This window comes from Rattus norvegicus, chromosome 4 (genome assembly GCF_021556685.1).
Source record: "Rattus norvegicus strain SHRSP/BbbUtx chromosome 4, alternate assembly SHRSP_T2T, whole genome shotgun sequence".
In the NCBI taxonomy this organism is placed as follows: domain Eukaryota; kingdom Metazoa; phylum Chordata; class Mammalia; order Rodentia; family Muridae; genus Rattus; species Rattus norvegicus.
In genome coordinates this window covers 153,010,539-153,081,620 of record NC_141537.1, presented here as the reverse complement: position 1 = coordinate 153,081,620, position 71,082 = coordinate 153,010,539, and the positions used below count along the sequence as shown (strand labels likewise).

Sequence of the window (71,082 nt, the reverse complement as noted above, 5' to 3'; positions counted from 1 at the left end):
CAGACTGCAGGCATGAAAACTCACATGTTCATGTTTTTAGAATTCTGAAAGAAAAAAAAAATAGGGAAGAAAGGTACAATAAGGAATAAACTATGACCCATTTAGGAAAAATCAAAGTAGCTCACCGTGAAGGAGCAGGAGCCCAGACCTCAGCCACTCCTCTTACAATGACAGTTGGCCTTGGAGACTGTGGTCCTTGAGTGACATCAAACTTATTCTCCAGACTAGCTGCTGCCCAGAATGTTCTTTCCCACCTCTCACGCCTGGCTCCTTAGCACCAGGCTCCAGCCAAGCTGCCGCCCCCCAGAAGTATCCTTGGCCATCTAATCCAGAGCGCACACTACCATGCTTCTGGTTTTAATTTCTTCATACTCTCTATATGTCCGATCCATCCCCGTTAAAGTTCCCCAGCATAGAGAGGCTGACATCATTCCTCAAGGCCTCAAGCAGGGCCTGGCACACAAAAGGGAACGATTACTCATTTAACTTCATGAGTCTCCTCTCGAGAATTTCTCAAACCACCTGTGGTGAAGAACCGTTACCTTGTCGTTTAACAAACATTTATTCTCAGTCTCTATGGCTTATGCCTTCTCGGATCTTGGGCTGATGCTAGCCAAGAAACCCCACTTTGCCAAGTTAGTGTGATGGAACGTGTTAGGAATGGAAGGACCAAACAGAGCCCAGAGTTCAGTGATACAAGGAAGTGCTCAGTAGCTATCTCTGTCTTATAACCCGGATTAGCTGAGGCAGCTTTCACCCAAGGCAGAGGCAACCGAGGAAACAGGACAGCCTGCAGCATGAGTGGCTAACTTACTGTGGGAGAGTGGCCTCAACATCCTAAGGCCAAGGGCAGCAGAAGGTGAGAATACCAGGAGTCTCCTGTTCCTCCTATTCCTATTGGACAAATACCAAGCTGTTTGGTGCCACAGATAGGGCATCAGATAACCTTCCACCTCCATGTCTGAGTCTCTCCTACTGTACCTAGCAATTTAACTAGGGGTGGGAAACAGTAACGCGGACACCGAGAAGCATGGCATCATACCTGGAGACATGGCATAGTCTACTACAGTGGACTTCCTTTTATGCTTCTGCCTGTTCATTCATTTCTATCCATCCTAGAAATGCCAGCCTCAGAACAGTTCACGAGTCTCTTTCTCAAGCATTACGATGCATCGGGGCATCCCCCCCTTCCCTGCCACACCCTTATTATGACAGGCTGTACAGTGCTCAATGATGGGACATGCTCATCCAAGCTTTAAATGCTTTAGCACCTATCACAGTGGACTTGGAATCTAGGTGACAAAGACCCGCTTTAAACGATGAGATGATATAAGTAACAGAAAACCTAAACATCTCACAGTTAATGTCTCATTTCAGAGATGCGGAAACCAGGGTTCATGACAATGAGGTGCCTTTCCCATGGTCACAGAGGAGGAGGAGGAGGTTGGCCTTTCAGCAGAAATCAAGGACAAACTCTGGTACATAGAAGAGTGCTGGTTAAAGTAATGCCCTTACATCAGAAGAAATTCGAGTGTGTGCACACTGTGTGTGTGTGAGCACATGCTTGCCACGGAATCTGTGTGAAGATCAGAAGAGAACTTGGAGGAGTAGGTCCCAGAGATTGAACTTGGGTCATCAAACTTTGTGGCGAGTGCCTTTCACTGAGCTTCCCTTTTTTTTTTTTTTTTTTTCTTTTTTTCGGAGCTGGGGACCGAACCCAGGGCCTTGCGCTTGCTAGGCAAGCGCTCTACCGCTGAGCTAAATCCCCAACCCCTTCACTGAGCTTTCTTTCATGCCCCAAGAATCTACTGTGCCTGCAACCAATAACTGTGTGAGTGTTGAATAAATAATCATCATGGAACTGACAGATGGGAAGAGAAGGAAATGAGCTGAACCAGGGCCTTACACGTGTTCATCTTTAAGTCCTCGTGACTTTCCAATCTCCTAGTCTGGAATCCTATGTTCTTACCGAAAAATTCTGTTTCCTAGGAGAGTCAAACACAATTCTGTGGAGAATCTTCAAGAGAAAGGCCTTCAAGAGTCCAGTGAGGTGTCTCAGAATCTAAGAGCACCCCTGGTTCTTGTAAGTTCAGTTCCCAGCATAAAAGCTCTAGTTAGGCAACTCATCTTACTTCCCGTTAGAATCACAGCATTACGCATATGTGGAGGTATTTCACAGGAACACTGGGTGCACGGAGATCGGGAGAATGAGAGAGGAGTTCTGTTCTCCTTCCATCAGGGCTAGGAATATAAAGTTTTAAAAGCCAGCATGTGGTTTTGATGCACCTTTTCAGGCATGGCTTTGTGGCCACTCAGCAGCCGTTTAACTATGTTCCTCATGTCCTTCACTTTCACAGCGAACAATGATCACCGGTTACTACACACGACACTTGCTTTCTCGTAGCTATAACCAAGTACCCAAATGAACGACTTAGGGAGAGAGTTATCTCAGTCACGGTTTTAGACCCCCATCATGGTAGGGCATTGTGGGAAGCCTGCTGTTCAGCTTGAGTCAGGCATAAAAGAGGGCAGAAGAGCAGGAAAGAGCCAGGGCGAAATAAGACTCACAAGGATAAGCTTCAACCCAGTGACCTGCCTCCTCCACCCAGGCTCCACCTTCTACAATTCTGCCACCTTCCAAGTCTCAAAGTTTCGATTCACAATGAAACATTCCTGAGGCTACAGCCCTCATGATCTAATACTCTCTGGAAACACCCTTAGAGACTCAGGAAGAAGTGTACTTCACTAATTCCTAGGAATCTCTCAATCCAAGATTAACCATCATACCCATGATGGTTACATAATGTCTGCTCACCAAGAAGATGAGTTCTTTGAAGACGAGATTCAGTTTATGATCGTGCTTTCCCACTTAGCGTTATACTAACTTTGAATGATCTCCGACAGCTACAGTTTCGATCTCAGTTTTCCAAAGGCTTTGTTCCTAACCTCTAACACCTCTGAGGTTAGGAGGAAGTGAAACCCTTAGGAGGTAGGATCTCATAGGAAGAATTTAGGTCACTGGGGATGTGCCCTTAAAGATGATATTGGGATCTAGGTCTTTCCCACAGGAGGTGAACCAAACTCTGTTTCATAGGTCCAACGACTGAACTGTGAACAGACAAAAATCTTTGCTCCTTACAAACTCATTACCTAGGATAGTTTGGTCTCAACAATGAAGAGGTAACATACACAAGTGAAATATCTGACAGGACAAGTCAACTTCCAGACTACAGGGCAAAAATGCTCTATGGAGGTAGAACCTTTCAGAAGAGTTTGGTTGGATGTTTCGAGGAGTACTCCACATGGTGGCAAGGCAGTGTAGAAAGAACTAATGTGGAACTTCCGGGTTAGCAGACCCTATGCCAAACCTGTTGATACCGTTTGCTAATACATAATAATTTAATGTCCCAAATTCTCTCGTTCCCTTGTATAAAATAACAAACTCACAACAAAGCTTGACAACAAAGAGAAAAACCACAGGGTACACGACCTCATTCTAGGCAACTACTCAATGGTGATTTCCTATTTCGTTCTAAGAAAAGCTGTATCTAGCTCAGAGATGAGGCATTTTTGGTGAAAAAAAGACTCCAAGTCACCTGAAGCGTGGTCATATTCTCAGGGAGGGGCAAATTCTTTGAAAGATAGTTCTGGCATACATGCCCATCTCCTCAGACTAACTTATTTCTGTTCTGGAGTAGCTGTTCTTGGGTTCTACACACCTTCTCTTACTGCGTGTATTACGGCTATCCAATATCCCTCGCCAGACCTTATTCTCAGAAATCTGACTGGTTTCTAGGATGCAGAGGGAAGCGCTGTGCAGCGGAAACCTTAGTACCCTTCGAGTCTCTTAGGGGTCTCAGGAGCCTCTCATGGTCTCCTGATGTCCACTAACATCATCATTGGAAAAGGGCCAAGTCACTCGATCGAAGAAGGCTAACCATTCAGTCCTCAGACCCACGCAGGCCAGAGCTTGGCCAAGCAAGAGGAGGATGTCTTCAGAGCTGCGGTTTGCTCTGGACCTCCGTTAGGGTGGCCTTGTTCACGGGTGTGACTGGGGGTACCGCGGCTGCTAACTCGAGGGACCTCAGCCGCAGGGCGCCTTCCCAGCTTCTGAGTCTGGCTCTGAGTAGCGATGTCCCTCTCGTCTGGACCAGGATACCGCTGCCCGCCCCTGGGGCAGCCCAGCCCTGCTCACCTCTTGCGTAGGTAGAACCCACACCTGGTAACGCAGGACTCCGGGACATCATCCAGGACTCGAACTACAAGTCCCAGCAGGCCGCAGGCAGGGAAGCGCTACTTCCACTTCCGGAGACAATGGGCCGCCGCTACTCTTGCGAATCCCCAGTTTGTGGTTGTGGCTGGTCCCATTATTGTTCACTCTTTTCGTTGCAGACACATACAGTTTCATAATACTTCCCAAGGTGTCTTTTGCTTGTTAAGATGATGCTGGAGGATAAATAACCAATATAAAATTATCTTCGACCTTAAAATTATTATGAAGCCGTTACCACTTTAAGTGAACAGTGTAGTGTATGTAACCACAGCATATAATCTCATCATTAGGGAGACTGAGGCAGGAGGTTTGTGGGTTCGAGAAGTCCGTGTCAAAATTTATAAAAGAAAAAGAATCGATCATTTCATAGATATTCTATGTTCTTATCTCTGGAATACAGTTTCCAGATACATATTGTGCTGCTCACTGATGTCTGTAATTCTAACTCCAGTGAACCCAACACCCTCTTCTGGCCTTAGGTTCCTGTATTCAAGTGTACAAAGTTACACACACACACACACACACACACACACACACACACACACAAACTTAAAAAACGGAATATTTTTTTAAAAAAACCAACAATAATGTATTTGGATATAAAGAACTAAAAAAGTGGATCATAAGATTGATTTAATAGACCAGTGGATTCCCAAATCAGAAAATGAATTTTAAACATAAAACAGACACAAAAAATTGATGCCATTAAATCTGAAAGAAAATGTCAACAAACTTCTAAGGACTCGATAGTATATGCAGTTAAGTTTCACTTGCCAAAAGGATTTCAGAGGGCTTTCTGAGTGTATGCAATCCTCTCCCAAAAGGGTCTTTCGGTCAGTCTGTGCCAAGTATATCCAACCTGTAACCAACATGTGCCCCAGGAAATCCGTGAAAGCCCATCACATAACTCGTAAACCTCAAACATGAGACTATTTTCACTACTCAATTATATAGTTATTTTTACCAATATTTTTTGCTATTTGCTTTCCTCTGTGTGTGTGTAGATACCCTTGCCACCCTGTGTGTGGCAGTCCGAGGACAACTTGCAGGAGTCAGCTCCTTCTTTGGGGATTGAGCTCAGTCTGGCAGGTGCCTTAACAAGGACAGCCTGATGGCTCTTCTGCACATGGCCTTTGTAAACGACAGCGGTGTGTCACAGAAGGTTGGACACACTGATAACAGCTGCCAGAGCACTGAATTTTGTTCTGCCCAAGAGGGTCTTAGGTTTTTCATAGCCGAAACTAGTAACAGGATGGCGGCTGGGGAAGGCCTATGGATAGAGCCAATGCTATTTGGAATAATTAAATTAGGTGTTGTGCTTTCAGACAAAAATAGATTATAACATTTAAGCCCAACATTTATGGGATCAACTTCCACTTTAAGGTGCATGCTTTCTTGATAATTTTTATTTCTATGATGTTCAAATCAACCTGAGAGTCCTGTCTTTCCAAAGTCAATACCAGTTTGTAGATATAGAGAACTACGAAAAACAGAAATTTCTCTTAATTTATTTTTAGAATTTATACATAGGTATTGTATTTACATACGTTTTCTTCTTCCCTTCCCTCCTTCCGACAGTGTTTTAGTTTGCTTTCTATCGCTGTGATACACTATTAAGACACAAACAGGGGTTGGGGATTTAGCTCAGTGGTAGAGCGCTTGCTTAGAAAGCGCAAGGCCCTGGGTTCGGTCCCCAGCTCCGGGGAAGGTGGGGGGGGAGGGACGGGACAAGACACAAACAGCCTGGGGAGGGAAGGGTTTATTTGGCTTACACTCCCCTTCCTCATTCCATTCCTTGGCTGAGGGAAGTCAGGGTGGGGACTATAGGCAGGAATGTTTGGGCAGGGACTGAAGCAGAGGCTACAGGCTGTGCTGCTCACTGGCTTCTGTGGGCTGTGCTGCTCACTGGTTTGCCTTCATGGCTCACTCACCTGCTTTCTTATTCTTCTAGGACCGCCTGCCTAGGGATGGCACTGCTCACACTGGGCTGGGCCCTTCCACATCAACCAATAATCAAGAAAATGTCCCACAAACTCGTCTAGATGCCCCACTGATGGAGACATCACTCCATTTTGGTTTCCTCTCCTAGATGACTCTAGCTTGTGGCAAGTTCATAAAAAACTAAACGCATAAACATTCCTCCCTGTCTGCCTCAGCTCAAATTTATGGCCTCATATTCTTTATTATTAGCTCCCTCTCATCTCATTGTGTGTATACAAATGTGTGTTCATATATATATATATATATATATATATATATATATATATATATATATGTATGTGTGTGTGAATATATAACACATATAAATATACTTAGTATTGCTTGTGTGTTTCTAGGGCTGACTGCTTGTATTGGATTACCAATTAGACAGCCCATACCTTGAGGAGACCGAGTCCCCCTTTCTCAGCAGTCATTGCTATAGCTCTTCATGTAAGGATGGGTCCTTTTCAGATTTCCCCTATGTTTCTGTGTTGTTTAGGCTACCATATTGTTGAGATTTTTTTTAAAGATTTTGTTTATTGGGGGTTGGGGATTTAGCTCAGTGGTAGAGCGCTTGCCTAGCAAGCGCAAGGCCCTGGGTTCGGTCCCCAGCTCCGAAAAAAAAAAAAGAAAAGGGAAAGATTTTGTTTATTATATATAAGTGCACTGTTGCTGTCTTCAGACACACTAGAAGAGGGCATCAGATCCCGTTACGGATGGTTGTGAGCCACCATGTGGTTGCTGGGATTTGAACTCAGGACCTGTGGAAGAGCAATCAGTGCTCTTAACCACTGAACCATCTCTCCAGCCCTGTTGTTGAGATTTTATGGGTGCAGTTTCTCTATTATTCCTAGAAGACACAAGCTCACAGAACACTTCCTGGTCCTTTGACTCTTGTAAACTTTTTACTTTTTTCTTTTCTCTTCTTTTCTTTTCTATTCCCTTCCCTTCCCCTTCCTTCTTTCCTTTTTTCCTTCCTTCCTTCCTTCCTTCCTCCCTGTCATTTATTTATTTATTTATTTATTTATTTATTTATTTATTATATACAAGTACACTGTAGCTGTCTTCAGACACACCAGAAGAGGGCATCAGATCTCATTATAGATGACTGTGAGCCACCATGTGGTTGCTGGGATTTGAACTCAGGACCTCTGGAAGAGCAGTCAGTGCTCTTAAGCACTGAGCCATCTCTCCAGCCCATCTGTCTGTCTTTCTTTTTGTGTCATGGTGTGGATGTATCAATTGTCATTTCGCACACTATGGAAAGCAGTTGTCTCCATTTTGGTCAGTTGTAGCTTTCTGTAATTGTCTCTGCTGCAAAAGAAACTCCCAGAGTGAAGGACGAGAGCACATGCATCTATGTGTATAAGGATAAGTATTAAGAGTGCTGTTAGAGGGGGCTGGAGAGATGGCTCAGTGGTTATGGGGACCGACTGCTCTTCCAGAGGTCCTGTGTTCACTTCCCAGCAGCCACATGGTAGCTTACAACCATCTGTAATGAAAAACTTCTGGTGTGTCTGATGACAGCTACAGTGTACTCATATGCATAAAAATTAATAAATAATTCTTTAAAGAAAGAATACTGTTACAAATTATACTGTTTTGGGGACATGCCTATACTAAGTTATCTATGCTCCATGGACTTACAGCCACAGATAGGCTTATAGTACCAGATATGTAGCCCATTCTTTTGTTTGGGTCTTAAGTCCAATCAGATGGCTGTTGGCTACCACTAAGATAAAAGGGCCATTGCTGAACCTTGGGGACATCTATTAAAATGATTTATTATTTATTCTCTTGTTTTATGTACAGCAGTGCTTTGCCTGCATGTGCAAATGTGCACTGTGCGTCCTGCCTGGTCCCACAGAACTCAGAAGTGGGAGTTGTTAGATCCCCGGAACTGGAATTACAGATTATTTGCTTGCTTGGTTTTTCAAGACAAGGTTTCTCTGTGTAGCCCTGGATATCTTGAAATGTACTCTGCAGAACAGGATGGCCTTGGACTCAGATATGGCTGCCTCTGCCTCCAGAGTGCTGGGATTTGTAGAGGGTCCCTGCAAGTTACAGCAGGCAGGGAAACCATCCTTGAAGAGACAAGAATGAAACTCGGTTCAGCCTGGTTTAGGTACCAGTCCTAGGCCAGGACACCAGTTCATTTATTTTAGTCATATTTAAACACAGCACAATTTTGGAAACAAGTTTTCTGGTAACAACTTAGCCCAGTGAGTGGTGAGTACACAAAGCTTAAGACATGCTTCCCTGATGCTCTTTACAAGGTATATATGACTTTCTTCTTACGATGGATTCTTGTTGACTGAGAAACAATGCTCAAGAAAAGGGTCTAGGGAGGATGACTGAGGTAAATATAATGCCTACAGGAGTCAGGATCACCCTGGCCCTATGGTTACACAGAAGTCACAGGCCATTGTAAAGTACAACTTACATCTCTCACAAGAGTAGCTTTTATGACCTAGAAGTGATGTTCGAGGTTTTAGGAGGAAAGGGTCTAGGATAAGTAAAACGAGTTCTGGGAGATGTGGCAGAGCCTAGCTCATCAGATACCAGACGATTGCCAGGTTATAAACTATATCCGTTCCTAGCATTCCAGGAAGAAGAGAGGTTAAACATTCCTCCCTTTGAAGGATGCCTGTGCAAACTTTCCTGGCTTCTCCAGTACCCACTGTGTGCACAAGGGTTCTTTTGTCCTTTATAGGGATTAAAGGTGCACACACCTCGTGGGCTATAGAAAGTTGTTTACTCCATAGGTGTTGGAAACTGAATCCAGGCTCTGTGCAAGAACAACAAATGCTCTTCACCCCTGATCCATCTCCCCAGCTCCATTTTGGGGGGATATTCCTGCTGTGCTGGGCATCGTGGTTTATAGGTATCACAGTAGGACTATCCTTAATGGGCTGACCCTGCAACCATAGTTGTTAAATCAAGAGATGCTCCACAGATTTGCCTGTGGGAGGAATTTTCTCAACTGAAGGCCCTTTCCAGATGGCCAGGGCTTGTGTCAGTTTAACAACCACCACCATCATCATTACCACCACCACCACCACCACCATCACCACCACCACCACCACCACCACCACCACCACCACCACCACCACCACCACCACCACCACCACTACCTACCTAGGTGAGCATGGTGCTGCCCACCTTTAATTCCACAATTCAGAAGGCAGATGCGGGGTGGGGGGGATCTTTGTGAGCTTGAAGTTAGCTTGGTCTACATAGAGTTCCAGGACCACCAGGACTGCATAGAACTTATTTCAAAAATTATATCACGTAGAATATTCTGTGTGTATCTCTTCGTCCATTTGCTATATCATGCCATTTAATGTATGACATTAAATGTTTTTTTTTTTCAGATGACCTTTCTATTGGAGAAAATGGGGTGTTGAAATCATGCACGATTGCTGAATTGGGGTTATTCTGTCTTGAATTCCAGTATTGTGCTTTCTATGAAATTGGGTGTGCTAGGGTTTGGTGTATATATATTTAGGATTGGAATGTCTTCTTGGTTAATTGTTCCCTTAATCAGAGTGAACAGAATGAAATAGCCTTTCTCTCTTTCTTTCTTTCTTTCTTTCCTTCTTTCTTTCTTTCTTTCTTTCTTTCTTTCTTTCTTTCTTTCTTTCTTTCTTTCTTTCAAGATGGGCCTTCTCCAAGAAGTTGTGACTCTCCTGGAACTCATTCTGTAGATCAGGTTGGCTTCGAACTCACAGAGATCACCTGCCTCTGCCTCCTGAGTGCTGGGATCAAAGTACACATCTACTGCCCAGATTGAAGTAACTTTCTTTTATCTCTTCTTTTTTTAATGAATTACTCTTTATTTGCTCTGATTTGATGTCAACTTTATTTTTTTCTTTTATTGGATATTTTCTTTATTTACATTTCCAATGGTATCCCCTTTCCGGGTTTCCCCTCTGGCAACCCCACCCCATCCCCTCACCCCCCTCCTTCTAGGAGAGTGCTCATCTACCTACCCACCCACTCCCTCCCACCTCCCCACCCTGGCATTCCCCTACACTGGGGCATCAAGCCTTCACTGGTCCAAGGTCCTCTTCTCCCCTTGATGCCTTGGTGCCCTGGGGTGTCTGGTTGGTTGATATTGCTGTTCTTCCTATGGGGTTGCAAACCCCCTTTTATCTCTTCTGGTGAATCTTAGTGTGAGGTCTGTTTTGTGAGCTATTAGGATAGTATGATGCTTGTTTCCTAGTCTTGGCTTGGGGTATTTTCCAATTATTTTACTCGAAGGTGGTACCTGTTCTTGGTAGTAAGCTGAGACTCTTGTAGACAACAAAAAGATGGGTTTTCTTTCTTTTTCTTGTGTAGTCCTGACTGTTCTGGAACTCACTCTGTAGACCAGTCCTGCCTTGAACTCCGAGATCTGCCTGCTGAGTTGTGAGATTAAAGGCAGGCACCATCGCTGTCTGATTGGATTTTGTTTCTTAATCATTTCAACCTATTGGTGTTTTTTTTCCTTTCTCACTGGAACTTACTTTGTAGACCAGGCTGGCTTGGAACTCACAGAGATCTGCTTGCCTCTGCCTTTTGAGGGCTAGGATAAAAAAACTTACATAATTCTTAGGTGTAGTTCCTCGGGAGCCGTGTTTTGTTTTGTTTTGTTTTTGTTTTTTCTTTCTTGCTTTCTTTTTCTTTCTTTCTTTTTTTTTTTTAAAGACAGAGTTTATAATTGGCCCGACAGCTCTTCAGTTTGTCTAGGCTGACTGCTTGTCTCTACCTTCCTAGTGCCTTAAAAGTGCACACCCCCGTACCAGCTTTCTTCACCTTGGTTTTGGGGATCTATGTTAAAGCAAGAACTTTACTGACTGACCTATCTTCCTAGCTCTGTGTCTGTTTTTAAAATAACAATATTGGGTCCAGAGGGTAGTGGAGTTGGAATTCGGAGGCCCAAGCCTATATAGGCCCTGAAGAATAAAGATTTAAATACAGAGCCGTGGCTAAACATCTGAAGTTCATAGCCAGGACCGTGCTGGCTCAGGAGGCGAACGTGGAGATGCCTACAGGACCCAGAACAGAATCCTCACCACCGACGGGCTTACTGACGTCATAAAGCCGACGACACCATTGTGAGAAGCCTTGCCACTGCCGCTGCTGCCAGAGCTCCCTCTGTGAAACATGCCGGAGGATCTACAACAGGGAAATGGCTCGAAAGATTAAAAGAACCACGTAGACCCATGGCTGGGCTGCCAAGGCTTGGGGATAGAAGCCCACATTAGTTCTATGTCCAACTCCTTTCTTTTTTCTTTTTTTTTTTTTTCGGAGCTGAGGACCGAACTCAGGGCCTTGCTCTTGGTAGGCAAGCGCTCTACCACTGAGCTAAATCCCCAACCCCGCCAGCTTCTTTCTTTATCCAACCAATTTCTGTTTACAATAAACTCAATCACAGGTGAACAAAAAAAAATAATATTTATTTTATTATATATTGTCAACAATTATTTATTACTTTACCTGTTGTTTTTCTTTTTTTCGAGATAGGGTTTCTCTGTGTAGCCATGTCTGTCCTGGACTTTCTCTAGATCAGGCTGGCCTAGAATTTAGAGATCTGCCTGCTTCTGCCTCTGGAGCTTTGGGATGAAAGGCTTGAGCCGCCATGCCTGACTTAATAATTATTTTATTTGTATCTTTCCTAATATTTCATTTCTCCAGGTTCATGACAGAATATTCTCCACTGATTTCTATAAGGTGTTCTGTTAAATTTATTTATACCATCCTCTTGAATTTTTCTCATGTGTGATATAAGGTAGAGTTAACGTTTACCCACATTACTAATTGCATTGAATATGAATTAAAGAAACCGCAGATAAAACAGCAAAATGCATCAATGCCACATTAAGGAATGAAAAAAAAATTTCCCCTTGGAATAGTTTACTGTCTCCAGCAGGAATGTAGGACCTTGTAGTCGGTATAACAAAATCCTATTTTATTAGGCTGAGTGTCATCACCCAAGGTTCACACTCTTATTAGTCCTAAGCCTATCCCCCCAAAGTGCTCACCTGTGCTTCATATCTTAGCAGAAGGTCAGGTTCACTTTCCCACGGCTTGAGAGTCAGGATCCAGGGGGCGGAGGCTCCACTTGTAGGGCAGATCAAGGTGATGTCTCTCCAGTGTCCCCAGCGGTCCTGAGCATGTGCAGAGCAGAGCATTGCTCTCGGTCTCTGCTTGTGTACTGTGTATCTGGCTGTCTTGAGTGAGTGATGTCCCTGGGTTCTGGATAGCAGGTACAGCCTTGGGTCTGTAGTGGGGGTTCTCGATTAAGCAATTTTTTTTTTTTTATAAAAGATTTATTTATTTATTATATATAAGTACACTGTAGCTGTCTTCAGATACACCAGAAGAGGGCATCAGAACTCTTTACAGATGGTTGTGAGCCACCATGTGGTTGCTGGGAATTGAACTCGTGACCTCTGGAAGAGCAGTCGGGTGCTCTTAACCGCTGAGCCATCTCTCCAGCCCCGATTAAGCAATTTTTACATGTCAGTTTTTATTATGTTTTTTCACATGTACCCTCAGGTATACTGAACTTTGAATTCTCTGTTTCTCTTCATCTGTCTGTAGTTTGGGGTCTGTAGCTTGTCTGTTTTTGTGTATATGATCTGTTGGCTTCTGTTGCTGGATAGTGTTACTTGTCTGTGTGTCTGATCTGTGTCTGTCTCCAACAAAGGATTGTGCTCTGTATTTACTGAGCAGCACAGAAAACATGGTGTGGGAAATGAAGGAGGAATTCTTTTAACAGAGCTTTACAAGGGAAGACGTTACTTTACTAACCTGGACGGAATATCACTCAAATCCATGAATAGTTGCTACATGTTGATCCCAACATTTATGGGACGTTCATTGTTTATGGCTGCTTTCAACCTGTGGGCTGCTTGGAGTGAATGTTCCCAGTACATACATTACTCGGAGGCCGGAAACAGTATCTAACAAGCTACGCATCAGTTTACGTTGTAAGAGATGATTACATGGGTAAGCCAAGGCATAGTAAGGTTACATGATACCTTTTTTTTTCTTCTTTTTTCTGGAGCTGAGGACCGAACCCAGGGCCTTGCGCTTGCTAGGCCAGCGCTCTACCACTGAGCTAAATCCCCAACCCCTACATGATACCTTAAAGGCAGGTTAAACATAAAGTTTGTGGGCTTCTGGGATCTCTTGGATCCAATGTTGCCGCAGGATCCCCTGCTTCCCTCCTTTCTCTGGAGTTGGGAGTGGGGGTGTCTGTGAATAGTTGTATTCATCTGCCAAGGCCTTGGTGAGAACGTGTATGGCTTTTTGGTCATAGAGATACCGGTTGGACTGAAGTGGATATGGGCTTCCACTTTAGTCAGTAAGTCTCTTCCTAGTAAAGGGGTACAGGTATTCGGGGATGACCATAAAAGAGTGAGATGCCCACAGAAGAGTGAGATACCTGCCCCTTTCCCAAATCGACAATCCAATAATATGAGTCCACCTCACTGCCCCCCCCCCCCTTCTTTGAGACAATAGTCCCAGAAGTTGTTTTAGAATGGAGTGTTGTTCCTCTTTGTTCACCAAAAACTCGATGGGCTCCCCCTCCACTTTTAGGGGCGCTGCACCTGTCTCCCCTAATCGCCCATTTCCTTTATCTCCAGCCCCTTAGCCTCCATGAGGGGTTTCCACTCCGGGCGTTCACTTTCCCAATGTCCTACCTTCTTACAACAGACACTTGATCTTTCTGTAATCCTGACTTCACCCTCTTCTCTCTCTCTCTCTCTCTCTCTCTCTCTCTCTCTCTGTATTTCCAAATGCCACCTTTTCTTTAGTTGTTCTCTTTTTTCATTAGGCCCTGCGGATGCTGCCAAGAGGATCTTGGCCAATCACTCTATCTCCGGAGTGTCTCTATTGTTTTACTCCTTCTCTGCCATTGCTACCATCAATCTCTTACCCTGAAACCTTCTAGTCTTTGCAATTTAAGATGAATATCTGGCGCTGCCTGGTTGACAAAGGCCATATTTACCACCCACTGGTTTTCCTTGGCTTCTGGGTTGAAGGGTGTGAACGTTCAGTAAGTTTCTACCAGCTGTTCCAGGAAGACCCCTGGTGATTTCATTCTGTTCCTGCTGTATCTGGCTCACTTTGGACAAATCTGTGGGCCACCCTGAGACATCCTCCCCCATCAGAGTCTGGCACCGTGTTGAAGTCTCAATCAGTCTGGGTGAAGAGGAGCCTCTCGCTGATGTAGTCTGGATTTGTAGTTGGTGTCTTTTTTTTTTTTTTTTTTTTTTTTTTTCTTTTTTTCGGAGCTGGGGACCGAACCCAGGGCCTTGCGCTTGCTAGGCAAGCGCTCTACCGCTGAGCTAAATCCCCAACCCCAGTTGGTGTCCTTTTGACCCAATTTCCTGGCCTAGGTCAGGATCTTCTCTTTTTCCTCAGAGGTTAAGAGGATCTGGAGCAACTGGTAACCACCATCCCCTGTAGGCTGATGTGTGTAAGAACAGTCTAGCAAAGCAATATGTTTTCAGGCTTTTCAGAGAATTTGGGATTTTGTAACTTCCCATTGAGAAAGGTCACCATAGAGAAAGGCCGGTGAGCAAACTTCCCTGTGTGTTGGAGGGGACAAATGTCCTCAAGGGAAGTATGGTGGATTCAGCCTCTGGAGGCTATTCTTCCTGCTGACTACATTCTCCCCATGGCTCCCTCTTACCTTAGCTTCACTTTCCACAGCTCCCATCCCAGCCCCCAACCCTGCCCCCTGCCGGTTCCCCCTCCTGCCACACCCTCCCCAGGATTTCCAGACGGCCTGTAAGGTAGGGGTGGAGAGAGAATTTCCTCTTCAAAATCTTAATCAGGCTGGAGGCTCTTCCGCCAGGGTCTGCCTGATGGTTATATAGTCAACCTGGCTCAGGTGGCTTTCCATAGACCTACAGTCGGTGGTGAGGCCACATATTCCTTCTTCAGGCCGTCCCACATTGAAGATGGATCAGTCATTTCTGCAAAAGACAGACATCTGTTTTCTTTTCCACATGAAGTCCTTGTCTCCAGGTAAGTCCAGGCCTCAGAAGCTGCCCTACCACTGGGCCTGAGGCAAGGACAATGGGTCAGCAGCTGTTTCCAGACTTCCTCAGCTACTTCCTCAGTAAAGTTCCCAGACCAGCCTAGCAGGTTTCCAGCTTCCACACCCCGGTAATGGAATGTCCATAGAGATGGATCCGACAGATTAGCACAGAGGTCACCTACCCAGGAATTCCCTGATGTGCTTGGAATCAGGCCTGCACGCTCACTTGGGTGTCTCTGTCTTAGTAGCGGGAGATCCCAGCATGCTGGACTTCTGCTCCAATTCGTTTTCTTTCCAGCTTTTAATCAGAATTCATTCTCCAGGCTGGAAAGGAGTAGAGGAGTTGGAATAAGAAGGCCTTGTAATCTAAGAGAGAACAAAAGGAAGGTTCCCGAGAACCTGGTATTTGGTTTCCGTGGTGATCAGTGGCTCTTCTCAGGTAAAGCAATGTATATAGCATTTCGTAAGGGGATAGTCCAAGTCCTTCTGAGGGGCTGTGTGGATTCTAAGCAAAGCTACAAGCAAACATGTTGTCCCAGGCAATTTAGTCTCTAGAATTAATTTAGTAATTTGCCATTTAAAGGTCTGATTAATTTTTACCAGAGAAGGGGGGGGTTCCCAAGGAGTATGATCGTCCCAATTAATGTCTAATGCGTCCGTCCATGAGGCCTTTTAGATTACTGGTGATAAGGTGGCATTTATGATCTGAGTCTGTAATTTCTTTTCCTTTTTTGTTTGTTTTCGCAGACAGTGTTTCTCATGTAGCCTTGGCTGTCCTGAAACTTGCTCTGTAGACCAGGATGGCCTCGAACTCATAGAGTCCCGAGATTAAAAGTGTGTGCCGCCACCACCCAGCAGAGAGTCTGTATTTTCTACAAGGGCTAATTGTGTCACAATCCTAACCGTATCAGCCCTGTAGCTAGGAGGAGGAAGGCCTCTACCCACCCGAGGGGTTTCCATAGACATAGTCAATGCTTCAGGTTTTCTACGTAGGTGATTCTGTGCAGTCCTCTTGGTTACTTTGAAAGAGTTTCAGTTCAGGGGGTCTCCCTTCTGGGGTTTGTTTCTCATTCCGCCCTTCGCTGGTTAGAGATGGTGTGGACCCCCATCCCATTGTAACTTTGCATTATAGCACACACACTCTGAGGTTCTCAGGACTCCCTACCCCCCTTTTATGAGATGCAACGCTGCTGGAGGTTTTTGGAGTCTCTCTGATCAGTTAGCTCCTCTCCTCCTCTGGGTCCTGACTGACCTTGAGGCCAAGGGCTAGGAGGCTGTCCTCTGACTTTCTTTCCTCACTGGTGCGGGCATCCAGGCTTTGTTGGACACCCAGAAGGATGGCGTCCCCAGTCTTGTAATTTCAAACTTGGTGTAGCATTTAAATAAGGCTTAGTCAAAACAACCCGATTTTAAAGAACCTTTTGTTTTGTTTTGACTCGGTTTCCCCAGGTGGTTAAAACCCAAGGATGCCAACAAGACCACAGGTAGCGACCTTGATTGTCCTTAACATCCTGTTCTTTTAAACCAGTTCTTGTGTGTTACCGTGGTAACGCACAGTGTGCATGTACTGTGTGTTACAGTTTAACAAGTATAAACCAGTTCTCGTGTCTGTAGAGCACTATAATCTTGGGGATTTTCTGCTGGCTTCTGCCTTGAGCATTGAGATTAAAGGTGTGGCCATCACATCTGTCTAACCGTAGGGATTTTTTCTGCCTCTGGTTTTCCTTGTGTGGCCTTGGCTGCCCTGGAACTCATTCTGTTTACAAGGCTGGCTTCGAATTGAGAGGTCTGCCTGCTTCTGTTCCCCGAGTGCTATGATCCAAGGTGTGTGCTACCACTGACCAGCACCTTAGAGAGTTTTAATAAACTTTAATCTTCTAACATATATCATCCTTAAACCTCATTTTCAGGGCTGGAGAGATGGCTTAGTGGTTAAAAGCACTAATCGCTCTTCCCAGCAACCACATGGTGGCTCGCAACCATCTGTAATGGGATCTGATGCCCCCTTCTGGTGTCTGCAGACAGCGACAACCTCATCTCCATAAGCCTTGTGCAGCTCGCTCAGGTCTTCGATGGGACTTTTACGCCTTTGTCTTCATCTTCTGTTTACAATTCCTAGGATAAAAACCCCATCATTATCTAAAACATTATCCTCTTTTTTTTAAAAAAGATTTTATTACGTTTATGTATATGAGTACACTGTAGCTGTCTTCAGACACACCAGAAGAGGGCATCAGATCCCATTACAGATGGTTGTGAGCCACCATGTGGTTGGTGGGAATTGAACTCAGGACCTCTAGGAAGAGCAGTCAGTGCTCTTAAGCACTGAGCCATCTCTCCAGCCCAAATACACGGTATTAAAAAGGGTTTATTTATACAACTAACAGTTAACTGAATAAAGACGCACCAATGTCGAGGGAGAAAATCTTTGCCAGCTATACATATTACAGAGGACAAAGATGTAGACTATATAAACTAAACAACTTAATACCAAAGAAAGCCAGCAATCCGGTCAAAAATGGACTGTGGCATTCCTGTTGAGATTGAAACCAAAACTGGAAGGACACACTCCAGTCTCCACTCTCTTATTCCACACAGTGCTCGAAGTTTAGATAAAGCAGCAGAGCAGAAGGAAAAAGAAGGTACACGAGAGGAAGAAGTTGAAGTGACTGCTTGGAAGTGACAGGACCCGAAATACCCCTCCAGAAGATTGTTAGTATTGATAAACACTTTCAGCGAGTAAAAGGATACAGAATCAACAGAAAATACCGATAGCTTTCCTACATACCAACAATGTGCTGGGGAACAGATTAGGGAAAAGCCAAATTCCTAACAGCTTCAAAGAATACCCAGGAGAAGGGGTTGGGGATTTAGCTCAGTGGTAGAGCGCTTGCCTAGGAAGCGCAAGGCCCTGGGTTCGGTCCCCAGGAGAAAACCTAGCTGAGGAGAAGAGAGATCTCAACAGTAAGAACTTTAAGATACTGAGGAAAACATGAGGCGATGGAAGGATGTAGCACGCAGCCACACATTGGCAGGATTAATGTTGTAAAAAAAATCAACATTACCAACACACTAGAAATGCAACACAATCACCATGAGAATTCCCAGTGGCACTTTCCATAGTACTAGAAAATATTTGGCTCCCACTGATCCTTTGGCCCTCTGACCATGTCTGGGGAGTCAGAGACCACAAGACAGTAGCTGAGTACCCCAGCCTCATCAGCACCAATTGTCTCCACTTAAACAACAGCACTTAGCCAGGACCAGTGAGCCAAGGGAAGACCAAGCATTGTTTTAAACACTCCTCTAGTGTGAGAGTGCTAGAAATGCAGTTCAAAAGGTAGGAACTCATTTTGACCCACTTATAACTGAACATTAAAATAAAAATAAAACTCCAAATCTTAGCTGGGAGTGGTGGTGCACTCCTTTAATCCCAGCACTTGGGAGACAGAGGCTGGCAAATCTCTGAGTTTGAGGCCAGCCTGATCTACACAGTGAGTTCCAGGACAGCCAGAGCTACACAGAGAAATCCTGTCTCAAAAGCCAATCAACCGACTAACCAAAAACCAAAACCCAAACCAATCAACCAAACAAACATCTGCCCCCCAAACCAAAACAAACCCCACCAAAACCCAAATCTTAAAATATTAGGTCAGAAACCACACGTTTATTACTAATGTCGAACTGTGTGGCATTGCATCTTGAAGACTAAGTCCAATAACCAGGAACCCATCGTGGAAAAAGATGTGCCTTCTCTCGATACCCTGTGTGCTAGGCAGGGAAGTCTAGGCTGCCTGCTGCTTGTTACTCTCTCCCCGAGGGGGTTTATATTTGCATGGAGAGGCCTGTAGGATTGGGAGTCAGATACGCAGCTGGCAAAGCAGACATATTTAAACAGATTGCTTCCCTTCCCTTCCTTCTCCCTGCCCAATTACATTTTTAGTAGGTGTCGGACAGGGGCTGAAGATTTTGATTTCTACCGAGTTTTCTGATGATGCTGATGCTGAACCGTATTTGTAGACCCACTATGTTAGATGCGTATGCTTCTCTCCAAAGGATGTTTCTGACACTATGGTAGACATGCGTCTTAAGTGTAATGGCTTCAGCCTGCTTACTAATAGTCTTTGCTGATGTAATTAGCTAAGATGAGGCTTGACTGTAGTGAGAGAGGTCCTTAATCCAACAGGACTGATGTTATGTAAGGAGAGACAAAGAGACACAGGGATGCCAGGCCATGAGACCATACAGGTAGAAATGAAGTCCTGTGGCTGGTTAAGGAACACCAACGATTACTAGCAACCAAAAGGAGTTGAAGGTTTCTATACTCTGCATGCCTCAGCGGGACTGTCACCCTGAGACACTTTATCTTCAGATTTCTAGCCTCCAGAACCCACAGATGACACACTCTTGTCTCAACTCACTTGGTTTGTAGTACTGTCTCAGCAGATAGAAAGGAATAATTGCTATATGGTGGTGGTGTCTGCCTTTAATCCCAGCACTTGGGAGACAGAGGCTGGCAGATCTCTGAGCTTGACACCAGTCTGGTCTACAGAGTGAGTTCCAGGACAGCCAGGGCTACACAGAGAAACCCTGACTTGAAAAATCAAAAAAGGGGCAACCCCTACCCCCCAAAAACCAACCCCCCAAATCAGAAACTGCATATTCTAATTGCGCATAGCGGCACACACCTTTAATCCCAGTACACAGAGGCAGGTAGGCAGATCTCTGTGAGTTTGAGGCCAGCCAGGCCTACGTAGTGGGTTTTAAGACAGCCAGGGCAGGGTAGTGAGTCTTGAAAGAAAGAAAATGAATATTGAAGGTTGCTGCCAGTGAGTCATACCCCTGCCTTTGAGTGTGGGGAGAGTGTGAAACTTGTTTCCAGCTGATATAATATGGCAAATGTGATGTATTGTCACTGCTATAACTCAGCTGCCTTATCATAGAATATTCATTTAGCAACTGCAAGGATGGCTTCTTTGTTCAAGGGAATGGCTACTTGATGTCAGAAAACTTCTGCTGGCTCCTTAGACTTAATCCAATAGCTGGTAGGAAGCTAGAGCTCTGGGCTCTACAACTCTAGGAAAGTACATTCTGTCATCCCTGAATGTACTCAGGAGGGATCCAGATAAGAACTGGGCTTGGCTGACACTATGGGATCTTTTGCATAACTGTCGGGTGTGAGCCGAGACTGTAGGCACCTAATATTTCCCTAGCTGGACATCAGCGTCCTTACCGTGGCTGGGGGTCTGCTGGGCTTTGACTGTGAAGTATTCACAGGCTCTCCTGCTGGTGGCATGCCTGGGAAGGTTATGAAACCATTGGGAGCTGGAACATTGCTGGAGGACCTATGTCACCCGGGGCAGGCTTTGAGGTTTTACAGCTCAGCCCCATCTTCCCTTCTGGACTGCTGACCCAGTTGGCTTTGTGCTCCTTTGGCCATGCCTTCCTCGGTATGGAACTGTAAACCAAAATATGCTTTCTTCCCCAACCTGCTTTCCTCAGGGCATTTTATCACAGCAAGAGAACAAACTTATGAGGGTTGACACCGGGGTTGGGGATTTAGCTCAGTGGTAGAGCGCTTGCCTAGGAAGCGCAAGGCCCTGGGTTCGGTCCCCAGCTCCGGAAAAAAAAAGAACCAAAAAAAAAAAAAAAAAAAAAAAGAGAGGGTTGACACGGTCTGTTGAGCTGAGCTATCAACTGGAGGATACACGAAGCTTGTATATCACAGTGGCTTCTTTTTGATGTAGTAACTGATTTCCCATAGAGCAAGTATTCCCAAAGGTGCAGGCACACTTTGCAGACCTTGTAAGGGCTTTTCATGCCTATCATTGGAAGTAATGCGATATCATCGTTTCTGTTTTCTATTAACTTAAGCAGTCATCAGCCTGTGTAGATAGACACAGACATTACCTTTTCAAAAATGAATGACAAAGAATTTGTGTGTGATGCTAAAAACTGCCTGACTGCTACTGTGGTGTACTTTACATGTACAGTTTCTTTTTCTAAAAAGATTTATTTACTTTATAAGTACACTGTAGCTGTCTTCAGACACACCAGAAGAAGGTGTCAGATCCCATTACAGATGATTGTGAGCCACCATGTGGTTGCTGGGAATTGAACTCAGGACCTCTGGAAGAGCAGTCAGTGCTCTTAACCACTGAGCCATCTCTCCAGCCCCCACATGTACAGATCTTAATTGTGAATTCAGTAGATGGTAATGATTATATAGACTCATGTAACACCACTTGAGGGTTTAGAACTTTTTCCCCCTTCACTTCATAAAGTTCTCTCCTGATTTTTCAAGCCAATAATCAGTCCTTCCTATTCTATGAAGAAACACAAGGGGAGTCATATATGTTCAGATTCTGTCAATGCAAGATTTATCTGTAATATTGTCCATGTTTTGTTCATTCATATTTTATTGCTGGATTTACTTCCACTGCATAAACGTTCCAGTTTTTTTCTCTACTTTTTTTTATTTTTTAAAGATTTATTTATTTATTTATTTATTTATTTATTTATTTATTTATTTATTTATTATGTAGCCAGCAGTCTGCCTGTCAGAAGAGGGTATCAGATCTCATTACAGATGGTTGTGAGCTACCATGTGGTTGTGGGAATTGAACTCAGGACCTCTGGAAGAGCAAATGGTGTTCTTTTTTTTTTTTTTTACAAAGATTTATTTATTTTATGCATAAGAGTACACTGTAGCTGTCTTCAGACACACCAGAAGAGGGCATCAGATCCCATTACAGATGGTTGGGAGCCACCATGTGGTCGCTGGGAATTGAACTCAGGACCTCTGGAAGAGCAGTCAGTGCTTTTAACCACTGAGCCATCTCTCCAGTCCCCTGGAAGTATTCTTTATCACTTATCAATCAGAGTTTGATTGTCCAAAGACCTTTGACATAATTTACCCCTGCAGATGATAATTTGCTCTCATGAGTCTTTTCAGACTATGAGGCCACCATTTATAAGATCTACAGAGAACAGAATGGTGCCTGTGCTGAATGACTGTATATCCGCTTAATACAAGCTAAAGTCACCTGAGGAGGGAGCCTCAGTGGAGAAAATGCCTCCAGAAGAGTGGGTTGTAGCAAACCTGTAAAGCACTTTAATTAGGAATGGATAGGGCAGGGCCCGGCCCATTGTGCGTGAGGCCGTCCCTGGGCTGGTGGTCCTGGGGTCTATAAGAAAGCGGGATGAGAAAGCCGTGAGGAATAAGCCAGTAAGCAACACCCCTCCATGGCTTCTGCATCAGCTCCTGCCTCCAGGGTCTTGTCCTGCTTGAGTTCTGTCCTGATTTCCTTTGATAACAAACCCTCTCCTCCCCAATTTGCTTTTGGTCATGGTGCTTCACGGTAGCCATAGTAACCCTAATTGAGACAGTGCCTTAATGTGGGAAGTGTTCTACATCCTTTATCAGTTAGTTACAAAAAGCTCAGCAGGGAGAATAAATAGTGGCTTCAGATTAAAAAACAAAAACCTCTCCACAAAACCAACCTCTCCTCTCTTCGTTTTCTCCAAGTCTCAGTGCCCGGAGGTAGAAATAGAATTCAGAGGGAGTTATGTTTCCGGAGTTTCAGTGTGTAGGAGGAGCACAGTACAGCTGGGAGTGGGATTTCATTACTCAGTCGGTAGAGGATCAGTTCCCAGACAACTCTGTCCTTTCTGCCCAGGTTTCCTAATCTCCAGACTGCTGCCGTTTCCAAAGGAGTTACGTTAAGAGTGAAGGCCACTGCGTTCCTCAGGGAGTTTGGACTTCCCCTAAGGGAAACATTCAAGTACACGAGTCTTAGAAAACAGCTAGCTCTAATTAGAAGTGTAGCACTGAAGCAAATCTCCACATGCACTCTGAACCTTTGCAAGCTTGCAAGGGAAACTTGTTTTGTAAGGCTGGGGCTTCCGCCATGGATACTGGTGACTTGTTACATTGCTAGGATGATTTACTAGTTAGGCTCAATAAAGAGATTACTCAATAAACAGATTTACCCCCTGGATTCCACTCAGTGGCCATAAATGCAGATGGAACTGAATATGTATAGAAGGAAAGGACCTTGGGAATGAAGACTTTTTTTTTCATTGTGAGCTTGCTCTTTAGTGACTGAGCCATCTCTTTGGCCCAGGAGATAATTTTTTAAAAAGACTTATGGTATTGACTATAACTCTAAAATCCCTATCTGCTATACTAAGTAAAAGGTTAGTTGTAACAGGAGAGGTTAATGAGTATGCCTCGGGAAATTATATCAAAATGAAGAAATTATGAAAAATACATGATAATGATAAACAGGACATTTATTTTTCATATTCATTTGGGGGAAAGGGAGAAAAGTCAGTCTGCCCTATTAAATGCTGGTCCTTCTGAAAGAACTTCCACTTACCCTACGACACTGGATAAAATTCTTGATTACAGAGGATTCTGTACTCTTAATTTGTAAGAAGAACTGCCTTTGAAGAGAGTGCTTACAGAGTGAGCCGTTGTGAGCAGCTTCGTTGGTGCACAGCCAGGCTCCCTCTCTGAGTGAAACTTTTTCCACATTGGCCACAGAGGTAGGGTGTCTCTCCCGTGTGGATTTTTCCATGCAGAATACAATTCCCCCTGGTGTGGAAGCTCTTCCTGCAGTGGGAACACGCATAGGGCTTCAGACCCGTGTGAACTCTGATGTGAACAATTAAGCTTCCTTTCTGACTGAAAGCTTTTCCACACTGGTCACATCTATAGGGCTTCTCACCACTGTGGACTCTTCGGTGAACAGCAAGGTTACTCTGATTCCTGAAGCTTCTCTGGCAAATGGCACATTCGTAGGGTTTCTGTCCAGTGTGGAGTCTCTCATGGACAGCTAGACTGCCTCGCTGACTAAAGCTTTTCCCACACTCTTTGCACTGATAGGGCTTCTCTCCCGTGTGTATTCGCTGATGTGTGACTAGATTGCCTTTGGCCCTGAAGCTTTTTCCACACTGGGTGCACTCAAAGGGCTTCTGACCAGTGTGGATTCTCTCGTGCAATGTTAGACTACCTTTCTGACGGAAAGACTTCCCACACTCCTGGCAATCATAGACCTTCTGTCTCACTCCAGGTGAGTCTTCCTGGAGTGCCTTAGAATCTGGGGACTTTTGTTCCAGCTTCTCTCTTCTGAAAGAACTCTGGAAATCCCAGCTTGAGGATCCTGTGGCCTCTGAAGAATCATACTTGTGGGCTTCTGTCATCACATCTGGTAAAACGAGAGGGAAGTCATGTAAGATGCACCAATACGCTGAGTGAGAAGAACAGGGAGAGAGAAACACAATCCTTAGCGGGCTTCTGTGCCAGGCGTTAGCCTGCGAACTCTGTATAACTGAGTCTTGACCATCCTGAGATTGCATAGATAAGAAACTAAGAACATGGGGAGATCACCTAACCATTAATCTAGGATTCAAATATTAGCATGCTCCATAGCTAGGCCTTCAAATTTAATGTGGCCTCTCAAATTCTTGGGACGTAGATAGTATTATTACTATTAATTTTTTTGGAGGAGGTGCTTGGGGCTGGGTCTTCTGGAAGAACAGCCAGTGCTACCCGCTAAGTCATCTATCTCTCCAGCCCTCACAAGATCATTTCATAAGCCCCCCAAAAAAAGAGGCTCACAGGCCAGGTGGTGGTGGTTTACATCTTTGGGTCCAGTGCTCAGGAGGTAGGGGCAGGCAGGTCTCTGTGAGTTCAGGGTCAGCCTGGTCTACAAAGTGAGTTCCAGAATAGCCAGGGGTACAGAGAAAGCCTGGTCCAAAAAGATAATAAAACAAAACAAACAAAGGGCTCATGAAATTAAGGGAACTATATAGAGAATCACACAGAACCTTTTACCTAAGTTTTTTTTTTTTCCTTTTTTTCCGGGGCTGGGTTCGGAACCCAGGACCTTACCCAGGACCTTGCGCTTCCTAGGCAAGCGCTCTACCACTGAGCCAAATCCCCAACCCCGCTTTTACCTAAGTTTTAGCTGACTCCCAAACAGGTGTAGAGTCAGGATAGGAAGGGACTAAAGCTTAAAAGCACTGCGTTCAAACAAGCATAAAGCCAAGCAAAGGAGAGACGGATCCCAGTGAGAAGCCACAAGGCTTACCCGGCACTGGCTTCATCACAGTCACCCTACCCCAGTCTGCTCCCTTATAGACGTTTATGATCTCAGAAAATATTTGGTATAATTTCAGATATTTTCCGTCCATGCCTTGAATTCTTACAAGATGCAGCTTACTGTCTGTTCCATTGCACAGATGAAAAGCCTGAAGCTTCAGGAACTTCTTTAGTATTGCAAACAGGACTGGGATTCCTTCTTCTAAAACCCATGTTATTCCCTGCGCATTAAGCTACAGAAGCACTGAACAAGCATATACATTCTCTCTCTTCCTTGTTTCCCTATCTTTCTCATACTCAGTGTTAGAGCAGAGAGCTCTCCTTCAGTCAGAGACGACCTCGAGATCTCCTCCACATCAAATTGCTTTTCTTTTTTCTTTTCCCCCAAGACAGGGTTTCTTTATATAGCCCCAGCTGTGCTAGAACTCAATCTACAGAACAGGCTAACTCAAGAGATCCACCTGCCTCTGCCTCATAAGTGCAGGGATTAAAGGCATGCACCACCATCGTCCTGCCTCAAACTGTTTTCTTGCTTGGTTTTTGACTCTCCCTTCCAATTCCCTTCCAATTCAGCCTGCAGGCTTTTCCTGCGACCGGAAGAACAGTGAGCTTCACCAAATGACTGCATCTTCTTAGAGGGACTCTGAAGTCATCCCAGCAAGCAGCTGGTGCACTCACTGAAAAATGCTACATTCTGCGCGTATCTTCCATGACAGTCCAGCAGAGTGGCTGTCGGAAACCCAAACATGTCCGCTCCTGCTCGATGACTTTGGTCACCGCCTCTTCGTATGATGCTTCCATGGGCTGGGCTGGAGTACCTGAGGGACAGGAAAGCTAGATAAACCAAACCAAAAGCCAAAACAGTAAGGGGCAGAGCTGAGAGTTGAGATCAGTCTGGAGTGTAAACACAGGAAACCCGACTAACTGAGGTAATGTCACCGCAGAGTGGGCCAAAGATAACAGGACTGATGGAGCAGAAACGGATCTAGGAACAAAGAAGTGGAGGAAATCGGACGGCAGAGAAGCAGGAGTTTCTACTGTTAGTCCCCAGGAAAGGGCCACTTCTGTTTGTATTTGGTCTTGACATGAAAGTGGGGTCCTCTAGTTCCCAGGCAACTGCTGATTTTATTTGAGCCTAAGAAGTCAGCACTTCAGCCCTCCTGACCCGTGTTATGAAGGAATAGCATCAGGCCTCCTTTCCAGTTCCCCTGAAGTTACAGGGACCTAACAAAGGCGGTCTTCTTACCTTCTGGCAATTCTTAGTAGACTCTAAACCCAAACCATCACTTTTTCCCCCCTCTGTGGATTGCTTATTTAAGGATCAAATTCCTGAATTTACACTGTATTTAGGAAGTGGTACAGTATAATCTTTGTTCCAGTATGGCCAATCAAAATGCTGGACTCCGAGTTTAATGAATTAGCAATCTGATGGTACACTTTTCTATTTTATTAACCAAGAGGTGAACCCGTCTATCCATTCAGTTATAAATCCTAATGACAAGAAATCTTTGAAGGATTCACTTCCAACTTGGAACACAGGGGTCCCTTGTCATGCTCCAAATGCATTCAGTTCGAAGTAAAGATATATTTTTTTCTTTTTTTTTGGAGCTGGGGACCGAACCCAGGGCCTTGTGCTTGCTAGGCCAGCGCTCTACCACTGAGCTAAATCCCCAACCCCAAGATATTTTTGATTAAAAATAAAACCAACGGGTTGGGGATTTAGCTCAGTGGTAGAGCGCTTGCCTAGCAACCACAAGGCCCTGGGTTCGGTCCCCAGCTCCGGGAAAAAAAATAAATAAATAAAATAAAACCAACAACCCCTCCCCAGCCCCTCTTGCACATCCACAAAGAAAAGCACATGGTACCTCCTGGGGTTGGACTTTTGTCTCTGGAGTGTCTAGAGAACATGGTTAAGTCAAAATAAGTGAGCACAGTATGTACCTGAACCTCTCTACCTGCTAAGAGGTAGCCAGCTGTGTCTCCAGATCTCCCTGATTAATAACAGGGCAACTGACAACAGGAGATTGTCAAGACAGAGCAATCAAATTCCTGAGGACATTGGAAGAGAGTGGTTTCATAGCACAAACCGCTGCTTTTTCCTATCAGAAATGTTATCACGGCTCAGAATTCGGTTCTGACAGACTTGGATTTTTGTCTTATTTCACTCGGTGATTGACCTGGAGCAAAACAGCCTAACAGCCCCGACTCCAGTTACTTCACTTAGTAAACAAGTTAACACTCTCTCATTAGACAGCTCTCAGAAGAACAGATGACCAGAAAGTGAGGGATCTCTTACATTTGAGACACGCCCTACACATCCAAGACCTAAAATGGTGCTTTTTCAGGAGAGAGGGGCTGGAGGAAAAACATGGTGATCTGTAGGGTTTGGCAGAAATCTAAGGAGGTATTAGGAGCTTTTGGGTGAGGATGAATTACCCCCCACGCTGAACGCCACTCCCTCTTAGCTCCCTAGGCGCGGACTTTGCATTTCCAGGCCTAGCTGGACATTCCTGTGGCCCCTCCCACGCTCGCGGGGCTCCAGTCCCCAGGACCCCGACATCGCAGCAAGGCCCTTCCGCAGCAGACCGCGGCCCACCCGCTCTCCGACCAGCGCATCCTTGTCTGCGGCTGGCGATTTTGGCCCGGGCGGCCGGCCTGGTCTGCTCGCGTGCCCTGGCCGGAGCGGCAGGCTCAAGATACAGCCCCCTCTCTCGGGCGTACAGACCCGGCCTCAGCCTCACTCACCGCAGCGGCGCGCGCCCGCAGACAGACAAAGCCGGCGTCGAGCCCGTAGCAGCCGCTGCAATGCTGCGCGTCGCCGGACCACAACTCCCAGGAGCCTGCGCGTGCCTTGAGGCACTATGGGAAGCGTCGCCGCGGTGCCGCGGCAGAAACCAAGATCGCTGGCCGGGCGCTGGCTGGTTCTGGTTGGAGGGGAGCGCCGTCCTGTGGAGGAGCGGTAGTTAAAGCTTAGGGAAGCTTGTGGCGTTAAACTACAGAAGACTCAGGGTTCTCTGTAGGGCTCAGAAGCCGGGAGCAAGTATTTTGGACAAAGAATCAGGAGCACTCTCTGGTCTGAGTAATAAGTTTTTTTCACCCAAAAGATGGAGAAGGCACTGTAGTGCTTCGGAGTTTAGGTACTACCCGGACAGTTGCGCGACCCAGGGCGGGGATCTCACTTGTGGGGAGCCCTGGACCGACAGCTCCAGGACCCCACAGGGCACCTACGCGGGCTCGGAAGACTTTCGAGCCAAGGGAACTAACTCGAGGAAACAGTATTCCCTGAGTTGACACTTAACATTTCCTTCTTAACTGACGAAGTGTGACCCAAGGGTTGAGATTTGAACCCTCTAAAAGTTACCGAGAAGATGGGAGAGTAGCCCTCTTCCAAGGAGCTGCTAGAGCTCCAGCAGTTGGGTAGCTCAGTCCTTGGCTCTGGAAAGGGCGTGGATGCTATTGAACATCCATAAAATAAAAGCTCTCTTAAAATGCCGTAAACGTCCATCGACTGCACTTATGTATATGCATTTCTAATAGACTTTCTTATATTTTCGGTTTAACGGCTGAGCCATCTCTCCAGCCCTTAATAGCTTTTCTATTAGGACACTAGTCTCACCCTGGAGCCCTGAGTGCGCCTCCTCCAGACTCCTCCCTTAGTGGACTTAGTTATCTATCCTATTGAATGAAAGAGACCATAAGAAATGTGTCCCCTTGCAGTTCCCTTGTTCTTTCCCCAGAATTACCAATGTCAGACTGGACGAAACATTTGACTTCACAGGATATCTCTGTTCTGTGAGACCAGATGTGGGATTAGGACAAATTTCAGATCTTGCCAAGGAAATAGTTGAGAAAGCTTTGGTAGGAAGAGGGGGCCGTCAGGGGAGACAATAAATCACATTTCCTTCATAAATCTGCAAAGCTTCTCTTTTTTTTTTAATTTTTTTTATTTATTCATTTATTATATATAAGTACACTGTAGCTGTTTTCAGATACACCAGAAGAGGGCATCAGATCTCTTTACAGATGGTTGTGAGCCACCATGTGGTTGGTGGGAATTGAACTCATGACCTCTGGAAGAGCAGTCGGGTGCTCTTAACCGCTGAGCCATCTCTCCAGCCCGCAAAGCTTCTCTTAAACAGCCTTGGGGATATGGGTACACTTATATTTTGAAAAAACTGATCCCATTTTGTTTAGTGTGTGTGGATGTGAGGGATGCCTTGCTAAACTTGTGGAGGCCAGAGAATCATTGGTATGAGTGGGCCTGCCCCTTCCTACAGGGGATAGAACTCAGGTCATCGGACTTGACAGCAGGCATTATTAACTACACACCATCTTACAGATTCATTTGATAGAGTGACTAGGATTGGGTTTGAAAGATTAGAGTCCCCAGACATACAGTCTTTGCCCAGATCTTAAATGGGGTGTAGTCCTCAGCTATCACTTGCATCTTAACATGTGCATCAGGAAGGGGGTGCTGAGTGAGGGCTCGAGGGGAGTTCTATTAGTGCAGATTCAAATGCTTGTTAAAGACATCCTCACCCCTGGCACTTTACATCACTTGGGGAAGGAATGACAATTCAGAAAGTGAGAGTTATGACAGTCTCACTATTTGGATGAATAAACTGTTCAATGAACTCCTATTGTAAGACCCTCTCCACACGGATCAAATGTGTAATATAAAGCACAGAGCCATCAAAGCCCCACAAGAACAACTGAATCAATGGGATTATAATCTTAGCGTAGGAAAGGGTTTGTGCAGCCATGATAACGAGGACAAAAGTAGGCAAGGAAAAGATTAAAAGTCAACATTCTTTGTGGCCAACACCACCAAAGGAAGACAACACAAGACAAAGCTGGGGGGAGGGGACCCTAGTGACAGGCACCATGTAAGTCAATAAGACAAATAATATGCTAATAGAAATGTGGCCAACAACTGCAACACGCACCAAAAGTAAATTAAAAAAAAATACAGAGACTCAACTATTAAAGAGACAGCAGACTGAAACAAAGAAAAATACTCCCCAGTTACTAAATGGCGTCTGTAAAGGGGATAGGGATGCTTACACTTCACTCTGGGTGTGTGAAGTGTCCTAGAAAGGATTGATGACATGGGTGATGAAGGGGACTTGCCCAGAGTCACAAAAACCAGAATCTGTTGAGAAACACTGCAGGAGGCTGTGGTCATGTTTCTAGAGAGAAGACACAGCTGAGGGGGGCTGGAGGTCCTTTATCATGGTTGGGGAGGGGCTTCTTGGTCTTAAAATATTGCTCTCAGTTCTTTCATTTTCAGTTATACATTCCTGCTGGGTGTTTAAGAACAGAAAGGTGGGACTGGAGAGATGGCTCAGTGGTTAAGAGCACTGGCTGCTCTTCCAGAGGTCCTGAGTTCAATTCCCAGCAACCACATGGTGGCTCCCAACCATCTGTAATGAGATCTGATGCCCTCTTCTGGTGTATCTGAAGACAGTGGCAGTGTACTTATATATAATAAATAAATAAATCTGTTAAAAAAAAAAAGAACAGAAATGTGGTAGCCCCAAACGAGGTTTTCTTTCCTTTTCTTTTCTTTTTTTTTTCGCAGCTGGGGACCGAACCCAGGGCCTTGCGCTTGCTAGGCAAGCACTCTACCACTGAGCTAAATCCCCAACCCCTCCTTTTCTTTTTTAAGAAAGATGTGTGTGTGTGCATGCGCGCACGCTTGTGTGTGTATGCATGCATGTATGTATGTATGTGAGTGCTCTGTCTTTATGCACACCAGAAGAAGACATCAGATAGATGCCATGAGCCACCATGTGGTTGCTGGGAATTGAACTCAGGACCTCTGGAAGAGCAGCCAGTGCTCTAAACTACTGAGCCATTTCTCCAGCCCCTAGTTTCTTTTCTTTTTTTCTGTCAAGATAAACTGATACTCCTTAGAAAGTTTTCTCTTACTCTTAGGGGCCTTTCAGGAGTCCCCTGGCTCTTCATTTTTATGTAAAAAAAAGAAAAAGACATGTGTGTGAGTGTTTTGCCTGCCTGTCTGTGCACCACATGCCTGTTTGGTGCCCACATGGTCAGAAGAGTAATAAAATGATAAAAACCAGTCCCAATGTTGTTAGGACTTATTACAAGGAATTAAAAGCCTGATAAACAGCAAAAATACAAGTACACATCTCGATAAATTTGATAAACTTTGTTTGTTAGGTCACATTTTGTAATGTTGCTTGGCGTAGATCAGAGCTTAAGAGAAGCACGTTTTACAGAGAGGACTGGTTTTAGTTTATACCAGTGTACTTATCATCTTTGGAATGTTAACAACCTTTACACATGCTTTTCTTTATTAAGTGGCAGAATAACTAACATTTATAAACATTTTAATACAATTGAATCCAAATTATGCTTATGACATAATGTAACAAACTTAAGATTTTCTGTCTGATGACTGTCCACCTGATAGGAATCACCTAGGAGACAAGTCTCCAGACATACCATTTGAGAGAGTTTTTAGGTCGGGTTAGCCTCTTGGCATGCCTTTGAGGAAGCATCTTTTTTTTTTTTTTAAGTTGAATATGTCTTTTTTCCCCCTTTTTTTATTGGATAGTTTTATATTTTCATTTCAAATGTTATCCCCTTTCCTGGTTTCCCATCTATAAACCTCCTATCCCATCCCCCCCTCCCTGCTTCTATGAGGGTGCTCCCTCACCCACTCACCCTTTCCTGCCTCCCCGCCCTGACATTCTGCTACACTGGGGCATTGAGCCTTAGCAGGACCAAGGGTTTCTCCTCCCATTGATGCCCGACAAGGCCATCCTGTGCTACACATGCAGCCAGAGCCATGGGTCTGTCCATGTGTACTCTTTGGATGGTGGTTTAGTTCCTGGGAGCTCTGGTTGGTTGGCATTGTTGTTCTTTTTTTTTTTTTTTTTTTTTTTTTTTTTTGGAGCTGGGGATCGAACCCAGGGCCTTGCGCTTCCTAGGCAAGCGCTCTACCACTGAGCTAAATCCCCAACCCCGGCATTGTTGTTCTTATAGGGTTGCAAGCCCCCTCAGCTCCTTCGATCCTTTCTCTAACTCCTCCAGTGGGGACCATGTTCTCAGGTCAATGGTTAGCTGTGAGCATCCACCTCTGTATTTGTCAGGCTCTGGCAGGGCCTCTTAGGAGACAGCTATATCAGGCTGCTGTCAGCGTGCACTTCTCAGCATAAGTAATATTGTCTGGGTTTGGTGGCTGTATGTATATGGCTGGATCCCCAGGTGGGGCAGGCTCTGGATGGGGGATCATCTTTATTAGGTTCACTGAGGTAGGAGGACAGACTCTGAAAGTGGGTGCCACCATTCTTTGGCTTGGACACTGGACTGGAAACAGATAAAGTGTTGCTGAGCAGTATCAGTTATCAGCTTTGCTTCCTGACTGCGGATGCACTGTGACCAACTGCTCCTCTGCCATGGTTTCCCTGCTGTGATGAACTCTATCTCAAAACTGTCAGCTAAAACATGTCCTTATTTTCTTTAAAAAATTTTTTATCTATGCAGTGGTAGTGTCTACCTTTAATGCCAGCACTTGGGAGGCAGAGGCAGGTAGACTGTTTGTTCAGGGCCAGCCTGGTCTACAGAAGTGAGTTCCAGAACAGTCAAGGTTATAAAGAAAACCCTGTCTCAAAAAAACCAAGGTGGGGGGAGGTATGTGGGTGTTCCGATTGTGTGCATGTCTGTTTACCACGTGTGTACCTAGTGCCTGAGGAGGTCAGAAGGGTGTTGGATCCTCCGGAACTGGAATTACATATGGCCATGACCTACCACGTGGGTGTTGAGAACTGAACCTGGGTAAGCCAGTATCCTAACCACTGAGACATCTATCTGGTCCCCTAACCACCGAGACATCTATCTAGTCCCCTGTCTTTTCCTTAAGTTGTGTTTGTTGGGGTGTTTATCACAGCAATGTAAGACTATGACAACCTGTCTCGGGATAGTTAAAGCGTAAGGGTTTGTTTGACAGAGGTATGCAAACTCTGTGATCTTGAACAACACAACAAGCAGAGAAAACACACAAAGGACCAAAAATATTTATAAGTTTGGCTACAAAAGGCATCTTGCACTTTAAAACTTTGGGAGAGATAGTGATAATTTTTTGGAGAGACAAAGGAGAGAGCAGGGAGAAGGGGAGGGACAAGAGGGAGGAGAGGGAGGAGAGGGAGGAGAGGGAAGAAAGGGAAAGAAGTTAAGTTTAGCAATGTTGCACATTCTAAAGGCTGTGACAGATCAGATCAACCTGTACAGTGGTCTCAAGGCTGTCATGGAGGTGGAGAGGCCAGTCTTCCTGGCCTAGGGGTATATGTAGTTTAAGGATTTTTAAAAAAATATTTATTTTATCTATACGAGTACACTGTAGCTGTCTTCAGACACCAGAAGAGGACATTGGATCCCATTACATGGTTGTGAGTCACCATGTGGTTGCTAGGAATTGAACTCAGGACCTCTGTAAGAGCAGACAGTGCTCTCAACCACTGAGCCATCTTTCCAGTCCCCCCCCCCCCCCCAAGACAGGGTATCATTGGTATCACTGGATGTTTTGGAATTCACTCTGTAGACCAAGCTGTCTTTGAACTCATGGAGAGCTGCCTGCCTCTGCCTCCCAAGTACTGGGATTAAAGGCATGTACCATCACTTTTTAAGGATCTGTCTTTGAGATTATATCCCAGGAGCAAGCTGGAATAGAGGGTGAGCCTACACAGGTGTGACCCCCAAAAGAAGGCTCCTGCTGTTGGTGCTAGACCCCTGTCCACTTGGAAGGAGCCTGAGGCAGTACCATAGTGAGGTGTCTCCCGAGGAAAGGAGGCCTCCCTACGTGCAAAAGCTAAACTCACTTCATCCGAGAGCCATCTGTGGTGGTGGAAGCAGAATGTCTGGTAGGGCTGAGAAGCCTGGCTTGAGAAGGGCCTCACAGCTCAAAAGGGCACAGACTGAGCGGTTGTGAGAAGTGGGGAGACTCACTGTTCTGGAGAATCGAAAGCATGGCCACCCGAAAGTTTCTTGGATCACAACATTTGGTTGGGAAGAAGTGGTGTATGTAGTATCTTAGTCAGGTTTCTATTCCTGCACAAAACATCATGGCCAAGAAGCAAGTTGGGGAGGAAAGGGTTTATTTAGCTTACACCTCCATATTGATGTTCATCACCAAAGGAAGCCAGGACTGGAACCCACACAGGACAGGAGGCAGGAGCTGATGCAGAGGCCATGCTTACTAGATTGCTTCCCCTGGCTTGCTCAGCTACTTTCTCATAGAGCCCAGGACCACCAGCCCAGGGGTGGCACCACCCACAGGGGCTGGGTCCTCCCACTGATCATTAATTTCTTTTTTTTTTTTGGTTCTTTTTTTTCGGAGCTGGGGACCGAACCGAGGGCCTTGCGCTTCCTAGGCAAGCCTGATCATTAATTTCGAAAATGCTTTACAGCTGGATCTCATGGAGGCATTTCCTCAAGGGAGGCTCCTTTCTCTGTGAGAACTCCAGCCTGTGTCAAGTTGACACACAAAACCAGCCAGTACAGAGGGGCACACAAACACAGGTCATATTAGGATACCCCACCCGGAAGTTGCTGCAAGTGCTGGAGAGAGAAATGAAGACAGAGGAGAGAGAAAGGCGAGTCTTTACAAGCAGGACAGGGAATAGAGGCCAAGGGAGACTAGGAGAGAGGTCTCACATGCTGCTCACTGAGGGGTCCCGAGTTGGGAGAAAAGGAAGAGGAGATGTTAAGTCCCCCCGTATTGCAAGATGTAGCCTGTAAGGGTTGCTGATAACCATTGCTGGCCAGCATTGCCTTTCCTGAGGGCAGCCGTCACAGGCAGTGACTGTGCGGTGTGACCCTGACGTGGCTGTGAGGTTTTTCCCTTTCTACAACGCAGTTTGGGAGAGAAGACCCCCTCTGCTCCACCTACTCATTACGTTCGGGCTCAGTGGATTTTAACCCTGGGAGGGTCCAGGGGTAAAAGGGAGGCCATTGCCAGCGTCCTGGTTGGCTTCTAGTAGTTAGCTCTGATGAGGTGGTGCATGGGGAACTGGGAGAGGTGAGGAGGAATCTCCTGTGTGTCTCGTGGGTGAGAATGCAGAGGAAGTTCGAAGGAGAAGTTGTCCTGCAGTGGGAACATGGCCCCACCATCTCATGAATGGATGTCACATATTGAGAACGCACAGAGAATGGTACCCTTATTTGTGATGGTGGGCCTGTCAGGTCCCTCAGAAAAAGAAACCCCAGTTTTAAAAGCCTTAGCCATCTCTTGCATTGCCTCAGCCCAAACTAGAAAAGCTCAAGGTTGGAAGTAGTGAGCGCATGGGCCCATCCTTCAGAACAGCAGTAACAGTGCAGTCCCCATGGTCTCCCAGTTTGTCTAGGGGCTTTAGAGGAATCCCGTCATGGCAGTGGCAGGCTGTGAGTGACGCTCTGCACACTTATCCAGTCCTACCTCCACACCTATAGGGTTCACAGTCTGGCCCCTTTATTGGATGTGGTTTAGAGACCTTGTATGATGTGATATCCAGGTTCTTTGGGCCACAGCACTGAGAAAAACGAGGTAAAGCAGTAGCAAAACTGTAGCTTTGTTAATAGTGAAAGTAAAAGCAGAGAGAGCAGCCGAGAGAACATGGCGGCGGATGTTAAGATTCCTCTCTGCACATCTACAGGTTGTTATGATTATTCTTAAGGGATGGATGTGTACAGGGCTTTGTATGTCTAGATGAGCAAATTATATCTTATTTAAGTGGGTAATTATATCTTATCAATTGGACAAAAAAAGAAAGTAAAAGCAGGGAGTTTCTGAAATGTACGAGTGGGCGGGGCAAACATGCAGCTCAAGACTCCCCTGTTTCCCAGTCCAGGGGCATTTCACAAAGATCAGGGGATGGGAGGGGTCCTCTGTACCGTCAGACCTTTCTTTCTGATGTAGGCGATGGATAGGTCATGATACTGTCGCTGCACTGGCACCATCTCCAGATCGTCTGTTACAGGAATGAGATGTAGTCTGTGTAACCCTTAAGTGGTTTGTGATGTACCAGAGGTTACCTTGGGATAGCCTTTTCATCCATGTATCTTCTTCACTTGCCTGTCTCTAGGGAACCCCCTTACTGGGTTTTACTTTTCAATTGTGGCCATTTGGTTACTTGTTAACTATTTTGGTTGGAGGAGGTTTATACAAGGGCCTAAATCAGTTGCAGGACACCAGCGTTAGCCTTCCTGTGGTGGGAAGTTATGTGCACCTGACTTTACCTGTCTGTCTCTGTCTCCTCTCAGTCTGAGGAAGGGTGTTTCTCTGGCTCTGATGGAATGGTAGTGGAGGGAAGGAGAGGGAGTCCTGGCACCAGGGAGGCAGAGAGAGCTAAACTGTTTCTTTCCATTGGCACCCTGATGACCATCAGCCCCACAGAGGCACATGACAGAAGGACACAAGGAAGAGTGGTTGGGTGTGTGTTTATGTGTGTGTGTGTGTGTATGTGTGTGTTTATGTGTGTGTGTATATGTGTGTGTTTATGTGTATATGTTTATGTGTGTGTTTATGTGTGTGTGTTTATGTGTGTGTGTGCACGCATGTGCATTTCATGCTTCCCACTTATCCACCTGTGGGAGGGAGCCTGGGAGGGGACAATAGAGGGAGGATTGGAGACCCTTTTCTTCTCTCAAGGAAATGAGCAGGAAGCAAGGGGATTACAGGGTTGAGGCATGGCAGAGACATAAAAGTCTGGATATCAAACCCCTCCCAAAGTTTAAGCCAACGGGGTGCTTTTAACAATTTTGGGGTATGGCATTTTTGGCTTCAGTTACCAGAAAAGAGAGGCAGAAATAACACATAAGACAAGCAAAAATGAGATGAGGCATATCTGGGCTGTAGAATGTGGCCACTTGTCTTTTTCCTTGAGGGTGTCTCCTTTTATTTCCCATATGGGCCACCCCATGCCGTTTAAAATGCCATAGGGAAGGCTGTTGATGCAGGAAGTTGAACTAATTTACCCAGAACATGAAAAAAAACAAAGAAAATGTACTGAAATACACTCAGGGGGCGGGGCCAGTCTCCAGAGAGGCTGCTCAGCTGAGACAGGTGGCTTCTGTTAAAGTAGTTGGAAGGAGAGTGGTTGGGTTTTACCTTGTGTGCCTTGAACATGGGGTTTACATCTGGGTAGAGACTGAAATATAGTTTGGCCATTTGTTTCAGTGTCACATGTCTGTGTCAGACATCAGAAGTCACTAAAAACCAGACTATCTATGTTAAAGTATTGGGAAATTGATTTATTTTTGACCTTGGGCTCTACAATTTTGATTTGATGTTTTGAAATATGTGTCAAAGGTCCTAAAAATGCATTCTGTGAATGGAGTGACTATTCTAGAAGCTTCTGTGGGCTGGCCAGCTTAGGGAAAGAGGAGCCTCCCTTCCTGTCATCCTTCTTGTCCTGGAAGAGTTTATGAGAACAGTTTCCAACCTGCCTCAGGGCTGCGTTTATTTCCTCACAGAAGAGCAGGCTCATAGCCTGGGGGCAGCTAAGCCCCCTCCCCCCAGCAATGACCTCACATTCCACATCTCACATCTTTCTTACATCACAGAGGCCAGGGCTCAGGAGAGAGGTGACTTTCTCAGGCCCTCATGCTCAGTGACCACCTAGAGCTGCTGGGCTCATCTGAGAAGGAGAACGTATACTTTGGTGAAATTCTCTGGAAAGGCTCATGAACCCTTGGCCAGGGCCATGGCAGTGTCTTTTTGTTTTTTTGTTTTTTGGAGACAAAGTTTTTCTGTGTATCCCTGGCTGCCCTGGAATTCTCTCTGTAGACCAGTCTGGCCTCGAACTCATAGATCCACCTGCCTCGGCCTTCTGAGTGCTGGGATTAAAGCATGGGCCACCACTGCCCAGATCATGCCATGTCTTTTGACCCATTCCCTATTTCTTGGGGCTGGAAATCATGTAAACAAGTCTGGTTCTCCGAAGTCACCGCTCCGTTCCTTCACACAGAAGTGTATTGAGTTTGAGTTTGTGGTACCTGATTTGGTAACTCAGGATGATGTTTTTCCTGCATGAGCCTTAGGTGGCCATCACTGATCGCCTCCCCAGAACTATCTGAATCAAAAGCTATGGTTAAGCTTCAGCCATATTTTCACTCTTGCTATGTGGTTCTGCCCTCTAACGAGCCATGGTCTTCTCTCCTGCTGGAGCAGCAAATAAAGGTAGTAGAAGTGTGGGAAGCGGTAATGACTGAATGTCGTCCTTGTTTGTATCTTTTCCCAGGGCTATGGGACAGACTGCCATTTCTTGTTTGGCGTTATCATTCAGACCTGACTATCCTGGTTGGCGTCACTAAGCTTGAAAGGCTGCAGTTAGGACCCTTTCAAGATGTACTTGGGGGTGTTGCTTGACTTACAGATGGGAAGTGATCTTTGTTAGTGTCATTCTCTTAAAATGAGAATGGTGTGGTGCAGGGCTCTGAACGTCTGTCACCCATTTTGTAGGAAGGCCTCTTACGAATGGCCAGAAGTAAAGTGTGATTGAAATTTGGATGTGGACAATGTAGCTTTTCAGATTCTGTTAAATGCCAGTTTCTCCATACTTGACACCTCAGTTCCGACCCTTGGATTCGGAATTTTCTCTGACAATCTCAAGATAGCTCTGTGTGGGACTGTGGATTCATGAATTGTAGAAGAGGGATTGGAGGACCTTGGGCTAGGTGGCCGAATTCTTTTTGTTATACAAGGTCTGGTTAAGCCTCCAAATAATTAGCACGGTTGCCACTATTTGAATATGTTCCTCAAGGTTCAGATGTTGGAAAATTTGGTGGCATTTGAAGTTGAGGCCCTTGGGAGGTAGCTTAGTTTCTTTTCTAGTTTGGTAATAGAACACCAGGACCAGTCAGGATTTGGTGGTATGTTCCTTTAATCCTAACACTCACAGGTAGAAGCAGGCTGACCTCCGAGATCTAGGCCAGCCTGGTTTATAGAGCAAGTTTCAGGACAGCCAGAATTTCACAGAGAAATCCTGCCAAAACAGCAAAAACGAAAACAAAAAACAACAAAAAAAAATTAGAACACCCCCGCAAACAAAACCAATTAATAAACCAACAAGCCAATCAATTAATCAAACTGCCAACCAACCAACCAGTCAACCAGCCAGCCGGTCAGCCAGCCAGCCAACCAACTAAACAAACAAAAACCCCACTACTACCAAAAGCAGCTTGGGAAAGCAAGAGTTTAATTTCTCTTATTACTTATAGTTCATCATGTGACAGATTGGCAGGAACTTAAGGCAGGAACCAGGGGCAGGAACTCTGGATGCAAAGGCCATGGAGGAATGCTGGTTCCTGGCTTGCTTAGCCTGCTTTCTAATACCATCCAGGACCACTATTATCACTCAGGGGTGGCACCACCCCTATGGGATAGGCCCATCGACATCAATCATCAATTGAGAAAATGTACCACAGGCTTTTCTACAGGTCAGTCTGGTAAGAACATGTTCTCAACTAAGAGTCCGTTTTCCAGAATAACTCTCCCCTGTGTCAAGTTGCCATAAAAACTGGCTGGCAGATGAGGTAAATGAGATTAAATGAGGTCATGAGGGTGGGACTTCATGATGACTCCAGTGACTGCATAAGAGGAAGAGAGATCTCAGTGAGCATGCTTGAAGCAGGTGATGTTATGGTGCAGCGAGAAGCCAATCACCAGGTGTTAGTTCCATGCCTTTTAAACATCCCACCCTCCAGAAGCCACAAGGCAAATCCATCTCTAGACTTTGTAAATTACTTGTTCTTATTATAGCAGCAGGAAATAATAGAGACCACAGTTTTCTCGGAGAATCCTTTGGTAAAGAGGTTATTTAAGATATAGTTGTTTAACTTTTTTTTAGAATTATTTATTTTATGTATAGGGATACACTGTAGCTGTCTTCAGACACACCAGAAGAGGTCATCAGACCCCATTACAGATGGTTGCGAGCCACCCTGTGGTTGCTGGGAATTGAACTCACAAACTCTGGAAGAGCAGTGCTCTTAACCACTGAGCCATCTCTCCAGCCCCAGTTGTTTAACGTTTTTGAAAGAATTTTTAAAATGATTATAGGCTTACCAAAGGTTTGCAAAGCAACACAAAAATTTATGCCTTTTGCTTCTTCTAATAGTACACACTTACAGAATTGTAACATAAAGGACATTGTTACAACATGCCAGACTAATATTTAAGCATAAGTTTCTGGCTATTTAAATTTAATTAGTTTTTTAATGTGGTTGATTTTATGTTCCAAGATTCAACTCAGAGCCTCACACTTCATACAGTTCTCGTGTCTCCTTAATTTCTTCCAATTTGCATTTATGAAATTTAATGGCGATGGTAGTAATAATGTTGAAGTATACGGTCACTCTATAAGGGCATACAATGACCTGCTTCCTTTCTCTTCTTTTTGTCCTCATGTTTCCTTACCAAACAAGACTTAGATTAACTTTATTTTCATTTGTTTTTACTGAAGTAAGAAACAGGCAATGATTTTTATTTCTGAAATAGGCAGAAAGCAACGACAGTCATTTCAAAGGTTTTATGGCAGCCTCATCTGTGTTTCAGAATAGTTGGTGCCTTTCTTGGGATGTAGAGATCACAGCCATAATAGTCACACAGCTGATTTTATGGTTAATACATAATCTGAAATTTAACCCAGGGCGGCTTTTGGAAGTAGCTGGGGGAGGTTGGGGGCGAGTGGCGTTATGCTCTTTGTCTCCTGTTGTGCGGCTTCAGCTGCTCCTGCTTCCACTCTTCAGAGGTATTTCTACCCAGGTAGAACATTTTTGGGTTTCCCTTCACAAGCTTGCCACTTCCTGGGGCTCCCAAGAGAGCCAACTTCTGACACTCTGTGTAGGCGATCTCTGAATTGAGGTGCAGGTCGCTCTTGGTGCCCATAGTTGACCTCGCTGTTCTGTATTTGGGCTTCTGTGTGCGCTCAGGTCCGAGTCTGTATGTGGTACACGGTAATTTCCAGACTTCTTAGAGATTTGCTTGCTTCACCTAGGGGCTTCCCTAACAAGTGTTCAGGAGGCGGAAATTTTTCCCAAGCCCAGAAGCCTTTTTGCCCTTACAGCAGCAGGGGGCGCTGTGGGCACACACAAGACCAACTCTACCGCGGCCGTGGTCATGAGGCAAGAGTGTGATCCCAGGCCCTTGAGTTTGGATTTTTAACTCCAACCTGGAGCAAAGATTATAAAAGAAGAAAGATGGAACTTTCTTTGTCCCTTTTCTTTGGCTATCTGTTACCTTCGTAGGACAACCCGGCTGAGAGGAGGAAGAATTCACTGGAAGGTGGCTCTTTCCCACTTGAAGAGGGGAGGTAATTACCATCCTACTTTAACCGACAGAAACTTCCTTGCTGGGCCAATAACTCCAGCTGGACCTGGTATCTAAGTTCTTAGTGATGCTAAACTGGCTTTTCCTTTGGGTCTCAGAATGGTAGTCAACCAATTTAGGGCTCTTTCACTCCGGTGATGAATTAGGCATGTTGGGCTAAACTTTTATGGTTGCCCTTCACTTATTCTTTGGGTGGATTCTGTCAGGGGAGTTCCAGGTTCCATAGAGTGCCTACCTGGTGCCCGGGGACGACTGCTTCCTTCCTGGGCCTTGGTGTCTTCAGGCTTCTGTTGATCTGCCTATTTCCCTCACGTTTGCAACCTCTGGGGCTTTCACAGAGGGCTGGGAAAGGTTCTGGAATGGCGTCCTTCCCCCCCTCCCCCCGAGTCCCTGGGTGATATGGGCAGAGATGTGCTGTGGCAAGAACAGCGTGGGCACTTCTAAACCTCCAGGACTCCCGTGATGATGTCACACACCCCAGTTCCAGCACTGTCTAGGTCTTCAGTGGTGCCCAGCTTCCCAGTCACCTTGAACTTAGGGTTATACCCCTATGCTTTGCTTGTGGAGAGAGGATTGCTGTAAGGGTCCTCTGTTTTTTCTGCTTCCTACCGCCCCTTTGTCCTCCATCTCCCGTGACTGATGGCACATGTCTTACTCCTAGACAGTCTTTACACCTTCATGATGGAGCTTGGGTGTGTGCGGCAGCAGACCTGCCAGACTCTGTCCAAGTAGTTGTGGGAAGAGGCTTTCCAGTCAGTTCTTCCTCCCTCATCTACAGGGCCTCCCACAGAGACATCAGAGATGGAGATACTTTCACACTCGGAAACTCAGACAGGGAGACACTTCCAGAGACACAGATACACAAAGAGACAGATATGTAACGGTGATACAAATAGGCAGAGCTGTATTCATACAAGCATATCAGCAGAGAACATGGATGCACATAGAAGCACATAGGCATACACAAGACATACAGATATGAATACCAGATGGAGACACACTCCCTCCAACAAGGCCACGCCTCCTCCAATAAGGCCACACCCAAATAAGACCACGCCTCCCCAACAAGGCCATGCCCTTCCCACAAGGCCACGCCCCTCTGAGGCCACGCCTCCTCTAATAATGCCACACTTCATAAGAGTGCCATTCCCTATGGCCAAGCATTCCAACACATAAATGTATGGGAGCCAAACCTATTCAAACCACAGCAGATGGGCACACAGAGAGGTGTACATTGATGCACACAAAGAGATGGTGATACATGCAGGTGAACTTTAAGAGACAGAGATTCACATAGGAGTAGTAACATGCAGAGAGACACAGACACGGGGACACATGGCACACATATTTGTTTACAGATGGAGGCTTGCACAGATATATAGACAGACATGCCTATGAGACACAAACAGACATACATACAAAGTTAGAAAGATAAAGACACCCTTGGCTTCTCATGCCACATACGTGCACAGGATAATGGACAGACCAACCTTTTGATCTTTCTGTCATTATCTTTTCAAGTCTTTGGTTTCACACCTGAGAGCAGGGTTTGGAATGAGAAGCTGTGAATGATGCCACTTTGTCTTTTGTTCTGTAAAGACACTCTTTACAGAGTGCCACAGCTCGTGTCTTGTGACGCTGGGATCTAGCTGCTCTTCTTTGGGATAGTTTTGTATTAGAACTGCGTCTGATGTTTGCACATGTTGTCCTTTACTGCCCAGACCCCAGGTCTGACATGGGGCTGTCCGAGTCCAGGCACCATGGCTTTATGACCTTCTGTGGGTCACACCTACTTTGTGTGGGATCTTGACTTGTTCTTTTCATGTCTGTAAGTGCTTGAAATGTCCAGAGAGGAGCAGGGCACCCCTATTTCTGCATTCCCTGATTTCCTAGTGAGTGGTAAGGTTTTAAAGGACAGTAGCCCCACAGCTTTTTATAGCACTGTAAATATCGTTTGGTCTCAGCCCTGACCTTTCTCCCTGACACTGGCAATTTGATGTGGGGTCCAGGAAGCCTGATCTTACTGACCCTCTGTGGGGCTCTTGTTACATGTAACTCCCTCTGCCAGCCCCTCACCTCCCATTTTATCTCGAGCATTCTTGCTACAGGACTGCTAATCTGAATTACGATGGCATTACAGCACAGTCTCTACGAGGCAGCAGCATCCAGACACGTGCTTCCCACTAAGGGCCGGAGAAACCACAGCAGGAGGATGGTAGGCGCTGGCTTGCAGTTAGGTGGGAGTGAAGTTGAGTCTCGTCAGTGCTTCTGATTTTCCTCGCCATGTTTTCAGAGTTAGCAGCATCTAGTGCTTGACCATATTGGTGCATGAGCTTGCCCTCTCCTACGCTGCTGCACGTTGCTACTCATATCACTCTTCCTCACACGTATATGGCTAAAGCATGGTTATAGGTTTCTCAGTAGCAGGGAACACCGCCCGTTTGCAGAACACCTCTTGTACCAGCACAGCTCACATAACTGAGGATACATAGACTTATTTTTCCCTTCCTTCCTCCACTTGCCCTTTTGGATCCCCTCACCCTGATATTAGCACAGTGTTCTCAAGATCCCTAATGCTGCCACCCTTTAACACAGTTTATCATGCTGTTATGACCCCCACCCATATGAATTGTAATGAAAATATTTTTTGGGGACAGAGGTTTGCCAAAGGGGTTGCAACCCACGGGTTGAGAACTGCTGTACTAGTAAGCTATGGAATGAAGACGTTTTTGTCATTTATTTGGTGAGTTTTGTGACTCCTGTGAATTTATTTATTTTTCTTCTGTATTTTCTGGACCCGGGGCCAGAGTTCCAATCGAAGCATCACAAAACTCCAAGGGATGCGACTCAAATTTGGTGGGTGCTGAGCCGAATAACATTATAATAATGTTCCAGCAGGTGGCAGCAAAGAGCCAGGAAATTGAGTTGCCTTGTAATTACCGGGCTGCATCACTGAGTCCTGGGTGCCTGCCCTCGGCACAGTGGATTTACAATAGTCATTACTGCCGTACATCCAGCCTCACATTTCTTTGTGCCTATTAGGTTGTCCCCAGAGAGCAAGGGCTCAGGGTGCAGGAGTCTCCCTTCCAGCCCAGTTAATTGGGGCCCAGGATTCGGGCCAGGGGTCCTTGAACTACTGCCAGAAAACCAGATCCAGCTTATGCTGGGCAGCAAGATCAGAAATGATTTTTAGGTAAAAAAAAATTAATTTAAAAACATCTATTTAGTTTAAATTTATGCCTGTGTGTTTTCCCAGAGGTCGAAAGAGGGCATCTGATTCCCTGGAACTGAACTTACAGGCGGTTGCGAGCAGATTGACGTGGGTGCGGGAAGCCACCTCGAGCCTTCTGCAAAAGCAGTAACTGCTGTTAATTGCCTTGTCCCTCAGCTTTCATGTGATTGAAAATAGTCAGTCACATTTTGTGACAGCTGAAAATGAGACAAAAATCAAGTTTCCGTGTTTATAAATAAAGTTTTATTTCACCACATTTGTGCTCACCTATTTTCCAGTTACCTTTGCTGCATCTAACCTACAATGGCAAGGCTGAGAAATCCTGTCGGACGTTGTATGAGTGAGAAGCATAAAGCTCTCTCTCCTGCTCTTTACAGAAATATGGTGCAAATCTCCGGATCAGTTGCCGAGGACTTCTGTGGTGCAAGTCTCCGGATCAGTTGCCGAGGACTTCTGTGGTGCAAATCTCCGGATCAGTTGCCGAGGACTTCTGTGGACTCCCAACGATTAAGCTGGTTTTGGAGAGAACTAAGGGTTGCTGGTGCTGTGGGGCCCTGAGAAACCTGGGAGATGTCAGTGATGGATCCTCTCTCAGTTCTATCCAGAGAGCATCGCTAGGGATGCTGGGTTCTGTCAGGCAGGGGTCTGGCTCCAGGAATTGTGGCTGTTTCCAAGGATGTGTTCTTGCTCAAATTCCCCAAGGGTCTTGGTTCATGTACTAACTTTGACCCTGGAATTAAAAGAATGCTTTCGACCTCTCAAACTCCTCTCGTGACAAGTTGAGCATCTCTTAATGTCTTAGCTCTGTCTAAAATTCCTGCTGAGCCGACATTGCTGCAAACGTTACATAATGTCTTTGTGTATAGAAATGTCACGTGGTATTTCACAAACATGCAACATTTTATATGTTGACTTAAAAAAAAATCCCAGCTGATTGAAAATTTTGTAAGGGAAATAAATACTTTATGGCATTCTGGATAACAGGGTTCACTGTATTCTGAAAACCTGTGCTTGCAACCCCAAGGCAGGGGTCCAAGTTCTCCATGGAAGCATTCCAAACAGACCAATTCAGGGGAAGGCGCTTCCATAGCGGGATCCTTGATTTCCTGTACTGTGTTCTGTTGGACCTCCAGAGCAACTGATAACATTTTCACTTATTAGGAGCTTTGAGAGCTTTTTTTTTTAAATGTAACCCCCCTTTCTTTAAAGATTTATTTATTTATTTTATTTACATGAGTACACTGTTGCTGTCTTCAGACACACCAGGAGAGGGGCACCAGATCTCATTACAGATGGCTGTGAGCCACCATGTGGTTGCTGGGAATTGAACTCAGGACCTCTGGAAGAGCAATCAGTGCTCTTAACCACTGAGCCACCTCTCCAGCCCGAGAGCTTTTCTTTTTAAAAGAGCTCTGGAACCCAACCTTCTCCCCTCCTTCTGCTGATGTTTATCTAAAGACACCGCCACATTGTTGCTCCTGAAGATTACTGAAGAGCTTCTAGGCAGCCCTGATGGTGCTTGTTTCCTCCAGCTGCAGACTTCAGACCAGGACTGGGACGGTCGCCCCTGTACCTACAAGTCTATGCTTCCTTCTCCTTTGCCCAGGATCCTGCGAGGTCTTAGACTCACGGCAAGCAGAGGCTGGAGACCTTTCAGTGGTCCACACTACATCCACCTCTCTCTGACCTCTGATGCGTGTATGTCCCTCTTATTCCTGTGTGATCCCAGTGGCCTGCTGGAGGGCCAGTGTGCTAGGGCACACTGTCGGTGCTAGTTGGGGTCACCGCTCTTAGATTTTTCTCTTTCAATCCTTTCCTCAGATGTAGTTTTTGTCTAGGGGCCAATATCCACCATCAGTGATATTACAACTTGTCCTTTACCCTCCCCACCACTACCCTGGGCTGCTCTGTTTCTTAGGTTCTGACATTTATCCCCACTGTCAGGACTGTTCAGTTCACAAATCACCTATCCCAAGGGGCTTACGGCAATGTCTGTCATGCGCCAGGCGCTCAGCACTTATTTACTGAGTGAACTGTCAAGTGACTTCTTAAGAGGTGAGACGCAAATTAGCAAGTTATCTCAAAAAAGGCTAGCCATTATTTTTTAAAAATGAAAATGTATTTTTATTTACTTGTGCTTATTTTTAGAATTTAATTTTTGAGGATGTCCTACGTGGGTGTTGTATTTACATTACTCATCCTCTCTCTGCTCCTCCAACTCTTCCTGTGTTTCCCTCACAGTTTTTCAAATTCAAGACGTCTTATTTCTTATTCTTTATTACTCACCCCCCCCAACACTAACACAGTCTGCCAAATGCATTTAGTGTCACTGGTTTATGTGTGTGTTTAGGACTGACCACTTGGGACTGGATAATCTATCAGGGGCCTCGTTCTTGGAAAAATCATTCTCTGTCTCCCCAGACTTTAGTTGGCTATAGCTCTTCATCTAAAGGGTGTTGTGAGATTTCCCTATCCATAGTGACATGTTCACTAGGTTGTCTCATGTAAGTCTTGTTTACTTAGGTGATCACAGTTTTGAGATTTTATAGGTACAGATTCCCAATCATGAATAAAAGACACTATCTTACAGCAGATGTTCAGGTCCTCTGGTTCTTATACACCCATTCCCTATCTTTCTGGGATGTTCCCTGAACCTTAGGTGTATGGGTTGTGCTATAGAAGAATCAGTTGGTGTTGGGCACTCCAGTCTATGTTTTGACCACCGTGGCTTTCTGTAATGACGTCTGTATGCTACAAGAAGCTTCTTCGATGAGGGGCCAGGGTCACATTTGCATGTGGGTGTAAGGATAAGTATTTTGAATGTAGTTAGGAATTATATTGGTTTAGGAGAGCATCGGTATAGATTCCCCTCTAAGACGCATGAACTCACCAGCCACAAGCCAATGGTTGGCTGAGTTACAGGACCAGTCATGGTTTCCCTCTTGTCAAGTGGGTCTTACATCCAGTTAGATGGTTGTTGGTTGTCCTCAGAATATAAGGACTGCCCTTGGGGACCTCTGGCCATGGTGGTCACTGCTGTGGTTTGCAGGCTTTGGGGTTGGGTAGGACGAGCCATTGCTTTTCTCTCTTGGCAGCTTCTTCTGGTACTTTCTGGTGCTACGAGATCTAGTCCTCAAGGAGGAGGCTTCCTGATTAGACCCAGCTTGAGTCCTCTAAGTCCCGAGTTGGAAGCTTGTGGCGTTCTCTGCAATAATAGCATCTGAATGTCAAGTTCTGGAAGGCAACCGAGGGCAGTGGCAAAGGCCCAGACTGTCTTGAGAGTCTCTTTGACTCCACTGGCCAACAACTTGAAGGGAAGTTTCTCATGCCTGGCGCTGGGACTTTTGCTACATAGTCTATGGTTCTTGGGGGAACCATTATCACCCCAAGTGGAATAACTTATTCAGACTATACACATATGTCCATGTGTGTTCACACATTATACATATAAATGTATAATGCATATATTATACATTTATATGTATATATTTTAAGTAAGCTTAAAATAATGTTTTGGGTGGCTTTTTCAGGCTGGTTTTTTTTTTTTTTTGAATTACTGACCAGCACCCTTAAGTTGGGATATTTAAGTGGGCTCATTCAATGTTTTTGTTTTGTTTTTCTCAGTATAACAAGCTAAGAATCACTTGGCAGGGTTGTGTTGGAAAGTCACTTATGAAACAAACCTGGAAACTCTGTAAGTGCCACCTGTCTTGAGTGTAGCTATAATTAAATTACAGTAAAGACTCTGATCTTCAAGCCTGGGAAACTGTTGGCAAGATGATGTGGATAGCTTCAAGAACTGGGTTAAAGCCTGCAGTACTTTGCATTGGTTTATTTCATTAAAACCAGCCTACTTCAGCCTGACAACCATGACCAGCATACTATTTTGGCCTATTTCATATAATTTGGCACACCAAATGGAAGTAATATTATTTTCTATGTGACAGTATATGCACACATAGCGTGGATGGTTGGAATAGAAAAATTTGTTGTGAATTTGAATGCTTACTTTAATACTACATACTCAAATCATGCCTATAGTCTATGGCTTACCTGTGGTTAGTAAATATCATCCCACTTACATGTGCGTGGGAGCGGCAATGCCCATTAGCTTCTCCTTAGAAACACCGGGAAGATGAAACAGAATTAACTGTGAAACGACATTCTGGCAGGGTCAGGGGATTTTCAAGATGGCGAGGATGTTCAAGATGGGTCTATTGTCGAGTTTGTCCAGAGGATGGACACAGCTGCTGCCGCCGCCGAGACACTTCCTGGCAGTGTACAGTCGTCTCCCGTCTTGCTAAATCATCACATTTGGCACGAACTCCAGAGGACTAGCAGGCCTCTCAGTCTCTTTCAATTAAATTCGACCATGCCACCCTTCCTGCCAACCTGCTGTTAATTTGCCCCTCCCCCACTGCCTCATTTTTAGTGGCTTCCCATTTCCTTCAGGATCAGCTCCAGGAAACTCATGCCCTGGCACCAGCATTCCTGAGGTTGTTTCTTCCCTTCATTTATCCTTTGTTCTAGTCTTGGTCCTGGTATGAGCGCAGCTTTCCACACCAGGAGACCACTGTGTTCTGGGGTTCCAGAGTTAGAGGGCCAGGTGCATCTTGGGAAACTGCCTTATCCTTGGCGTTCTAGGGTTCTACGTGTTTATCTCCTTCCACTTCAGTTGAAGTGGTGACGATCAGGAAGGGCCCGTCAATGCTACTAAACTAGCATGAGCCTTTCAAACAGCTGAGATCAGGGTCTCACGTGGGGCGATACTCAATAAACAGCGGGGTCTCTACGTGGATGAGCCTTCCTTAGTACTAGAGGAACCTCGTGTGGGCTCTTCCTTTTGGTCTTATAGAAGAATCATTCCTGCAGTTAATACAGAGTCCCAAAGTTCTCCCAATAGACTCTGCTGTAGTTGGGGTCCCAAATATCCCCAAAGGACAATGTCAAAGGCTTGGTCCCCAGGCCACAGCACTACTGAATTATTAGGAAGTAGATTCTACTAGGAAAAAAAAAGAAGACAGGCCTTTGGGGAGCATGCCCAAAGAGGATATTGGGACACGGCCCCTCCCCTTCCTCTCTCTCTCTTTCTGCCTGTCACAAAGTGAACAGCTCTCTTTGTGGCATGCACCCTTCATGAACTGCTGTGCTACCCAACCCCAGAAGTAATGGGCCAAATGTCTATGGGCAGAAACCAAAGAATTTGTGCATTCAAATTAGCTTTTGTACCTTTAAGCTTGATTATTTAGGGTGATGTCATAATAGTAGGAAACCAACATGACCACTAAAAAGTTTTTGCCTTTAAAGGAATCGTGAATTCCTGTCATTTAAACTGTTCCAGAGACATCAGAACACATACAGAAACAAAGAAAGAAACAAAAACCAAACCCCAAATAAACAAACCCAAACAGAAAACCCCCCAAAGAAAAAGAAAACAGTCGACACGTTCCCATTCACATCAGACAAAAGTACCGTGAAAAGAAAATTATACAGGTTAATTTGATGCAAAAACAAAGATCCAAGGATCTCAGTGAATTCTGAGCAAATCAAATAAGCAGTTCTTTGCAGGGCTATAGCTTGAGAGAAAACTGAGCGACATGACTACAGATGACCAAAGAGAGCTGTTAATGTGGCCTGAAGTGGAAAGGAGCAGTCTACTGAACGAAGGTGAAAAAATGTGGAGAGATTGGCGCAGTGCGAGGCGTGAAGGCGAGCGGCGTTTGCCAACCAGAGTCAAGTTTGAGGCCTGTCCCTAGGGGGAGTTCACGCCTGGCCATGGCTAAGGTCACAGGTCCTACTACTGTTGTTGTCTTGCTAAATGGACATGTTGTCAGACTACCTTCTAAATATTAATGCTTACACATACAGTTTAGTGCTGCTTTCAAGCTAGGCAGACTGCTTCTCCCTGCAGTGGGTAGCAGTTAGGGGCCAAAGTGCAGAAAGAAAGTGAATATTGAGCATTCAGCCCTGGATGGACAACTGTATTAGTACATCCCACCCAAACTAAAGAAACATTTAGGAAGAGAGGGTGGGAAGGATGAGAGAGCTAGAGGATGGGGAGGACTGAGGAGTGCTGTGATGGGGAGGAGTGCTGTGATGGGGGGGTGCAGTGATGGGGGAGCACTGTGATGGGGAGGAGCACTGTGATGGGGGAGTGCAGTGATGGGGGAGTGCAGTGATGGGGGAGCACTGTGATGGGGGAGCACTGTGATGGGGGAGCACTGTGATGGGGGAGTGCAGTGATGGGGGAGTGCAGTGATGGGGAGGACTGAGGAGTGCTGTGATGGGGAGGAGCGCTGTGATGGGGAGGAGCACTGTGATGGGGAGGAGCACTGTGATGGGGGAGTGCTGTGATAGAGATGACTGTTATGATGGGGAGGAACACTGTGGTGGGGGGAGTGCTGTGAAATGCTGTCTTCTGGGGGGAGCTTTGAGGAATGCTGTCTTCTGGGCATGACACCACTGATGCACTTGGGAACTCACTGTAGCTGAGGTTACATGCACAAGAGCAATGTTGGCTGAACAAGATCAACTGGCAGTGCTAATTGGAGAAGTGGAAAAGAAGAGGAGGGGAAGGAGGATGAAAACATGGAAGGGAAGGAAGGAATTATCAAAGAAAAAATAAAAAAGGAAAGTGTGTTGAAAAAAATTACAAAATCCTTCTTTGAGAGCCATCATGGAAGGATGTGCATGACAAAGCAGCCCAACACCAGTGTGACAATAGCCCCTCAATAACCCCAAAGGCAAATCCCAAGAGACTCCGTGCAAGTTGTTATGAATCATCTTACTCTGTCTTCAGCTCTGTCTTGGGCATTTCAAAGATAAACGCAGAGGGCTAGGCATGGGTTGGGTATGTAGCTCACCTCGTGTGTACAAGTCCTGAGTTTATTCTCCAGACATAAGAACACAAGTGAGCTTACTCAGGGCTCCGTGCTAGGCCTCATGACCTGAGTTAGGTTCCCAGAACCCTCCTCGCTAAAAGAGGAAGCTGACCCTCACCAGCTGTCCTCTGAGCTACGGTTTAACGCCCATCCCCATGTTCCCACCCTAACCTCTCCATGCTTCCTCCCATGCACGAGGACACACACACAAATCCATACTGACTTTCGGTCCAGGGCAGATGTGGGGTTGAAGTTTCTCAAGGTCCCACAGGGCACACATTGATGTTTCGGGGCCTCAGGTGAGGGCAGGAGGCTCTCATTCCAAATGGGAAAGGGCTGCAGTTGACCAAGCTGTCAACACGCACAGCCACACTTCAATCTCTCTCATGATTCAGAGTAACTGGAGGAGTCATACGACCAGGGTTTTAATCATAGCATAAGTTAATAATTTAAACCAGACAAAGTGCTCCTGGGAATCCCTCATTCCATGAAGGGTTTTTACAAATATTCGTGATATTGCACCTAATTCTCCCATGTTTACTTTCATCGAGACGCTGCAATATTTTATAATTTCGGCTTTTTCACCTTTGGAAATAAACCAGACTTGGATTAGAAAAAAATGTTTTGTCAGGATTTTGGAAGAATTCAGTCATGTGGGTAACTTGTGAAATTGGGATGTGGATGGCTGAGATGAGGAAGTCATTCTGAGGGAGCCTTGCGTGTGGCCTCCTGACCCCGCTCAGTCTCAGAGAGGACGCGGCCTTTTGAAACCCATCTTCATATTGAGTCCCCGGAGCAATCGTCCTGGCTCTCTGCCACACTTGGCATCCAAGCATTTGGCTCAAAAGTGATCTTGAGAGAAGCCGGCTGGTCAAGTTGGACGTTTGATTAGATCGGCTCACACTCTGCACTGATCACCTTCACGCATGCGTTCTCTTGAGTTTCTCCTCTTGGCTGCTGTTTACTGTTGGGGATGAAGCTAGTTCTTTTAGTGGAAGCTTTTTGGCTTACTAGAGTACACGCAGTCTCTCCCTGACCATGATTCCTAGGCAAGGTTGCACGCTATTGGAAAGTGGGATCTCTTTTCTAGAATTTAGTTGAAGAGCTGGAGTTACTGATGGGGCACAGAGAAGGAAATTTCTTTCTTTCTTTAAAAAGATTTATTTATTTATTATACATAAATACACTGTAGCTGTCTTCAGACACCAGAAGAGGGCATCAGATCCCATTACAGATGGTTGTGAGCCACCATGTGGTTGCTGGGAATTGAACTCAGGACCTCTGGAAGAGCAGTCAGTGCTCTTAACCACTGAGCCATGTCTCCAGCCCCAAGCATTTTCTTTTTTTTCTTTTCTTTTTTTCGGAGCTGGGGACCGAACCCAGAGTATTTTCTTTTTAATGAATAGAAATTTAAAACACCTCAGGGTGTGTTGGTAAACCCTTTTAATCCCAGCACTCAGGAGGCAGAGTCAGGTGGATTTCTGTGGTTGCTGGAATTCAAACTCAGAACCTCTGGAAGAGCAGTCAGTGCTCTTATCCACTGAGCCATCCCTCCAAATCCAAATTAGGGATTCTTAATTCCTTCTTCCTAAGCTGACTTGGGGTGGAAAACAAAAAGTACAACTCAGCTTCATTAAAATATCCTTTAAAAGATTGTTTAATTATTAGTCAGCAACAGGAGAAGCCCAGGGTAATGCTGATGCCTTCCCAGGGGCCTGAGAATAGGGTGGCCTCAGGGAAACCTAAGGTGGAAGGATCCATTTTGGGCCCTGGTGCAAAAGGCATGAGGTGAAGTCTAGGAGATGGGGCCTTCAGGAGAGGGTTGCCTTGTGAGGTCGCAAGCTGTGGTCTTCAGTTGCCAGCTCATCAGAGAAGCCAGGTTCTCTAACAGTCTGTGTCTCTGACTCGGTGGGCCCAGCCCGGGCTGAGCCTGTCATCCTACTGCAATACTCCTTCCTCACCTGTCAGGTTCCACAGCTGCCACATTTGTCTCCACCCAGGTCCCAGCTCAGTCTGGGCAGCACTGCTCACCACCCTCATCTCTCCTCTTTCGCTCTGGACCTTAGTGTCCTCCCTGCCTTCCTCCTGCTCCTTCCCGGACCGGTTCTGGTTCTGTTTACTCTGCCAAGCTCCCTGCCCACTGGGCCAGACTGGGCTAGCCTCCCTGCCTGGCCTCCTGCTAGTCCCTCACCTTTGGCTTCTTTGTCCTCTCTGCATCCCTCCCAACCTCCCCACCCCCACAGGCTTCCCTGCTCTCTACCCCTCTTCCCACATGGGCTGCCCTCACTTCCTCAGGGTCACGCCCATCCAAGCCCTTCTCAGTCTCCCATTTGCTTTCTGCCTTCTCTTTTCCTCAGGCCACCATTAACAACAGTAAAGTCTGCACACATGCAAAGTAAGGGCTTCATTACAGCACTCTCACACGTATGTGCGATATGTGGGCAACACGCTGTTTTTGCTGTTCTGCACCTTCAGCCAAGGTCAGTCAGATGCAGAGCTGTGAGTGCATCCTGCTTACACAGGTCTCATCCTGTTCGGATTTATGTAAGCACTTTCAGACTTTGATTCGAGGGCAAGGTGTGCTGAGCTGGAATGCAGATGCTGTTCATGGAGGTTGGCTCAAAACCCTGGCTGACTTCCACGGTCTGGTGTTGCTTTTTAAAATTTTTATTTTGTATCTGTCCCTTTGACTTTTGGGTTTTCAGAATCTCCATGTTAGAGATCCATCCTACAGGTTAGACATAAAATTTTTTTTCTTTCAAAAGTAATGACTGTGGTTCAAAATGATTTTTCCTGGTCCATCAACATCTTTTTAGTTACTGTTTTTGTTTAAAGCCATGGTAACATAATTGAATTACTTTTGGGAGTAGCCAATTTGCAGTACTTTAAAAAGCACTGAGCCAAATCCGTTTGACAGAATACTTCACAATGCTGGGTTAAATCTTCTTTGACAAATGTTTTAATTGCTGAAAGCTGAACCTCGGAGAGGTTTTGGCTGGAGTCCTGCTTAGGAGCTTGGGAAAAAGAGGCACTGATGGTCAGACTTGGTCTGGGACTTCCCCTAGTCCCCTTCTTTCTGTGTTGCCATGTCCTCATGCCTTTGGGGACACAGTAGGGACTCACTGCTGCTTCAGCCCTTGCTTCCTTGGGGATAAATGGAAGGAGGTCTGCTGAGGGGCAGGGCACCAGAGGGTTTTCTCCTCCGGTCCTTTACTGTTTGAAACACTGCTTTCTTTTAAAACTCACCTGACAGGAAATTGCCATTGTCACAGTGCTGGGAGAGAGGACATTTAAGAGGTGACTGGACCATGAGGACTGTCCTAGTTAGGGGTACTATTGCTATGATAAAACACCATACTGAAAACAAGTTGGGGAGGAAAGGGTCCATCTCTGAAGGAAGTCAGGACAGGAACTCAAACAGGACAGGACCCTGGAGGCAGGAGCTGATGCAGAGGCCATGGAGGGTGCTGCTTACTGACTTGCTCCTCATGGCTTGTTCATTCTGCTTGCTTGCTTTCTTCTTTCTTCTCTCTTTTCTTTTTCTCCCTAATTCAGAGTTTTTCTGTTTAACCTTGGCTGTCCTGGAACTCACTCTGTAGACCAGGTTGGCCTTGAACTCAAAGATCTGCCTGCCTCGGCCTCCAGAGTGCTGGGATTAAAGTTGTGTGCCACCACTGTCGGGCTCGGTCTGCTTTCTTATAAAATTAAGACCACAAGCCCAGGGACGGCATCACCCACTGTTAGAATATCCGGTGTACTCCCGGACAGATCACACCAGCGACAGGTCTCATGTGGGAGGTTTTATTGGTGGAGGCAGCCTCTGAGGGGCGAGAGGGAAGTAAGAAGAAGGGGGCTGTGGGTCAGAGTACTCATCTTTTAACTGCCATGATGCATGTGTGGCGGGTGCCATGGCAACGGATGCAGGAGCTCTGGGGTTTGGGAGCTGGCTATAAAGAGCTTTTGGCTGCACACGGATGCGCCTGATGCTAACACCCACAATGGACTGTGCCCTGCAGTTCTGCCTCCAGCCTGGTCTTAGGGGGGAGGTACTTTCTTAGTTGGAGTTTCCTCCTCTCAGATGACTTCAGCTTGTGTCAACTTGACCAAAAAACTATCCAGCACAACTGACCCCCTTGTCACCTTGACACACGCACACATCGCTTTTCAATTAGAACCTTTCCTTTCTTATTTATCTCCAAGATGGCATGCATGTTAATATCAAAACCACAATTTAAAACATAACAACTTTAAAAGTCCCACGGTTTTTTACCATGCCAAACACATGAAAAGTTCAATCTCTTTAAAAATCCAAAACGTCCTTTAAAAATTCAAGGTCTCTCAGCTGTAGCTTCTGCAACATTGAAATTAGGTTAAATGCATCCTTACCTCGGGAGGAAAGAGTCAGGGCACAGCCACAATCAAAGCAAAACCAGGTTCCCACTATAAATAGCTCGGTGTTCAGGGTCTGAGATCCACTCACAATCTTCCAAAGGGCTCGGGTGACTTTCCTGGCTCCACTTTCTGCAGCACACACAGTTTGCCTTCTAAGCTTGGGCAGGTTCCTTTCGGCTGCTGCTGCTGTTCTTGACGGACAGTTGTCCCGTGGTACGACCATCTCCAAATGCTGGTGGGCAAGTGCAACTGGGCTGCACTTTCATCAATAGCTCTGGGACTTTCTTCATGGTGCCAAGCCTCAACTTCTCCATGAGCCCTAGACCTTCAGTTCTGGGGCTTCTACAGCTACTCTGGCCATCTTTACCAATGGCCTCTCCTGGCCTCTCTCAGTTCCAAGCCTCAGCTGCTCTCCATGACTCGTTCATGCCTTCAAAACTAAGCCAGTACCATCGGGGAGATCCTCACATAGTAAGGAATGCTATAATTGTGGTAGTGCATCCCCCCTCCATCTCTTCCTCTCTCCTCTCCCTGCTTCCTCTCTTTTTATCTTTCCGCTTTCCAACTTGGGATGACTCAGTGACAAGGGTCTCTTTCTAAGTTTCTGCTCTTTATAAATCATCTACTCGCAGATGCTTGTTACAGTAATATACCGAGACGTGTCCCTAGGATATCATATTCCTCACACCTTTGCTTGCTCTCCCATTCAGAGTCATTCGACTCTCACATATATGACACAGTTGTTGTTCATGGATTCACAGTTGTTTAATTTTTAGGTTTTATTTATTTTTTGAAAGCTCCATAGCTGTATGTAATGCATTTTGATCATATCCACCCATTGCCTGCATGTATCTCCTTCCCACTCCGACTGAACTCCCTCTTCCCAGGAAGTGCTCCTTTCCATGCATCTCCTTCCCATCCCCACTGAACTCCCTCCTCCCAGGAAGTGCTCCTTTCCATGCATCTCCTTCTCACTCCGACTGAACTCCCTCCTCCTAGGAAGTGCTCCTTTCCATGCATCTCCTTCCCACCCCCACTGAACTCCCTCCTCCCAGGAAGTGCTCCTTTCCATGCATCTCCTCCCCACCCCCACTGAACTCCCTCCTCCCAGGAAGTGCTCCTTTCCATGCATCTCCTTCCCACCCCCACTGAACTCCCTCCTCCCAGGAAGTGCTCCTTTCCATGCATCTCCTTCCCACTCCGACTGAACTCCCTCCTCCCAGGAAGTGCTCCTTTCCATGCATCTCCTCCCCACCCCCACTGAACTCCCTCCTCCCAGGAAGTGCTCCTTTCCATGCATCTCCTTCCCACCCCCACTGAACTCCCTCCTCCCAGGAAGTGCTCCTTTCCATGCATCTCCTCCCCACCCCCACTGAACTCCCTCCTCCTAGGAAGTGCTCCTTTCCATGCATCTCCTTCCCACTCCGACTGAACTCCCTCCTCCCAGGAAGTGCTCCTTTCCATGCATCTCCTTCCCACCCCCACTGAACTCCCTCCTCCCAGGAAGTGCTCCTTTCCATGCATCTCCTTCTCACTCCGACTGAACTCCCTCCTCCTAGGAAGTGCTCCTTTCCATGCATCTCCTTCCCACCCCCACTGAACTCCCTCCTCCTAGGAAGTGCTCCTTTCCATGCATCTCCTTCCCACTCCGACTGAACTCCCTCCTCCCAGGAAGTGCTCCTTTCCATGCATCTCCTCCCATCCCCACTGAACTCCCTCCTCCCAGGAAGTGCTCCTTTCCATGCATCTCCTCCCCACCCCCACTGAACTCCCTCCTCCCAGGAAGTGTTCCTTTCACTTTTGTGTGGGACTCCCTGAGTGTGATCTGACTTTGGGTAAGTATGAGCGGTGGATTACTTGTTGTAATATGGCATCTTACCAGTGGCTACACCACTGGAAAAAATAATTCTCCTCCCCTCAGCAACCATTAACTTTCAATACCTATGTAAGGAGGGGCAGGCTTCAGGAATCCATTCTCTGTTCGAGACGGCACATTTGCTGCCCAGCTTGTTCAGGTCTTGCACAGATAACCACATGACTGTGAGTTCAGGACAACGGTGGTCATGTCACTCCCAGAAGACAGTTTTCACGGCACTCCGTCGCATCTTCCAGTTCCTGCATCCCTTTTGCTCCCTCTTCCGTGATGGTGCCTGAGCGTAGAGGATGTAATGTGGATGTCCCATCTAGGGCTGAGCACTTAACGGTCCTCAGCACTTGGACCAGTGATGAGTCCCCACATTAACTGTCGCCCACCGCAGAGAGAAGCTTCTTTGAGTAACACTGAGACAAAGCTATAAACTACAAAAGCCATAAACACAGGCATCTAGAAGCAGCTTGATAACACGACAACAGTAGTAGGTGTCCATCTGTGAGGTCGACGACCTCATCAGCCTTTTGACAAGGTTTCCAGTGTCACATGTGCTGCCATCCAGGGCGGGGGCAAGGGGGGCTCACATCCAATCATTGCCAGCGTTTGTAGTTACTTGGTTTCCTTTTTAAAACTTTATTTTTAATTTTCTTCTAGAGAATTTCATTCACTAGTAAATACTGTATTTACATCATGCCTCCAACTCCCCCTCCTCCCTCCAACTCCCCCTAACTCCTCCTCCAACTCCCTCTAAATCTCCCTCCTCCCTCTAACCCCCCCAAATTCCCTCCCTCCAACTCCCCAACTCCCCCTCTTCCCTCCAACTCCCCCTAACTACTCTTCCCTCTAACTCCCTCTAACTCTCCCTCCTCCCTCTAACTCCCCCAAATTCCCTCCCTCCAACTCCCCAACCTCCCCTCTTCCCTCCAACTCCCCCCTCCTCCCTCCAACTCCCCCTAACTCCTCTTCCCTCTAACTCCCTCTAACTCTCCCTCCTCCCTCTAACTCCCCCAAATTCCCTCCCTCCAACTCCCCAACCTCCCCTCTTCCCTCCAACTCCCCCCTCCTCCCTCCAACTCCCCCTAACTCCTCTTCCCTCTAACTCCCTCTAACTCTCCCTCCTCCCTCTAACTCCCCCAACTCCCCTTCCCCTCTCCAACTCTCCCTAGTTTCCCTTCTTCCCTCCAACTCCTGTGTTCCTCCCACTCTTCAAGTTCATGACCTCAGCCTTTAATTGCTATTGACACATGCATTTATGCACATACATTTACAAAGACAACCTCCTGAGTCCATTTGTCATTGCCCATTTGTACACATGTTTAGGGCTGACCTCTTCTGACTGGATAACCTATCAGGGGGCTCGTTCCTGAAGAACTGAGTCTCCTTCTCTTTGCAGCCATTTATTGCCTGTAGCTCTTCATTTAGGGATGGACCCTTCTGAGACCCTGGCCAACAACTTGGGGTTTCTTATGCCTGGTACCTGGAATTTTGTTAGACAGTCTACAGCTTTTTGGGGTAGCTTTGTTAGTCCAAGCGGTATAATTTCATTAAAACATACACAGACACACACATATGGATTGTATATAATTTCAAATAAATTTAAAGCAGTGTGATTCCATGTGGCTTTTCTTTCTCTCTTTTTTGAACAAACTACTTTTAAAAAATTTATTCTTTTATAAGTATACTGTAGCTGTCTTCAGACACACCAGAAGAAGGCATCAGATCCCATTACAGATGGCTATGAGCCACCATGTGGTTGCTGGGATTTGAACTCAGGACCTCTGGAAGAGCAGTCAATGCTCTTAACCACTGAGCCATCTCTCCAACCCTGCCCCCCACCATGCCTTATTCTATCATCCTTAGCAGTGTTATTTATCTCCTTCTTCAATTAAACCTGCCGCCATTTCCCCTGTCTGCTGTTCCCCATGCCCCACCCACCCCCGTCATATCCCCTCCATCCCGTCATTCCTCTCCGGAGCTCTTCTCTGCCTGTGCTACACTGACCCTCTTTATCTGCCTGGTTTCTGCACTCACTCCAGTTTATGAACTCATGTTTGAACATTTGGGTCAGCGAGAACGTGTGGCATTTGTGTTTCTGGGTCTGGGCTACCTTACTCCATAGAATATTTTCTAGTTTCATCCATTTGTCTGAATGTTTTCTTTACAGCGGAGTAGAATTCCATTCTATAGATGCACCCCACTTTCATTATCCATCCATCAGTTGAAGGACACCTGGGGCGCTTCCATTTCCTCACTGTAGTGATGACAGCAGCAGCAGACACGGCTGTGTAGGTTTCTGCAGAGTACGATGTTGAATCCCTTAGGAGTACGCCGAGGGCGCCATAGCTGGATTATGTTAGCTTTCTGAGAATCCTCCACGCTGATTTCTAGCGTGTCTGCACCAGTGCGGTTGCACCAACATTGTCTGAGGTTCCCCTTTCCCTGCGTCCTCACGTTGTTTGGGGGCTGTTTTCTGACTCGGCACTTTGTGTTTTCCTGAGTGTCACCCAGCTGTTTCTAGCTACTGCCATTTTGTGGGAAACACCATTTTGGCTTTATCATGTTGCTTGTGTTTTCGTCGTGGGTCCTGGGAGTGTGGACCTTTGGCTTGTGAGTCTGATGTGCAGAGGGCTGTGGGACCATAAGGGGTCTGTTCAAGATGCATAAGTCCTACTGCACTTGGGCTCTATGGAGAGAGTTTAGTAATGGACGGGGAGTGGGAAGCAGAGAGGATCCTTCAGGGAGACTGAAGAGGTTAGGGGATGGCCCCAGGTGCCTTCTCACCCAAGGCCTCCGTGTAGGGGAGACAAACGAAATGGGGAACTTCACCTTTTCTGTTCTCTTAGGGAGATACTAGGGAAGATATCATCTCAAGGCCAAGATGTGCTGGGAGCTTGAGAAAGGACAGGGCATCCAGAGTTGCCAAGGACACTGTGGGGTTGAAAGGTACAAGGACTTCAGAGAAGTTATTTCTCGGCAGCCCTGGATCCCCTTGAAGGTGCGTGTTCACTAGTTTAAAGTGCCACCACTGTCCCCTATTAGTATCAGCTGAGGGGGTCAGGTCCCCATGAGAGCAATGAAGGGACTAACTCATGTGATTCAAGCTGGGGAGGAGGTCACTCTGTAGAATGACGCTCTCAGTGGGAGAAAGAACGTTTCAGTATAAGGCAAAACTTTGTGCTCATACATTTGTAGGGTCTTGGGTGTGTAAACATGGAAGTCTGGGGGTTCTCTTGAACTTCTCAGGAGGGGAAGTCTACCTGCATCAGCTCCGCTGGCTTCAGTGCGGCCCTAAGTTATGGAAGAGAAGAAGGGAGGAAAAGGCCAATGATCTCCCACATCCATCTCCCTTTATCACAATGGGATGAAGGCTCAAAATGGAGGCCTGGTGGGCCACTCCACCTCAGGCCTCTGGCAGCACCTGTGCACTGGGCAGGCCTCTATTCCTTGTTACTGAGTTGTCTTCAAAAGAGTGGTTTCGTTTCGTTTCTTTCTTTCTTTCTTTCTTTTTTTTTTTTTTGTTGTCGTTGTCTGGGTGGACTTCACACATCTCAGCCCTCAGGTAGCTCTTCTGAAATTTCCATTTTTGCCTCTTACTCTGTCTACTCTGTCATGCCTTGTATGGCTCAGTTCATGGGGAAGTGAGTTCATCTGCAAATCTACAGGAGTGTCAGAAATGAGGTACCCAGATCTTCTAACATCCCAGTCTCTGGAAAAGAGATGCTCCATCAGAAGTGTCTGGGAGAGAGAAGATGCCCTACAGGAGCCTCTGGGAGAGAGACGCCTCCACAGGAGCCTCTGGGAGAGAGACGCCCCACCGGAGCCTCTGGGAGAGAGACGCCCTACAGGAGCCTCTGGGAGAGAGACGCCCCCCAGGAGCCTCTGGGAGAGAGACGCCCCCCAGGAGCCTCTGGGAGAGAGACGTCCCCCAGGAGCCTCTGGGAGAGAGACGCCTCCACAGGAGCCTCTGGGAGAGAGACGCCCCCCAGGAGCCTCTGGGAGAGAGACGCCCCCCAGGAGCCTCTGGGAGAGAGACGCCCCCCAGGAGCCTCTGGGAGAGAGACGCCCCCCAGGAGCCTCTGGGAGAGAGACGCCCTACAGGAGCCTCTGGGAGAGAGACGCCTCCACAGGAGCCTCTGGGAGAGAGACGCCCCACCGGAGCCTCTGGGAGAGAGACGCCCTACAGGAGCCTCTGGGAGAGAGACGCCCCCCAGGAGCCTCTGGGAGAGAGACGCCCCCCAGGAGCCTCTGGGAGAGAGACGCCCCACAGGAGCCTCTGGGAGAGAGACGCCCTACAGGAGCCTCTGGGAGAGAGATGCCCTACAGGAGCCTCTGGGAGAGAGACGCCCCCCAGGAGCCTCTGGGAGAGAGACGCCCCCCAGGAGCCTCTGGGAGAGAGACGCCCCCCAGGAGCCTCTGGGAGAGAGACGCCCCCCAGGAGCCTCTGGGAGAGAGACGCCCCACAGGAGCCTCTGGGAGAGAGATGCCCTACAGGAGCCTCTGGGAGAGAGATGCCCTACAGGAGCCTCTGGGAGAGAGATGCCCCCCAACAGGAGCCTCTAACGAGCTGTCCTTTATTCTTGCCTGTTGGCTTGCCTGTTGCATCAGGCTTTCCACATTTTTGGGCCAAAACCTTCCTTGGCTTGGTGGCTCTGGGTACTTTGGGACAGCAATGGGACATATCTGGGGTTCTGCTTTTGCTTCAGCTAGCATCCCTGTTCCTCACTGGCCCTGCATGGTGCTCCTACAAGCAGCTGCTTGCCCACCCTCAAGCTTATTTGTGTGTTGGGCAAACTGCAGTTTTCTGGGAATTTGTATCTTCAGTGGCTACAGAGAAGGCAGCCAAGTCTCCCAGTGTGGGAGAGACGAATCAGGTGGAAACCCACAGTAGCCCTGTCCAGGGAGAGAGCAGCCCACCCAGGTGGCACAGCACATGGTAACTATCGGGTCAGGAAGGGACAGGACGCCCATTTTAGATAAGAGAACAAAAGTCGTTTCCAGAAGATTACGAATAAAGATTTCAAGGAAGCTGAGTCCCCCAAGGACAGTGTTCCTGGTACTGGCAGGGGGACATTATTAGTGTTTTTGACTGAGTTCCCAGGGACCAGGGGCCATGTAAGGGCACCAGGAACTTCCTATGCATGTGGACAATTCATGAACTCTCCAAGAGCCTTTGATTACTTTCTCAACTTCTTCTTCTGTTTCTGAGGCTGACTTGGAAGATGCCTCTTTAATATCAATTTATGATGTGTTGAAAGGGATCTGGGTGGGGGGACGGACACGATCAGGGAACTCTTTGACCAAACTATGCTGAGATAATGTATTGAGAACAGGATCTTGGTGACACAAAGGTCTTCTTTCCAAGTCCCAGGACAACACACATTGCATCATGGATTCCTTCCTGTAAGTGTCTTCTCAAGGTCACGCCAGCCTCAGCTCATCACTCTTCCCCTGACCTTCTGCCAGCGTCCTGCTGTGGCTCACTAGAGCCGTCTGCTCTTCCCTCTTCCTCACCTGCTGCTGAGGGCTGGTCAAGAAGATAGGAGAGCTATGTTGCTGTTTCGATGGCTAGCATGGGGCCTTGAAGCTCTACTGCACACAGGACTCGGTCTGGCATCCTCTGTTACCATTCGCCCTGACTCCCACCCCTCTACCCCCCTTCTCAGCATCTGCTCTCAAGTCTTCCTCGTGTTAAATGTCATCTTTCTGGCTCAACATCCCTGAATGCCCTTTCCCGATCTGCTTGGCTCCGAGGCAAAGACACCACCGCATCCATGGATCATCTATCTCTCCAGCTGGGATCTTGACAAGTTCACCTCTCGTTCGGTACCTATTCTTTTCAATGTTCAAGCTCTTGCTTTCCCAAAGCCCATGTTTCCTTCCTCAACTCCTTCCTTGCAGGGGATGGGCAAGCAAGGCTTAGGATGCTAACAGCAGCAACTGCTCTCGTTAGGAAGACTGTATTGATGCCTGCTTCAAACTCACAGTGGAGATGCAGCCACAAACCTCCCCTTCCAGCCCCTCTATCAGACTGTGCAGTCCGGCTCCTACCCTCCAACCTCCATCTCCATCGTTAGAGATACGCGATGTCTTGCCAGATCCTGGAGGTATGGTCTGTCTGTTCTGTGGCAATCCTGATGCTGACACACACAGCCTGTGTTTGAGGGTCAGTCTCAATGGCAGGCCCACCAGGGATAACTCTGTGACTTTGGACTTCCAACATAATTGCTTGGATGCTCACTTCTCTCATCTTTCAAATATAGAAGGCATTGACTAAGCCAGAATGTTTGGGACAATGGAGGAGGTGTTACAGATGAGCAGGTGTCACCCAGGATGAGCTTTGTTCTCCGTCCTCCATCTGATGCCATGCCTACCCGCGTGCTGCCATGCTTCCTGCTATGACAATGGACTGAACCTCTGAAAGTTTAAGCCATTCCCAATTAAATGTTGTCCTTCGTAAGAGTTGCCTTGGTCATGGTGCCTCCTCTCACAGCAATGGAAACCCTACAACGCCATGCTGACCTATGACACTAACAAGTTAGGTGATGTTATCAGACTTGCTGGTATTGGAAATGGAAGCACTTTCAACTATTATTCTGGACCACCAGTCGGTTTTCTTGAACAGACTGAATAAGTAATTTTCTATGAGGGGAGAATTCCTGGCAGCTGTGCCTTCAATGGTGTAGTAGCATCGAGACCTAGAGTCTCTCTTGGAAAACTGTCGCACACTTTCACAGGGAAGCACGGTGCTGGGGATGCAGAGTGCCCTGATTAGGTTCCATGTCAACTTGATACAAGCTAGAGTTATCCGGAAAGAGAACCTCAACTGAGGAGACGCTGCCATCAGATTGGCATGTAGGCAAGTCTGCTTTTCTTGATTAATGACTGATGTGGGAGGGCCTAGCTCACTGAGGGTAACACAATCATTTGGTAAGGTGATCCTGGGTTGTGTAAGTGAACTGAGCAAGGCACGGGGACAAGCCAGTAGTCAGTGTTTCTTTCTGGTCTCTGCTTCTCTTCCTGCCCCGATTCTCTGGTTCCCTTCGCAATGAACTACAAGCTGTAAAATGAAATTAACTCTTCCCCAACCAAGTTGCTTTTGATTATGGTGTTTGTCATAGCAGTAGAAAGCACACCGGGACAGAGAGCGCGGGCTCCATGGTTTCTCCTGTTTTTTTTAATTCTCTGGAGAGCCTCTCTCCTCACCAAATGCTGCTTCTTGCTGCTGAATTGGTAAATATGAATTCCCACCAGTCGTCTGGTGATAAGCAAAGGGTCAGGAAGCAGGGCAGTGCACACTCCACACTCATGATGGACTCTGGAATCTACCGTCCTGGTTCCCAGGCAAGTCCTCTGTCTTCTTCTCTTGCTGACTGTCTGGCTGGCCTTTCAGCCCTCCCCTGGATTTTACCTTTCACAGACTTGACAGCTCTTTAACAGTGTCCAGTGGGAGGGAAGTTTCAGCAGAATGGACACTGTGAAGGAATGTACTATAAACACTCTGCCTGGTCACACTGAGCCACCTTATCCGCAGAGGAAATAATGACACGTCATGGCTAACCCCAAAAGAAGGGATTCTGGGGATGTCAGCGCAACAGTGTCTGAAGGGCTCCTTGTGACCAAACTTCAGGCAGGAATCTAGGGGGAGACTGGTGAAGGGCTTGCCTTAAGGAAAACTTAGGTCACTTGAGAGCAGAGGCAACAGTGGCAGGGTGAAAAAGGGTTTGAGGCAGTTCCCCTGGCCCTCTACACCCTGATGCATGTACCAGAAAAACTCACACCACAGTCATCATATCATATCTGTGGGACCGAAGAACATTCTGCTCTGCAGTGTGGGCCAGCAGTTTTAGCTGAGTGTAGGAAAGTAGCCGAGTGTAGTGTAGTGTAGCCGAGTGTAGTGTAGTGTAGTGTAGCCGAGTGTAGTGTAGTGTAGTGTAGCCGAGTGTAGTGTAGTGTAGTGTAGCCGAGTGTAGTGTAGTGTAGCCGAGTGTAGTGTAGTGTAGTGTAGCCGAGTGTAGTGTAGTGTAGTGTAGCCGAGTGTAGTGTAGTGTAGCCGAGTGTAGTGTAGTGTAGTGTAGCTGAGTGTAGTGTAGTGTAGTGTAGCCGAGTGTAGTATAGTGTAGCTGAGTGTAGTGTAGTGTAGCTGAGTGTAGTGTAGTGTAGTGTAGCTGAGTGTAGTGTAGTGTAGTGTAGCCGAGTGTAGTATAGTGTAGCTGAGTGTAGTGTAGTGTAGCTGAGTGTAGTGTAGTGTAGTGTAGCCAAATGTAGTGTCCTCAAGTTCTAACTTGCTATAGCTGATGGAATTCTTCCTCCAAGGTTGTCTGCTTGCTCTCTGAACAAGTTTCTCAGGGGACATGTGGTCTCTTCCCTCTCTCTGTTCCTGGTAATGATGATAATCGCTGATAATTGCCACTTTCTACACCTCCCACCCCCGGCAGCTCTAGAAAACTCTGTCCCCCTGCCCCAACCTTGCCTCCGCTGTGTGAGGGAATCCACAGCTTATATCTCTGTGACCTCTGACCTTTTCTGTCAGTCTCAGTTCGGTCCATGTTACGCCTGGACGTTAGGTAGCATACGAATGTAGACAGCATCTCACAGTCCTCTTCCCCATCCTCTGGCTCTCACAGTCTTTCCCCTTCCTCTTTTGAAATCTTCCCTGAGCCTTGGTGGTGGATAAGGATAAGTCTCAGTCTGCACTTTGACCAGCCACACATCCATTGACTGCTGCCCACTGCAAAAGGAAACTTCTTGGACATAGTTCAAGTTTATGGGTATAAGCACAAATATTTTAAAGGCAATTTGATATCTAGAACATTTAGCAAAATAATAATAGCAGTTCTACCCTAAGGCCCATGTGGTGGCTTATATAAAAATGACCCCCATAGGCTCATAAGGAATGACACCGTCAGGAGGTGTGGCCTTGTTGGAGGAAGTGTGCCACTAAAGGGTGCCTTTGTGGTTTCAGAAGTTCAAGCCAGACCATGCTCTCTTCCTGCCGCCTACCAGTCTAGATGTAGAACTCTCAGCTCCTCCAGCACCATGTCTGCTTGCATGCGGCCATGCTTCCTGCCATGATGATAATCACTAAACTTCTGAAACAGTAAGCCAGTCCCAGCTTAAATGTTCTTCTTTATAAGAGTTGCCATGGTCATGGTGTCTCTCTACAGCAATAAAACCCTAATTAGGACAGTTTTCATTGGTGGAACTGTTTTGAAAGGATTAGATGGTGTGGCTTTGCTGGGATGGGCTTTGAGATTTCAAAAGACCAAGATTCCTAGGGCTTTCCCTTTCTGCCTCCTACTTGTGGATCAAGACGTGAGCTCTCAGCTGTTCCAAGCTCCATGTCTTTGCTCTGCCACCACATGCTGTAACTCTCTGAAATCATAAACACCACGAGACACTTTGTTTTATAAGTTGCATTGGTCATAGTGTCTTATCACAGCATGACAAGTAACTAAGACAGTGTTGAATTCCTTCCTTCCACGGGCTTTTGACCAGGATTACAGTACCAAGTGTGGAATTCCATCCTGAAATACAGACCTTAAAATCCCATCCAATTTACGTCTGTGTTAATCACCCCACAGCAACCATGCTTCTACGGAATCAGTGGGCACACCCTGCCTGACTTGCCTGCATTGCAGCATACAGGGTTTATTTTGGGTAGGACTATGTCTTTACACTCTCAGCATCTTGGATAGCACCCTCTGGCACTGAGAGATGGCCAGCAGTGAGTATGTTTCCTTCTCAGCTTGGTTGATTTCTCTAGGTTCTGAAGCCAAAGTGTGTGGTGAATTCAGCAATGCAAATTCTTTTAATTTTCTTTGAAAATTAAATTAGGGCTGGAGAGATGGCTCAGTGGTTAAGAGCACTGACTGCGCTTCCAGAGGTCCTGAGTTCATTTCCCAGCAACCACATGGTGGCTCACAACCATCTGTAATGAGATCCAAGGCCCTCTTCTGGTGTGTCTGAAGACAGGGACAGTGTACTTGTATAAATGAATAAATAAATATATATATATACACACACATATATATATACAATTTTAATATATATACAAATTTAATTTTATTTAAAAAAGAAAATTAAATTAAAAATATTTATTTTATTTAAAAATGTCTTTCATTGAATGGGTGTCTACATGTTTGTGTACCATGCACATGTCTGGTGCCAGCAGAGGTCAGAGATGGTATTGGGGCCCCTGGAACTAGACTACTCTTCATATCGGTGCTGGGAATTGAACTCATATCCTCTGGATAATCACAAGTGGTTTTAACACTGAGTCATCTCTCCAGACCCTATATTAATGAAAACAATTAAATTAATTAATTATTTGTATTTATGTTAATTTGTATGTCTGCTTGTTTGTGTACTACACACATGCAATACTCAGAAAAACCAGAAAAGGGTGTTGAATTCTTTCAACCAGGAGCTAGCAGGTGGTTCTTAGCCCCTAATGTAGAGGGTGGAATTGAACTCAGGTCCTCTGTAAGAGCAGCAAGTGCTTTTAACTGCCGAGCTATCTCTCCGGCCCTAGCAATGGGGTCTTCAGTAGTTACAGTGATTAAACAAGGCAGTGGCAATAGCTTGTGTGGTTTGGAGGTCACCAAAAGTTTCCTGAACAATTATTTAGGGAGGTCCCCCAGCTCTGTATTGCCATTTTCATTTAATAATCCATGTCTTCTGGGAGCAATGTGGTTCACCCCTTCTGGACAATAGTTCACTAACAGATGGGCTTCCATAGGTGATTACATAATCCTTAGTTTGATAACCACCTCTTACCCTCCTCTCCTTCACTCTCTCACCCCACTCTCTCTTCTCTTAATCCCCAGTTTTTCCCAATTCCTTTCATTGTGTGTTTTACTACCTTCAGCTACACTTTTTTCCCCAAGAAAAGGTTTCTCTGTGTAGTCCTGGCTGTCTTGGAACTTGCTTTGTAGACCAGGCTGGCCTTGAACTCAGAAATAGGCCTGTCTGTCTCCTAAACACTGGGATTAAAGGAGTGTGCCACCACCATCTGGCCACCGTCCGGCCCTCCGGCCACATTTATTTAGAACTGAGTTGTGAGAGTGTAGACTTCTGCTTGGTGTCTCAGTCCTACCCTGATTCCTCCCACACTACTATGGTTCCTCCTGGTTCTTTCTGCTCTATTGTTCCCCCTCTGTACCTTTGATTGGCCCATAATCTGATCTCCCCATCCCTTAATGTGACCCTTATTGAAGGCCCCTTTCTAGTTTTCTGGCTTCAAATTGCTCACGAAGAGCAGAGTTTTGAAGTTGGGATCTGCATGAGAAGGAACATGTGGCCTTTGTTCTCTGGGCCCAAGTAAAAACTCATCTCATGTAATTTTTTTCAGTTCCATTCATTTACCTGCAAATCTCATGATTTCATTTTTTTCTTCACAGCCCAGTAATATTCCACTGTGCATGTGGACCACGATTTTCTTATCTACCCATCTGTTGATGGGCATCTAGATTGCTTCCATTTCCTAGTGAATAGAGTAGCCATGAAATGAGTTGTGAGATGAGGGTTTTACATTTTGAAGCAGGACAATTATGAAACTATGTGTAATACCTATAGTTTTTATGTTATCATTTAATGACTCAAGACTGGATTTCATCGAAACTCTAATCTCATCTCATGGGCATAGAGACCCTCCTTCCTTTTGTCAGTTCCCATTGCGAGAGGTATTAACACGGTGACCATCTGCTGCAGAAGGCTGAACATGAAGGCCATATGGCTGGGAGGCAGGAAACCACAATTGGCCCAGGTTCTTACCCAATAAGCTTCATGACTTTAGACATGCCACATGGTCATTCCACCTCTCAGACTCCTCATTATTCAGATGAAGTGATTAGCTAGCTTCCGCATGACTCCATGTAGCCATGCCACTTTAGAATCTTCCCACTTCGAGGTTTTCATTGGAGACTGGTTTTATTTATAAATCAGTATTACAGCTCTACCCAAATGGCTAGTCAGCAATTTGTATTCACTTAGCCCAAAGCTTTGATAACTAGGCAACCCTATGGGTCTGTGCTCAGCAGACAGTGGGCACTTACTTTGTATGCACTAAAAATGGCCACACTGCTTTGAAATTCATCCCATTTTAAAGGAGGCATGTGCTTCCCTTCTCCTGGATTCTAGGCTAGCCGCACCATGTACTGTATCTCACAATGATGTGAAAAAGGGCAGAAGGAAAAGGAAAAAAGTCAGCCAGGCACAGGGATGCAAGTCTTTAATTCCAGCACTCGGGAGGCAGAGGCATGTGGACTTCTGTGAGTTCAAGGCCAGCCTGGTCTACACAGCGAGTTCCAGGACAGCCAGAGCTACACAGTGAAACCCTGCTTTGAAAAAAACCAAAAACCAAACCAAACCAACCAACCACCACCACCAACAAACAGGATAAAAGTTTCCCACTTCTAATTTTATTCTGTCTGAGTTTATGTTGACTTAAACTATGGTAACTTAGTCCAAAGCTTTGGCCAACTTCAAAATACACGCACAAGGCCACCTGTAATAAAATGTTAGAGAGAATCAACTCATAAAGAGAAAAGGGGAAGTGCCTCACAGTTTGGGGTGTCTAGTCCACAGGTATCCAACCTTCTGTCATTGTGGCGCAGTTCCATCTACAGATGTGCGGGGTCTCACAGCCATCCTGGGGTGCAAGCAGCCTGTGGGCTGGACGTGTCTGTTCTACTCAACCATGAGCAGAGCCAGGAAGAGCACACCGTGGTCAGAAAGCAAAGGAGAACAGGGGCTGAGGTCCCATTGTTCCCGTTGAGGGTTTCCAGTCCTCAGTGTAAAGTCCCCAAATGGGGAGTTTCAGGGAGGGAGGCAACATTGGCTTTAGAATGAAACAAATGTATGATGCGCCCTAGAATAATCCTCACAGGTATCTGAACCTGTAGGGCTCTTTGTCTGCAAAGTGAGGGCTATGACATCTATGTTGAAAGGGTGTGGTGAAAACTCTGGGAATTAGAGG

At 46.3% G+C, this 71,082-nt stretch overlaps 2 protein-coding genes and 1 long non-coding RNA gene across 9 annotated transcripts in view; 1 reads left to right on the top strand and 2 right to left on the bottom strand.

Annotated features, from left to right (window-relative positions):
- The window catches only part of Zfp239 (zinc finger protein 239), a 9,864-nt gene extending 5,579 nt beyond the window's left edge, over window positions 1–4,285 (bottom strand). Inside the window, 2 exon segments of one of the 4 annotated variants that reach the window (NM_001399753.1) lie at window positions 1–44; window positions 4,196–4,285. The exon segment at window positions 1–44 is cut by the window's left edge and continues 12 nt beyond it. The gene's annotated coding sequence lies outside the window, so the exon portion shown is untranslated. 4 annotated transcript variants of the gene reach the window in all.
- A 17,664-nt stretch (window positions 4,286–21,949) lies between these two features.
- Window positions 21,950–28,211, bottom strand: Zfp637 (zinc finger protein 637). 4 transcript variants are annotated; one of them, XM_087658190.1, is made up of 5 exons: window positions 28,147–28,211; window positions 26,080–26,219; window positions 24,311–24,547; window positions 23,761–23,910; window positions 21,950–23,060 (listed from the first exon to the last, which is right to left on the bottom strand). In XM_087658190.1, exons 2-5 carry the CDS (start codon window positions 26,147–26,149, stop codon window positions 23,041–23,043), a joined length of 477 nt encoding a protein of 158 aa, XP_087514316.1. In that variant the 5' UTR covers window positions 26,150–26,219; window positions 28,147–28,211; the 3' UTR covers window positions 21,950–23,040. The 4 variants fall into 4 exon arrangements, with proteins under 4 accessions (XP_087514316.1, XP_087514317.1, XP_087514315.1 ...); XM_087658191.1 differs by having other exon boundaries at window positions 24,311–24,505; XM_087658189.1 differs by having other exon boundaries at window positions 23,761–24,505.
- A 7,769-nt stretch (window positions 28,212–35,980) lies between these two features.
- On the top strand, window positions 35,981–45,941 carry LOC120102374 (uncharacterized). Its single transcript, XR_015686131.1, has 2 exons — window positions 35,981–36,056; window positions 45,341–45,941. It is a non-coding gene; the product is annotated as an uncharacterized LOC120102374 (long non-coding RNA).
- Window positions 45,942–71,082: the final 25,141 nt, after the last annotated feature.

Coding starts and splice junctions, on each gene's coding strand:
- Zfp637 (XM_087658189.1), bottom strand. CDS start 26,149: ATGTTTGGGTTTCCGACAGCCACTCTGCTGGACTGTCATGGAAGATAC. Junction 24,506..26,079: donor GCAGAATGTAGCATTTTTCA/GTGAGTGCACCA, acceptor TCGTTTTACCAG/ATGTGATGACAGAAGCCCAC. Junction 23,061..23,760: donor TGCTCACAACGGCTCACTCT/GTAAGCACTCTC, acceptor TGTTTCCCTTAG/GGGAAGTCCAAACTCCCTGA.